Source organism: Scardinius erythrophthalmus, assembly GCF_964197995.2.
Source record: "Scardinius erythrophthalmus genome assembly, chromosome: 14".
Lineage (NCBI taxonomy): Eukaryota > Metazoa > Chordata > Actinopteri > Cypriniformes > Leuciscidae > Scardinius > Scardinius erythrophthalmus.
The window spans coordinates 15,862,762-15,934,850 of NC_138234.1; the positions used below are offsets into that span (position 1 = coordinate 15,862,762).

General features: G+C 37.2%; 3 protein-coding genes and 1 long non-coding RNA gene across 5 annotated transcripts in view; 2 read left to right on the forward strand and 2 right to left on the reverse strand.

Moving 5' to 3' along the window:
- Positions 1 to 6,862, forward strand: part of LOC308702572 (SLAM family member 5-like) — a 10,140-nt gene extending 3,278 nt beyond the window's left edge. Inside the window, exons 3-4 of the mRNA XM_081385531.1 lie at positions 4,592 to 4,891; positions 5,000 to 6,862. Coding sequence (XP_081241657.1) covers positions 4,592 to 4,891; positions 5,000 to 5,154 — 455 coding nt within the window. The 3' untranslated portion in view covers positions 5,155 to 6,862. The remainder of the gene's footprint in view (positions 1 to 4,591; positions 4,892 to 4,999) is intronic.
- Positions 6,863 to 21,582: 14,720 nt separating this feature from the next.
- On the reverse strand, positions 21,583 to 22,405 carry LOC308702579. Its single transcript, XR_014031624.1, has 3 exons — positions 22,360 to 22,405; positions 22,205 to 22,277; positions 21,583 to 21,673 (listed from the first exon to the last, which is right to left on the reverse strand). It is a non-coding gene; the product is annotated as an uncharacterized lncRNA (long non-coding RNA).
- Positions 22,406 to 27,776: 5,371 nt separating this feature from the next.
- Positions 27,777 to 31,780, reverse strand: LOC308702147 (natural killer cell receptor 2B4-like; the record flags this gene model as incomplete). The annotated part of the gene is made up of 4 exons (XM_081384814.1): positions 31,698 to 31,780; positions 29,313 to 29,636; positions 28,378 to 28,680; positions 27,777 to 27,901 (listed from the first exon to the last, which is right to left on the reverse strand). Exons 1-4 carry the CDS (start codon positions 31,744 to 31,746, stop codon positions 27,777 to 27,779), a joined length of 801 nt encoding a protein of 266 aa, XP_081240940.1. The 5' UTR covers positions 31,747 to 31,780.
- Positions 31,781 to 69,196: 37,416 nt separating this feature from the next.
- Positions 69,197 to 72,089, forward strand: part of LOC308702544 (uncharacterized protein) — a 6,114-nt gene continuing 3,221 nt past the window's right edge. Inside the window, exons 1-3 of one of the 2 annotated variants that reach the window (XM_081385475.1) lie at positions 69,197 to 69,335; positions 70,224 to 70,357; positions 71,952 to 72,089. The exon at positions 71,952 to 72,089 is cut by the window's right edge and continues 3,221 nt beyond it. In XM_081385475.1, coding sequence (XP_081241601.1) covers positions 70,303 to 70,357; positions 71,952 to 72,089 — 193 coding nt within the window. In that variant the 5' untranslated portion in view covers positions 69,197 to 69,335; positions 70,224 to 70,302. Of the gene's footprint in view, positions 69,503 to 70,223; positions 70,358 to 71,951 lie in introns of both variants that reach the window. The other variant, XM_081385476.1, reaches the window with a different exon arrangement.

A 72,089-nucleotide genomic window follows, 5' to 3' on the forward strand; every position in this document is an offset into this window, starting at 1 on the left:
GCGTCGGTTTCCATTTTTGAATGTCAAATATAGATGAATATATCTGCAGAAATAAACAGTTATCTCCTTAACACGCATGCACAGAACACACATGCTAGTTGACAGTTGGCTGTAGTTCTCTATGCGTGTTCAAGTGCAGCTTTTTCTTTCCTGACGCAGGCGACACGAGGCGACAACTCTTGGCTTTCATCAGCGCTAGTTCTTTGGCATCAGTTTGGTGTGTCTGTCTCCCACAGGGCTCAGTTCTTGGTCCTCTACTTTTCTCTCTATTTTCTCCCACTTGGTTCCATACTTAGGAAGCACGGCATTTCATTCCACTGTTATGCAGACGACAGTCAGATTTATGTGCTGGCTGGATTACTGTAATGCACTGTATGTGGGGGTTAGTGGGTCCTCCATCACCTGTCTCCAGATGGTACAGAATGCAGCAGCACGTCTTTTAAGTGGCACACATAAACATGAGCACATTTCCCCTATTTTAGCCTCACTCCACTGGCTGCCTATAGGATTCATTTTAAAATTCTGTTAATTGCTTTTAAATCCTTGAATGTTCTTACTCCTCCATACCTCTCTGAGCTTCTACATTCTTACACACCCGTCCGTTCTCTCAGGTCAGATGATCAGCTGTTCCTGAGTGTGCCTAAAACTAAGTGGAAGCTCAGAGGGGACCGTGCCTTTGCTGTGTCTGCTCCTAATCTATGGAATGATCTGCCTCTGAATGTTAGGCAAGCCTCTTCTTTGTCTGTTTTTAAAACCCGTCTTAAAACCCATTTTTTCTCTGTGGCCTTTGATACTTAGTGAGATCTTTATTTACCTCATTTAATTTCCTATTTTGATTGTTTTTATTGCATGGCTATTATTTGTACTCATGTTTATGTTGTTTAATTTTATTGTTATATTTTATATGTAATTTTGCGTCCTGTACAGCACTTTGGTCAACTTTGGTTGTTTTGAAGTGCTTAACAAATAAAGTTGGATTGGATTGGATATATTCATTGCCAAGAAACCCGGAAAAAATGTCTTAAGGCACGGATACACTTTTGCGACACGACTGAAGCGTGGTGTTGCGATGCCTCTCCTCATTTGTACGTTGATGGGCGTTCCTCAAGTTTACTAGCCTGACGTCGTCATACTCAGATTCTAGTCAGAATGTGAGTCTGATACTGCTCCATTGGGCTGTGATTATGGGGCGTGTTTCCACCGAATCAGGAAGGAAAATGCGTCTGCACTCAATTGGATAGACCTACAACCAATCAGAGCAACGGAGTAAGTTTTCATTCATGTTTCTGATCGACAAATGCCTTAATCGCGGTTCTCTGTTCCTCTCTCTTGTTGCATTTATTCTATCTGACTTATTTGTAAGTGTGAACTCGTGAAATCTCAATTCTCCAGCGGCAGTCATAACGAATTCAACCCAAGCGCTCATTGGTGACGTAGATGATTACGCTGCTCATCTGTCCATCATCGTATAAACCCCGCCCTGACAATTTGATTGGTCTGAACAATTTTTGTTCAGGCATAATAGCTCCTCAACCGATCAAGTCCAGACCGAACTTCCCGACCTAAAAAACTTATGGGCGGGACTAAGTTCGGCTGGCATCCAGGCTACAAGTTTACCGCTATGGGTGTGGTTTTGAGCCAGCGGGGAATGTTGTGTTTTTAAAACATTTGCTCGAAACCAACCTAACTCCCTCTCGAATTTTGAAATTTGGAGGGAGAAATGATGTGTATAAATATGGATTTGGAAATATGGGTCATAAATTGTTGACTACATTTTTGTAGTAGGACGTCTAGAACAAAGGAAACATGAGAGACTTCCCCAGTCTCCATGTGCTCTACTTCTATTGGATAGTCCCGTCACATTCAACGGATTAATTTGCATAAAGATTGGCCAGCTTTTTGCTGGGATGGTTTGCGGGCACTTTAAAGTCGCTTGATGTCACCCATAGGAATAAAGTGGAGCGCAGCATGACAGAAGTGTCATACGGACAAGTGGAATTTGTATCGTTAGTCTGGCGCCGAATGCACTGCAGACTGACTAGATAAAATGAGCATGTCTTGCATCGCTTAAATTAAAATACTCCCCAAAGAAGGTAGCCTATATTAGTACTCTTGTCATTTTGTGGACAAAAAGCCTTAGAACTTCTCCTTAATCTGGAGCTCTACATTGGAAATAACCAACCCAATCTCAAGGCAATTCTTACGCATTTTACTAGGTGGCTAATACGTACGAATGACCTACCCCTGACCCTGCCTCTAAACCTACCCATCACTGGGGTTTAGACAAATCGTACAAATTCCTACGAATTGGTCGTTGATAATGTGGGCAGGACACCCACCAAAATGATCATTGCAACACTGTGTTAGTGTAGCCCCTCCAGTTCACACCGCCCACTCTAAGTGGGACATGAACCCGGGCCTGTCCGCATGGGAGGCGGGCACTCTAACAAGGAAGCTAATGACTGAAGGTTTACACACAGCTATCACTCTCTTTTACATCAGCACTATGGAGCTGTATGCTTTTTTTTTGCCAATTTCATAGGTTTAACATTACATCATCAATCTTTAACAGAAATAATCGAATCTAATGGACCCTTTTCATATTTCACAAAAATAATATAATTTCTACGATTTTCCAAAAGAGGGAAGAAAATATAAAGAGATTGATTAAGGCCAGGGTCGTATTAATGTACAGGCTTCCATAGGCTAACAGTGTGGAGAAACCAACTGTCTGCACAAAAATAACTAATATATATATATATAGTAGTTTACAGCAGACCAAATTCATGCCTGTACATTTTCATGACTCACAGAGCGAAGCCCTGCTGGGTGAACAAACTGGACTAAACAAGTTTTCTGTGATGTCATACAGTCCAAGAGAGCCACCCTTTGGTGATTACGGTAACTTCATTAGACATATAATCTATGTGTCATCAGAGGGTTTTTTAATCCAGTCTTCCACCAGAGCTGTTTACAAGTTTTGTGGTCTGTGTGCGACTCAAATTCTCCAATTTTACTCGAGTATTGAAACTGTTATCAATTAATTTGTCAGATGCACCTGCACCTCAACTTTTGTGGTTTCAAAATGTGATACCACTTTTTAATATAAATGCCCTTGCAGCAATTTTTGTTTATTTTCTGCCATGGTAGAATATTAACTATTACGCTAGATCTATATTAAAATTAAAAAGAGAGAAATCAAAACAAACTTTGATAACTGTGGAAATGAGTCATCTCAATTTGTGACCCTGGACCACAAAACCAGTCTTATGTGTAATTTTTTTAAAATTGAGATTTATACATCATCTGAAAGCTGAATACATAATCTTTCCATTGATGTATGGTTTGTTAGGATAGGACAATATTTGGCCGAGATACAACTATTTGAAAATTTGGAATCTGAGGGTACAGAAAAATCGAAACATTGAGAAAATCGCCTTTAAAGTTGTCCATTTCTATTGGCGATAGTGCTGCATCCATTCACAAAAATAAATGTTTTATATATTTAAGGTGGAAAATTTACAAAATATCTTCAGGGAACATGATCTTTACTTAATATCCTAATGATTTTTGGCATAAAAGAAAAATCTATAATTTTGACCCATACAATGTTTTCTTGGCTATTGCCACAAATATACCCGTGCAACATAAGACTGGTTTTGTGATCCAGGGTCACATTTGTGAAGTGTCCATTTTACTAGATACACTGGGAATGGTATGAGTCAGGTGAGACTTCAGTATGAGAGGAAATTTTGGATATTTTTGAGTGAATGACTCATAAAGTTACTTAACACCCTATACTGTAGAACGTTGTTGCCTAGAGAACAAAACCTGACAGAAATTAACCACCAATAACTACAGTGCACTACTTATGACCTGGAACAAATAGATACAAAGTGAAAATAAATTCAAAAGTGAAAAGTCCCACTGCCAATCAAATATGAGTATTGGAACTAACTAACTGACTAAGTCTGAAATCAGGTAACACACCGAAAACACCTGTGCTGACCACAATTTGCACAGCTCAATAAAAGAATTACACCACGACAATTCAGACATCTAAATCTATTCCTTGAAATCCCAGTGTATTGGCCTACACTACCTGGTTAGTTATTAAACACTTTTATTTTATTTAATATACTACCTATGCTATGATCAAGAGAATAAACCCAAACATCTCTTTTCAATGAAATGTCATTAACTGAGAGCTTTCCACAGGTGTAATTACACAAATAGCGCGAACAGTGCGGACTTCTTCGAGAAAGCCATTTAATCTTCATCTAGGAAGCATTAATGGCTGAAGTGCTGGAGAGAGCGCTAAAAAGTAGTCTCTAATATTCTCCGTCGGTGCTTATTATCGCTTGCTAAATTGCCGTCCTTCAGCCCGTGACGCAGAAAAAGATGAGAGGGGGTCATGAAGAGGGTATCAATTCTCTAAACGCGCCGCAAAAAGCTGAGGACATGTAGGTTTGCCCTATAAATAAGTCTTATCTGAAGGACAGCAACTTTGAAAACACTGATTTAATCTCTATTTTTTGATAGCTACAAAACACATCTGTGAACTTTATGTTTCTTCTGTGTTGTTTTCCAGCTCATCTGCCTGTTCCCAACATCACCAGAGACTCTTCACAATATTCATCATCATCATCATCAGTGTCCAGATGTTCACTGGTGTGTTCAGTGTTGAATGTGAGTGATGTGACTCTCTCCTGGTACAAAGGAATCAGTGTATTGTCCAGCATCAGTGTGTCTGATCTCAGCATCAGTCTCTCTCTATCTCTGGAGGTGGAATATCAGGATAAAAACACTTACAGCTGTGTGATCTACAATCCCATCAGAAACCAGACCACACATCTGGACAACATCACTCAACTCTGCCAGCCATATGCAGGTATGACAGCAGTGATGCTAATTACTGAGCTAATCTGTGATTAAGAAAGCCAGAGAGAAAAAGCTTGTTGAAATGGAAAGTTCAGTCTCTGTTTTTTTCTTCCCTCAGACTCTGACCAGTGCTGTGGTTCAACTGAAGCTGTGATCCGATTGGTCATCTCTGCTGTGGTGGCCGTGGCTACTGTTGGTCTATTAGTTGATCACTTCAAATCCGATAGTGTTGGACATAAACTGAGAGCAGAAATGTCACCATCAGTCCCTTAATGACTGTTTACTGTATGAAGTTGTTTGAATGTGATGTAGCCTATGCATTTTGGCTGTTAATTACTTTGTGCTGCAGATTACACATACACATGACACATACACATATGATGGCCATTGCTTGACAAAAATGACAGGCACTGAATCATGAGTTCAGTTCAGATAGGAATTAAAGCCTTTTGTTTTTAAATTAGAAAAGAAAGTTGGTTACAGGGTACCATCAAATTAAGTCAACTAGTCAACCACAGGCAGAGCTTTATTTTATTTATTTATTGCTGGGTTTTCTGAGTTATTGCTTGTTTTAAAAAAGATATTTCAATTAATTATTAGTTTTGGAATGAACATAAACTATTCACAAAACTATTGACTTTTTACACTATGCTCCTGTAGCCTACCTTAACAAGTGGAGACTGCCTCGCTATTAACCTATTAACTGTGTCATGTTTGTACATTTATTGGCATGTTTTCTAATTTATAATTTAAGTAATCATCATAAACTAGGTACCATTTGAATTTTCCAACAAGACATTGTTATGACAACTGCACTTTAAATCCGTTCAGCTGTTGTAGTTTGCACCGAATCTTATTTTAATCTTGACAAAACATATAATTGGAAAATGGAAATATCTAACATTCCAGGTTCCATATTTGACCACTGATAGAGTGACTATATAAGTGTGTTTATTTGTGAGAAAATTAATAAATGATTGTGTCAAAGAAAATTAAAATGGATTATGGGCGTCACCTGGTGGCCTTTTGTGGTATATAACCATACCTGCTTTATCTGCTCTGTGTGTGTGTGTGTGTGTGTGTGTGTGTGTGGGTGTGGGTGGTCCAGGTAAACCATACCTTATAGGGACAAAATGTCCACACAATGATGGCAATATCTGAAAACCTTGCCCTTGTGGGGATATTTTTTGATCCCCATGAGGAAAACAGCTTAAAAAGTGATGTTTTTTTTTTGACGATGTAAAAATGCAGAAACTAAGTTTTCTGTGATTGGTAGTTCAGGTGTAAGTTTAATGAAGAGGGATAGAATAGGCTACAGTTTATACAGAATACAAATTATTATGCCTGTGGAAAACCTAAATGGAGGTCCCCATGAGGAAACGAGAATAGTAACATTGCAGGACTGTGAATCAAAACTTCTGACACTGCCAGAATTTAGTCGGAGGTCAAATTTGATATGTAGCATTTGATGCAAGAACCTAGCTGAAACCCCATGACCGTTACGGTGTTGTGACGTTGCAAACAACCACTAACATAATTTCAAAACAGACTGACAGCCAAAACTTCAGCAGATTCATCATTGACATATTTATAAAAACTTTACCTTATTGTGGATGAATGTTATATTTTGCTTTTATAGAAGTCAAAGTAAAGATGTAGCCTACTTCATTATAAATGTATTAATTCTTTTGGCAAAATTTCACATTAGTAAATTCAGAACTAAAAAAACTAATTTTGTATTTTTTCTCCATGAAGTTGCACATTATATTAATCTGATTTCTGGCTCCATCAACAAAAAAGCAGTTAAAACTGTCAACATATGGTCCTCTTTCTCTTTGTAATGGCACATAAGATTCCACTGGCAATATTGTATTGTATTCTGTTTACGTACTATAATCTTGTATGTTGTGAAGTATATTTTGGTTAGTCACCTGTGATTTGTAGGCTACCCTTTTTGCAATAAAGATGACTTAATTCTTTGAAGAAAAAAGAAAAAAAAAGTGAAAAACAACAACAACAGACTGACAGCCTCATTGATGCAAAACATTCCAACCATGTGTGGTGTCGAATTACTCCCTGCCAAATAACCCCGTCGTTGATGCCGCTAACGTTACCTGGTTGACATACCCCACACACCACCAAATCCTAAACCCACAGTGGGCTTGGCCGGGGGTTAAAATTTGGCGGGGTCAGTTTAGTTTGGCGCACTGGTTGATTTCAAGATATTAACCGCTGAAAGAATGCTCAAACAGTTACGCAGGCTACTCACTAAATGTGTTGCTAGTATAGTTTAATGAATGACAATAAAACAACCAACCAAACAAAATACCATCAAATTTATCTCTAATCCATCGAGCACTCAATCAGTGTAGCCTATGTTTAACAAAAACACTCACAAATGCGTAGCTACAGAGACCCAAACTATTCGTAAGAGTTATCGGTCACAATTATAAGAGTCAAACTGCACCATTAACCGTTCATAAGGAAAACAATATTCTTACCTTTTACAATCAAAAAGTATCGACACAAAACAAATATCCTGCCAAACATAGTGAAAGCGTGATATTTTCTCAGCCTGAACTTGGTTATTCCAGGAGTCCAGTGAAGCCCAAGAGGAATCTGTTATAAAGCCATGGGCTGTCCCAGCATTGAAGATTCCCCGAGTTAGGCTAATGAAGATACGCGTTGTACGCGAACGAGTCGGCTTAGCCGGCTCTTTTAAGTGAACGGTGAGAGTCGGTTCCCATCTGAGAGCCGTTTCTCTTTTTTGTACATTAATACAAGACATAATGATCTGATTACCCTTTCGCTACACTGCTACACAGTCACATGTCAAATAGTCACTAGCTGAATGTTATTTTGATGTGTAGGCTATGTGCGTGCGATCACGTCTGATTACATTACGCTACTTCGCTGCTCTCGATTCGTTCGAGCGACGAATCGAGAGCAGCGGAGTATGTCATCACTTGACACTGACTGTACTGTGGAGCTGGACTAGAGAATCTTAAAGGGGTAATCCACTTTAAAATTAAAATTCTGTCATCATATAGCCTACTCACCCTTATGTTGTTTCAAACCTGTATGAATTTCTTTCTTCTGCTGAACAGAAAGGAAGATATTTAGAAGAATGTCAGTAACCAGACAGTTATGGTCTCACTGACTTCCATAGTATATGTTTTTCCTATGGTATGGAAGTCAATGAGTCCAGAAACTGTCTGGTTACTGACATTCTTCTAAATATGTTCCTTTCGGCAGAAGAAAGAAATTCATACTTTTAACCTCATACTTTTTTCTTTTTACATACCATAATTTAACTTGTATAGGCTTAGGCTAGCCTATACACAACACATTAACATAACAGTTGAGTAGTTTGTGTTCGAGGAGTGTGGCGAAAAGATCATCCTTAACATGATCGAGCCAGAAAATAAGATGAGTAACAAACGCAAAAGAAGAAGCCTAGAATTTGGATGCATTTAAAATGGATATGCTAATACAGGCAGAACGTGGAATTTGTAGGTAAAATATAATATCGAGTAGGAACTAACCTTTATCAACCATATAAATGTGTTCTGTTTTAGAGTGATTTGCTTGGAATGGTTTTATTTTGGATAGTTCAATATAAATAAAATGTTCAATATGTTTGGTGGTTTTACATTATTCTATGTCTTTTTTATTTTACCAATAGTTTAATATAATTACGGTACATTGACTCACTTAAGTGAAATAACCTATGTGCAAGGCCAATATGTCACATGTTTATTGAGTAAAAAAAATGGCCAGATCTTGTATACATACTATTACTAATAATGGCACGGCACCAGTGCAACAAATTTTGGTCGCACAAGATAAAACAGGAAACATGCGACCAAGTCGCAGTCTGAAACCCATATGGCTCATATAGCCTAAGTAGTACATATTACATATTACTACATATCTGTCCTGTCCTGATTATCAGTAGCTTGTTACATACCTGGTTTGTTGAAGCATTGCTCTAGCACTGTTGCTCAGTATCCTCTCCCCAACTTTGAGTGTTGTGACTGTGAGTATTCCACTGTTTAAAAGTAGGGGAACCAGAACCTGTTTTGAATTTCAGTTAGAAGCCACACCGGTCTGTCTACAGGCATGTTTGCTCTAGCTTATGTTCACAAATTTGAACAAGTAGTTGTGCTTTTGAAATCATAGGCTAGTCTAACCTGGATAAATTCACTGCTGGACTATTGGTTCATTTTATCCCTGATGGCCCACACATATCATTTCGGGAAAAGGGAGAGATTGCTTTTGTTTAACTTATTATATTAATATGAGAGCACCAACTATAATGTCTCTGAAAATATTTATCTAGCCTACAGTACTTCCTAATTCATGATAACTCTTGAAGTCATTTGATTGAACTTTTTTTACATACTTATCATACTTATCACATTTACTATGTGGTCTCCTACACCATTATTATAATTAATTGATGTACTTTCTTAAAAATACTGTCACATAGCCTACTTTATTTAGTTTTTCGTTGAGCATAAGGGTTTATGTACCCTTTAACTCCCATAATATAGTATCAAAATCATTGTTGCCTTCAAAAGTTGCTCAAAGCAAGATGTGGTTATAGTTTCAGTTGCAGAGTGTGATTAAACCTTTATCCTGTTAATCTCTGTAAACAAGTCAGATTGTTGAAGCTTATCAGTGTTATCTGTTCTGTGCTCCGCTGAAGCCACTAAACTCTACAAAACTGTTCCTGTGTGGCTTGTTGTCCTGTTTTATACAATGTGGGAATTTATAGTTTGCCCCAACTCAGATTCCACTCCAAAGTATATTTTAGAATGAGCTCATCCCCAAAATGGCTTAATAGAGAAGGAAGTCAAGGTATTGTTTCTTCACCATTTGGTTGATCACATCCTGAACAAATGGGTTAGGGTTAGTGAGAATTGGAGTGAGACACACACATACAATCAGTCAGAAAACAAGTACAATCCACGGAGGCAGACGGGAACAAGAAATCCAAAACTCAGGAACAGATAAATAAATATAACGAAAACAGGAACTGCTCGAAATGCTGCAGAGCATTCAACCACATAAAACAAGACTTCATACTGAAAGAGTGCAAAATGCATTTAAATAGACTGGGTGATGATGATCAAATGAAACAAGACCCAGATAAAACAGATAAACTAATAATGAGCAGAGGGTTCTGGGAAATGAAGTCCAGGTATAACAGAGTCTATGGAAACAGTGAGGGACTAGGCTGGGAACTGTTGGTACATGATACCTGCAGCTGACTGACATGTAACACTATAGTAGACTATTCATGTTGCAGTTACACAAATCTAAGATTTGTGAATATGAAATGAAAAAAATATGCCTCGCTGACTTTGCAGGAAAAATTTGAGCAAGAAGGCACCTCACAAATAATTATTTAAGACTGACTTCTGAGGCAGCGTAATGATTTAATGATCTATTTTACAATAAAATAGAGTGAGCTTTGGTGAAAACTAAGCAAATACTTATTCATTTCTCCCTAAAAATGTAAAAAAAAAAAACGTACATTTACACACAAAATGACCACCAACCGCAACTTTCAGATGCCATCTTTATTTTTTAGCTTAACTGTCACAAAATGGAAAGCAGGATTGTGAGATATAAAATTCAGCAAAGGATTTTTGCTGTCTTCAAAAATCAATCAGATGAAGGTTTCTCAGGAGAAAAGAAGTGAATCTAACATTGGATTCGGAAAGGCACCGTTTTGAACTTGAACGTGCCCCAGTTCTCAGTTTTGCACTGCAGAATAAGAGTCCTCCGTCCGTTGTGTGGATTCTTAACGCGTTTATTGCAACTTATATGTTATATGTAACTTGCTATATGTTTTCCATCAACCACCAGACTAACGAATGGCTCGACACAACCCGTACTGGGGAATAGACTAGACAGGGCTTTCTTCTTTGTAGACCAGAGTTCTCAAGTGTCATGGGTTTGCTATTTTCCCATTTTTCGAACTGTAGCCTAAGACACGTTTTTAAAAAAAAAAAAATGTTTTATCATGAACCACGCTGTGTTTCATTCCTAAGTGACTATATAATGTATTTTACCTTCAAATAATCTAAATGTTGACTGAAAAGTAGGTGCGTCAGAAGTTCTATTCACTCTATTTTGGTTCGTTTTTGGTGTGCGCCTAAAAGATGTTCAAGGAGACTGAGATGCACTAAAGCAGCGCATCATGTTGTTTTCTTTATTTTTCAAAGGCATGACATTTTGTAGTCATTTTGAATGTACACAAATAAAAATATAAATTTGACTGTTCCGAATGACTGAGTATTAAACGACAGAATATTAAGTTATTTCCCCCTGCTGAGCAACAAGTGATGGCGTCGGTGCATTGCTCGCTCACACAACATCTAGGCTATTAGTTCACTTCTGGCATTGCTAACTTGACATCGCAGCCTGTTCATTATTAATAATAATAAAACACAGTCAACCAAATACAGTATATAAAAAGTTATTCTGCTTAATTGAATTGGTCTGTTGTAGCCTACAATATAAAGGCTGTGCTGCACAGTCCTACTTGCTGTTATTCCAAACTCATTTCTTTTGCAGTGAAGATGATGGTTTAGCCTATGCGTGTATATTGGGACTCGACTGAAGTTTAAACGGACACTATGGAATTTTTCGCAACTAGGGGTCGCTAACCTATTAACAATAACAAAGACGTAGTTTGATGACCGCAACATTTGCTAAGAATTATGGATCTTGTCGTCAACGTCAAGCCGACCGATCTAATAATGTTTTTGGATGACTGAAAGGGATAGTTCACTTTGAAATTAAATTTTGGTATGTTTTAGCTTACAAGGGCATCCAAGATGTGTCTTTTTTTTCCACAGTAGTTTCAATTTTTATATTTTTAGGTCAAACCGTTCTTGTCTGTCAGTCATATAATACAGGTCTATGGTCACTGTATCAAAGAGCATGCACAGAGTCCAAATTAAAACAATTCTCCATCGTCCAAATTAAACAATTCCCCATCATAAGTACAGTACATATTGATGGCCTAAGACATGAAACGAGCGGTTTGTGTGAAAAAACGAACAGTATTTATATAGTTTTTACCTTTTGTACACAGCCACGTCCAAGTGATCTGAGGGCGCTTGCGCTTCCTGGTGTGTGACATGTACGCAGACTGGTGTATAGATATATACACTATAGATGTCACATTGGCTAATAATCTATAGTGTATATATCTATGCACCAGTCTGGGTACACGTCACACACCAAGCGCCCGCGCCCTCAGATCACTTGGACGTGGCTGTGTACAGTCTAGTCTGTTCCCCAGTACGGGTTGTGTCGAACAATTCTTTAGTCTGGTTGTTTGATGAAAAAAGATGAAATGTAGTTGCAATAAACGCGTTAAGAATCTGCACAACGGAGGACTCTTATTCTGCAATGCAGAACTGAGGAAGATCTTCGGCTGACAAATCAGAGGAAAGGGGCGTTTTATTCCCGCCCACGTGTCGAAATCGAATATTCCAGCTGTTTATTAATTTTGCTACCTCAGAACAAAAAACGAAAAATCACTTTTAAAAAAAAAAAAAATGAAAAAACTAAATAGGAACTGTTTTTTTCATTTTTCTACTTTCAATATTAAATTAAAAATGACTGAACGAATGATACACAGATTCTCTAGACATCAGTAAATAATCAACTGAAAATAATGAATCAGTAATAAACAATCATCAATTAACACTCACACGTAAGTTTGAAATATAAATTAGAGTAAACTAAAATAATAACAGTGTTAAGTGGAACAAATAACTTAAAGTGCAAAGAATAGACAGAACAAGCAGTTTTTTTTACAAGTAAATTTTAATATAATGTTGGATAAATTGCAGGAACTCAGTAAAACAATAAATAAATAAAAAGTCATTTGGATCTCATGCCACAACAGTTGGGTACACTGTGTGATCTGCTGCAACGACGTCCTGCAAGAAAACAGAACCAGAATCAAAAATCAGATGAGGGGTTGATGGGTTCATACAGGCAGAAAAGTCTCAGACTCAGTTCTTACCATAGTCTGAAGCGGACGTCCACTGAATGTTGGACCAGCCTGCATCTCTTCAACATGAGTCTGAACAGTTTTAATAATAATCAGACACTGATTACAAATCTGTTTAAATCACCATTTAAAATCAATACGATATGTTTAAAGGTTGTCTAAGCGATCCCGGGAGACGTTTCTTCTTGTTGACATTCGAATTATTGTCAAACAAAACGGAGGCTGGCTAGACCCTCCCTCCTCCTCATCCCATCTCCTCCCTCCTCCCCTCCCTTCCGGCATAAAGGAAAGTCAAAATAGTCACTACAAAGTTAAGTTTTACTGATACTTCATTCAATGTGTAATGTCGCCAAGTTAGATAAATGCTTTTAAATATTGCAGAACAGAATGCAGAAAAAGAGAAACATTATAAAATCGTTTTGCCACCTGAGGTTATAAATAGCTCCCATACAAGGACGCAATGATAGCATAATAACGTTAGCTTCGCGTTTCCCAGTGAGCATAAACAACTGCGGCGTTGTAAACCAATTTAGTCAAAGTTGTCAATAGCCTATAAATGAACATTCAAATTCACACAAACCGTGGGTGAAAACAACCCTCAACTTACACAAATTGTCGCCCTACTGTGAATTTGCTTGATCATTTACAATAGAGATTGGTCGCTGCTAGAAACATACATGTTGTATTCACCAAAGTTAACGCTGACTGCATAAATCTTGCTAATTACATCCTTGTGTTGGTTTGGCGAACATGAACGTCAGTTTAGAAAGAAAAGTGGATTTAAGTTACCTGTTCTGCAAAAACAGAGCAACTGAATGTCGGATAGTAGCTAATCCCTTCTGCCGGCGGAGGTCTCGCCACATTTCAAAGGTTTTTCCGATGTAAATTCGGGACTTCGCGCGTTCCTTATCCTTGTCCCTCTTGCAAGTTGTTCTGTTCATCGGAACGTCGTCTCTTTGGTCGTGTGTCGGCCATAATTCAAACTTCCCTCTTCATCTCTCTCCTCCACACACCCACCTCATGTGCACGCGCACTAACCCCGCAAACGCGCAAACCCCACCCTCCAACACTCCTTGTCGGTGATTGGCTGGAGCTCTGTTTGTTATGTTTCGTGGTGCGGGTGAGCACAGTTTGTTTTTGTTGCCGTTTGTGGAGCCTGTGGTGTCTACAGAGACCGCGTTTTTTTACAGTGTGTTCAGGGGACAGGCAGCTAGCGGATAGTGAGGAGATGTTTGCTGTATGTGACAAAAAATGTTTTGGCCTGACATCGCTTAGACAACCTTTAAGAGAAAAATGTTTGTGGTCAAACAGAAGACCAATGAGAGTTCACTGTGATATGAAGCTGTTTCTGTTTCACAGTAACCATCATTTACAAGTGCCAAAAAACCTTTGAGACAGATTTACATATTTAAACAGTTGCTTATCTAACCTCTACCTTTGTGTCCATTTTATTACTTATTCATTTAATAAGTCCAGATGGGAAATTGAAGCTCAAGTCAAGTTAAAAAGATACAAATTCAAGTTAAATGTTTGTTTGTTTTTGTTCACTAAAGGATGAAAAAACAATTGAAAATTCTGCCCATTTGAATACAGTACCCATTAAGAAAGGAATGTGAAGATGTGAATAGATAAAATGTAGATAAAGCTGTTCTGCTCCCTTGTGGTCCAGAAGCAATGACATAAAGTTTCACAGACAGGGTTTAGATTAAGCCACGGTTAGGCCTTAGTTCATTTGGGGGATTTAAGTAGCTTTTTTAAAAGTGGATTTGTAACAGTAATAATGGACAGTAATTTGTAAATGTAAACTTAATGCTTATTTTTCTGAACATGCCATTTGAACCAATAAATAGGGGGAGATGGTTTAATGAGGATGGTTGTAACACTTTTTGATTCAGCATCTATAACTTGATGATTTTTTTAGCTTGAGTTCTCAAACTTTTATACAAAGTACTCCCAGTTGTTAACTAGAAATGGAACAAATTCAACCCTCTACAAGACTATCACAGACCTTGTGACCTGATGTCAAATACATGGTGTTCCTTTGTTACAACCTGCCCCACTACCAGGGTATTGTAACACATGCTGGGGTAAGTTGTAACAATTAGACAAAAGAAGTAATTATGGATGCCATGCCATATGATATTGTTCAAAAACAGATTTATTGGAATAAAAGAACAATCTTTCTCTCTCTCTCTCTCTCTCTCTCTCTCTCTCTCTCTCTCTCTCTCTCTCTCTCTCTCTCTCTCTCTCTCTCTCTCTCTATGACAGACTATGTGTGTGTGTGTGTGTGTGTGTGTGTGTGTGTGTGTGTGTGTGTGTGTGTGTGTGTGTGTGTGTGTGTGTGTGTGTGTGTGTGTGTGTGTGTGTGTGAAGTAGAACAAACTTACTTAAAGGAGAAGTTCACTTTTAAAATGAAAATTCTGTCATCATTTACTCACCCTCATGTTGTTTCAAACCTGTATGAATTTCTTTCTTCTGCTGAACAGAAAGGAAGATATTTAGAAGATTATCATTAACCAGACAGTTTTTGGGTCCCAATGACTTCCATAGTATATTTTTTCCTACTATGGAAGTCATTGGGACCCAAAAACTGTCTGGTTACTGATATTCTTCTAAATATCTTCCTTTCTGTTCAGCAGAAGAAAGAAATTCATACAGCTTTGAAACAACATGAGGGTGAGTATATGATGACAGAATTTTCATTTTAAAAGTGAACTTCTCCTTTAACAATCATCTTAATAATTACACTATAGGCTACTACAATGTACCTTATTAAACAGCATGTTTGTACATCTTTAGGTCTAACAAAAAAAACATGTCTTTGTTTGTAAATTAATCTAGACAAACTTACTGAACGGTATACTTAAACACAACTACAATGTATCTGATTAAAGAACATATTTGCACATCTTTGAGTGAAGTCTAACAAAAAAGACATATCAGTGTGTGTGTGACTGTGTGTCTATGTGTGTATTTCTTAATCAGTCACAGTTCTGACAGATGAATGATGCTGGTAGAATTGATAGGCCCAAAACCTTATTTGGTGTTGAGTTGTTACATGGTCATTATATGGTCAGATGCTTTATTTAAAACACTGGCAGAGACACCTCTGCTCTGTCAGTCTATCTCTTCCATGCCCTAGTCATTTTTAAAAACATTAAAATCATGAAAATGATTGGTTGTATGTAAGGGGATGTTTGTAACACTTTTTAAATAAGTGTCACAACCCTCCCCACCCCTGTCAGCCATTGTTTAGCTAGCTGTATTAGCATAGTGGAAATTAGCAGGTGGAAAATGCATCATATATTGCTTGAAAGTACTATTTAATCTAAAATAAGTCATACATTTGTAAATGTAATAGTACAGATACTAAACAAAAAATAGTCTTGGTCAAAATGTTTACTTTCCCACCTCAAAATCTTTTTTCTCTCTATATATTCTTTATGTGCCTTTTTCCAGCCTTGGTAATCACCATGTGACATCTGGAAGGAAGTAGGAAAATACTGAAGTGATCACATGACTCCTATCTTATCCCTAACTGGTGGAATAACAACTCTTCCCATGTTCCAACTATGTTTTGAACTATATGGTGGAGAACACATTCATACATAATTATATGAGGTCAACAGAACATTATTATAAGACCTTTTTGGCCTTTAACAACTGCGTTCAAGAAAATAAAACGTGGTTTTACTGCTACTCAATGGGCAATTTGAACAGACACTTTCATAGTTCCTCTACATCTGTTTTCTCCCCTGTGAACTTATATTTCCCTTATTTCAGATGTCCTCCAGCAGCACATGAACACGCATAAACCACCAAACATCTTCAGACTGCTTGAGAAGCTCTTCAGCATTATGGTCAATGATAAAGCTCGGGACACGGAGGGTGAAAATGAGAGAATCCAGAAGATTGGATGAGATAACAGAACAAAAACACTTTGAAAAAGCCTGATGTTGGTGCAGATGCTATTCAAAGGTTTACATTTGTCATTGTGTGTTTGGAAATGATCTGAAATCAGTGTTTATCTAATATAACATGATGTGTTTAAATCCATATGGTTACGAAATTGGCAGCAGCTGCAACACACTTCCATTCTTACACAACACATTTTATAGGTAACAACATGTGGACTACAGCGCCATCTCCTGACAGGACACAAAGACAACAGGACACACTGCTGTCCTCACTCTCTACACTGTAAAGAGGTTGCTGTAAATTTTACAGTAACTTACTGGCAGCTGGATGCCAGTAAGTTACTGTAAAATGTTTTACAGTATTATTACTGTATTTTCACTTACAGTATACTGTACCATTTACTGTAATTGCATTTACAGTATTATTACCGTATTTTAATTTACAGTATTAGTATTGATTTTTTTTTTTTTTTTTTTCATCATCTAAATTTTCTTTTTTTTTTATGATTACCCCACCCCCCAAAAAAATCACAATAACTCACAAACATTTGTCCTTATAATATTCTTTTTAATCGTTGAACATTTTGTTTTAGAAGTACAAATTACAAATCTTGACCTTTAGGAGCCACTAGCTGAAGAAAAAAAAAGGCAACATCTCCAAAGTCCATAGAATTAATCTCCTGGTGACCATTTATATCTGTAGCATGGCAAAAACGTACACACACTGAAAAGCAAAACAGGCCTTAAAACAATAAAATACAGTCAAAGTCAGTGTTGTGTTGTTACATTTCAGTAATTTTGCCAGTCAAAGTTGACAAGCTCTCTGATGAGAAACACTGAGGGTTTCAGGCTGATGCTTTTCTTTGGACCTTTCCAGATTTCCATCTGATCTGTGCCTTTGGTGTTTGGTGCCATCAGGGTTGACTCTCAGAATGAACCTGCAAACACAAGCAGGGAAAAATATATAATTTTTTCAGACCGGTGTTGGCAGAATTTCCCCTAACCCTCAAACTTGATGCTGCATGTACTTTGGCGTTAATAAAAGCACTACATCTGATTCTGAATCCACCTACAGTAGTGGTGGGGGAAAAATCGATTCTGTTCAGTGTCACGATATTTTGCGCACGCAATTATATTGATACAGTAGCGCAAAGTATTCCAATATAGGTTATAAGGCTGTGACGGTGGCAGTTTTTTTTACCACTGCGGTGGTAATGGACCAACTACCTGCAGTGGTTGGGGGGTTATTATGAAAATTGAAATAAAAAAATGTAGTTTATTCGAGCAAAAAAGTCTTTATTTGAGCAATTCCGTCAAAGAAGCAACACAAAGCCTGTAAAGCATTCAAATACATATCAGTAAATATTAGAAACTTACATAATAGAAAAGTTAAATCTATAAAAAAAAAACTTTCGTTTAATACTTCCACACAAAGACACGTGATTCCACATGAAGCCATACCGCTCTGTGCTTTGAGAGGGATGACACGAGGAGGAAAGAGACCATCGATCTATTTTCTGATATCTTCATGTTTTCTACTTGTTGTAAAAGGTATGAAAAGTGAATTTAATCTTCCACAAGGGCAAGACATTTAAGCTATGTTTGAAATTGCGCTGCCAAAGAGAGCGAAACTAAAAATCAAATAAACTTGACGCGCCGTACATTTCTAATAACAAGCAAAAACTGTGTTGAAATTAGGGGTGCACCGATCCGATATTAGGATCGGATATCGGCCGCGATACTGATAAAATAGCTGGATCGGGGATCGGAAAAAATAACAGATCCACGGGCCGATCCAGGTTTTTTTTTTTTTTTTTTCGTCGTCGCAGCAGAACCTACGTCATTCGTCAGCTTCACGCGTGTCGCATGCTAGAAGCAACATGGAGCGAGCCAGAGGCCGTTTCTCAATACCAAGTACGCAAACTTCGGACTTGCGTCCTCCTTGGTAGTTCGGACCAAGCGTGCCGCACAAGCCCTGAAAAGTGAAGCCAAAACGTCTCGATCGCCCCCCGGTGATTGGTCCTAGTATAGGTCATAAGCCCCACCTCCCTATGTTATTCAACGGGACGCGAGACCAACTAAAGAATTAAATTACACTTCCAATATCTTTTTCCAAAGGTGGTTTCTTTCAGTTGCTGTCGTTTTTATCACGCTGATGTAAGTTCAAGTGTTTGTTTCAAAAATAAGTTGGTTTTTAGTTAGTTACGTGATGCGGTGGTGTAACGTCATGATTGACAGCTGTGATTGACAGGTTCTCTGAGTGAAGTAGTCACTGAAGCACCAACGGACATTTTTTCGGGATCTTCGGAGGACTGAGGAGATTGTATTTACTTTATTTTAATAAGCCTCTTGTCGAACTGCAATCAATTTTTAAAAAAGTGTGCAGAATGCACTTTCCCTGCGAGAGTGAGGGCGGAGCGTTGATTTCGCGGCTTTACTTCCTGCTCAATACTGCGCAGGTCTGGTCCCGAAATCGCTACTGCGCAGACTCAAGTTCCAATATGTCAGCGCCATATCGGGACTCTGGCGGCTTCAGTTCTCATCAATGGAAGAGAGCGAAGGGGCGTCGTCCATCTTTTTTTACAGTCTATGGTTCGGACTTGCCAAGTTCGACTCAGGAGAACGAACTCCCGAGGACGAGAGGACGCGAGTCCGGTTATTCTGCAAATGGAACAGCAGCGTTCTTGATCGCGTCACTCAGCTCGCTCTGGCTACTCCGGTAATCTCTTTATGTATATTTTAGCCAACAATAAAACGAAGTATGTTATAAAACACCACTCTGCCTCTTTTCATTTAAAAAAAAAATCTTAAACATATTAATCGCCACATAAATGTGGTTCAGGCAAACGCGTACATTGATTATCTTCACTGCATATTTATAACAACACGAAATATAAAACACAACCCTGCTTCTTTTTGTTTTCATTTTTAAAAATAAGAAACATAATGATCATTAAAACTGACATTTAAATTTGCCATTGCTGATTAAGTGAGCATTCAGGTCATGTTTGTGATGGTGGTGTGACAAGTTTGACCAATACACAGTTTTTTTGTTTCCACCGCTACATTTTAATTTTATTTTTTTTACATTTATTTAAAGAAGTTTGATTATATTCTATTTTCGATTTGAATGCACAATTGTTTTTTAAATAAATAAGAATACAACACATTACATACATCTGTTATTTTGTCTTAGTTATGTTTAGTTAGTAAAGTCTGGTGCCTTTAGTCTCTTCAAGGAAGGTATAAGGTGGAAGGTATACAGTTTATTATTAATTCAACTATAGTATCGGATCGGTATCGGGTATCGACAGATACACAAAGCCCAGGCATCGGTATCGGTATCGGGACTGAAAAAGTCGGATCGGTGCACCCCTAGTTGAAATGAATCTGACGTGCAAGTAAAAATGTAGGCTATCTGTCCTACAACGTTTTTCTACTTTACCACAGTAAAGAATGTGAATGTAATAGGCCTAAATAAAAGCGAACCAAGGAAGAAACGTTTATAATCCCCTTCGAAAATCGAGACCTAAGTGAAGATTTTGGGAAAAAAACAAGGTATTACATGCAGGGATGAGTCACAATTTTTGGATATTCGATTAGTTTATTTAATTATAGAATTATAGTATATCGAATAGGTTGTGTAATTATTCTCTAAAATAAAATCTCCATGTTTTTGGTGCTAATGCGGTGGTGACGCGTTCATATAATTACGTTCTGTAATAAGGTCCTGTGTCCTGAATGTTCAAGGACAAAGTTTTTGCACTAGCCTCCAGTAAATGTGTAGAAGATGTTCACAGATTTAATGTGACATTTGAAGTGAGTTGAGCAGTCTTATTTTTTGTAATGTCTTTGAATAATATGGGGGACATGAATCGCAATATATCGCAGAATAGAAACACAATACTTGCTGTATCGCAATGTTAGGAAGCGCAATAATATTGAATTGTGGCCCAAATAATGCAATACTATCGAATCATCAAATTTTTGCCAATTTCCTAACCTACAGGGATGGTATTACCCCATAATACATTACATTCAAATCATTAAAGCATTTCAATATATTCCTGTAGCTTAGATTTCCAGGGAATGGATAATTTAATTTAAACTTAATACAATGTAAGTTGCTTTGGATAAAAGTGACTTCCAAATGCATGCATGTAAATGTAATGTAATGTAAAAAAAAAATATATATATATATTTTGGTTTACCTGATTCTGCATTCGACGAAATAGACAGCTAATGCTGAAGAGTCGTCTGTTAGCAGTTGTAACTGGATGATGATTCTGCCCTTCATTGTCAGCATCCATGTTTTTGCTTTGAGAACAGACTCTCCTGAAACAGACAAAGTCACAGCAGCCTTTTAGTGTTATAGTTTACAGAAAAAAACTAAAATACAATAACAGAACTTATTACTAACAACAATAACATGTGGGGTGAAGATGAGGTAAGATATAATGTTGTATTGTGTTTATAGTTTTTAATCAATTAAACAACATTAAAAATATTAGTTAGCAAAACTTTGCTATATTGATAATGGTATATTGCTAACCCTTTCCTCCTCCTTCTCCTCTTCCTCCTCCAACGTCAACCCGTTCTGTGTATTAGTGGAGAGCGTCAGCAGTGATGTACAGTCCAGAGGGAATGGCCGCTGCAAATTCAAAATAAAGAACAGAAAAGAACATGTTTGCCTGCTTAACTAATGCATACTTCAGCTAATTTAGTTGATGTCATCTTACTCACCTGTAGATGTTATCACCATTACGAAGGCAATCACAAAAAAGACTCCAAAATACACCTCCGACATTTCAGACGACATAATTCAGACCACAAACTTGAAAATAAAACAAAAGATGAAATTAAAAATGGTGTTGGATAAAGGGTTAGTTTACTCAAAATTGTAAATTCTGTCACCATTTACTCACCCTCAACTTGTTCATAACTTCCATTGAATTATTTAATGTGCTGTATACAAAAGAAGATATTTTAAAGAACATGAGCAACCAAACAGTTACTGGTCCCCATTGACATCCAAAGTATTTTTTCTATTATAGAAGTCCATGCGGACCAGCCACTATTTACTAACATTATTCAAAATATCTTATTTTATGTTCAGACGAAAGAACTTCATGCATGTTTAGAACACGTTGTGGGCGAGTAAATGATGACATACATAATTTTCTGTTTAAGGTAACTTTAGCTGCTACTACGTTATCCCTTTAACTTAGTTTTACTCAGTATTTACGTTGTACATCTGCCAAAAAGTTGTGAAAGAGGAGACAGAACATACCAAAGTTATTATGCTTCTCTGTTTAATAAGTTTACTTCGGCTAATTTAGGTGAAGTTGACCATAACGTTACATACCAGTTGATGTTATCACAATGAAAAGGCTCCAACACACTCCATCGTTGCAGATGGCATTATCCAGATCACAAACCTGAAAATAAATCATATAGGCCTACGTGAAAATATTGTTTAAAACCCGCACTTTAACAAGGGTTTCGTCTATCTCACTTTACCTCAGTATTTCACGTTGAGTTCGCTGTTAGCTCGGTTAACGTTACCGACGACTCCGCCCGCCTGATGAGCTAACTTCAGTTAAAGAGGCAGAGGAACACACAACCATTATTGTTTATAGTTTTAACTAAAGAATATTTCGGCTAATATAGGTGAACTTAACTTACTCACCAGTTAATATTATCACCGTGACAGCGACCCGGCCGACATTCAGGAAAAAAAGACAGTAATAAAGGCACCAAAAAAACATTCTGACGACAGTCAGGAAAAAAAGGCACTAAAACCATTCAGACGAAACCAAAATGATACATCATGTTAGTTTGCTGTTAACATAAGTAAAAACATTTGAAAATGTTTGTTTTACATAAAATAGAAATTATATACTAACCTTTTTGGTGAGTTACATGATCTTTTGTCCGTGCATTAACTGCCACTTCACCCCTCAAAAAAACACTTGAAAAGAAATCCCTCTTGCCATTGGTCAGTTTTTCGCGGGCAAGTTCACTACTGTAAATTGATTTACAGTAGTGAAGAATTACAGTAGTGACCCTATATTTTCCCATAATCCTTTGCTGTTTACAGTAACATACTGTATACATATTTTACAGTATCTTACTGTACATATTACAGTAAAATACTGTTCAAATTACAGAAATCCGTTACAGTGTATGTACTGTTGGAGGGCATTTAACATCATTTAGTTGACATCACTATCAACTGACTATAGAACAAGGACTTTATTCATATATACAGCACACATGCTGGACAAAAACAGTGAATGGTGGATTAAGTCTTACTGTGACAGTAATTGGTGTAGATCTTATGGACCACAAGTGAGGACACCTTTGATGGTCTTGTAGAAACTGCTTTCTTCCACCAACTCATGAACCATTTTATTAGGGCCCAAGCCCTGAAAGGGCGAAGGCCCTATTGTTTCCGTAAGGATTTTTTTTTTTTTTTCATTTTTTTTTTTTTTTGCCTTTTTGCCACTTTTGGGGCCCTTAACATGCTCAAAAACTCTTGAAATTTTGCACACACGTCAGAACCTGCGGCCATCAGGGCCGGGCTGAAGCTGGTACTGGGGCGTGGCAGGGGGGCTCGACAGCGCCCCCTGGAATGGGGTCCGAAAACTTGGTCCATAAATCAAACACGCTTGCATGTAATAATATGAAACTCAGTACACATATAGATCTCATCGGGCCGAACAACTTTCGTGCTCTAAGTTTTACAAAAGCCCAACAGGAAGTCGGTTATTATACGTTGTTTGGAAAACGCATACAATGGAATGTGAAATACTCCTCCTAGGGATTTCATCCGATCGCCACCAAACTCGGTGAGAATAAAGTCAAGACATTGAGGATGAATTCTTGCGAACGGATTTTTGATATCTCGAACGGTTTGGCCGTGGCGAGGAAACGAACTTATGGCGAATAATGGGACACAGGAAGTGTGTTATAACTTCTGCATACATTAACTGATCTTGATGAAACTTCAGCAGTGTGTTCGTTGTAAGAGGCCGATCACATGGATGTGACTATTGTGAGGCAAAGTTATAGCGCCACCAACTGGCAGCAGGAAGTGTGTCACTTTCAAAATGCTTTGAAGTCACCCTCTTAATTTTACCAGATTTGCTTCAAACTTTATGTGTATAATGTAAACACAGGGCAGATGTAGACCTGTGAAAGGATTATTGATATCTTAGATACTGTTGCCGTGGCAACGCATCAAGTTTTAATATTCTTTTCGGATGCGTTTGAGACTCTTAACATGCTTGAAATTGGATGAAACTCGACAGACACATAACACTTATTAGCCAGTAGACATGTGAAAAGTTTCAGAAACGGGCGTGGCAGGGGGGCTCAACAGCGCCCTCTTGAACAGGGTCTGAAAACTTGGTCCATATATCAAACACGCTTGCATGAAATAATATGAAACTCGGTACACATATAGATTTCGTCGGGCCGAACAACTTTCCCTCTGACAAGTTTCACGCCAGCCCAACAGGAAGTCAGCTATTATGGGTTGTTTGGAAAACGCTTGCTGTGGAATGTGATGTACTCCTCCTAGAGAATTCATTCAATCACCTCCAAACTCAGTCAGCATGAAGTAAAGACATTGAGGATGCTAAATTGCGGACGGATTTTTGATATCTTGAACGGTTTGGCCGTGGTGAGGAAACGAATTTATGGCGAGAAAAGAGAGACACAAAGTGTTATAACTTCTGCATACATCAACTGATCTTGATGAAACTTCAGCAGTGTGTTCGTGGTAAGAGGCCGATCAGATGGATGTGACTATTGTGAGTCAAAGTTATAGCGCCACCAACTGCCAGCAGGAAGTGTGTCACTTTCAACATGCTTTTGACAAAAGTGGGGGGGTTAGTTTTAAATACAGTAAAAAAAAAATGTTTTTATATTGTTCTCATCAAGCCGGACAACTTTATAATTTACATTCATTAGCTCAGAGCAAAAGGAAGTCAGATATTTTGGTCTGAATGTGGATTTTTTTGCAAAATCAGCCTATGAATTTTTAGCCACTCCTCTTAAACTATTTATTTTATTCCCACCAAACTTTTTCAACATGATGAAAATACATTAAATATGCTAAATTGTGAACGGATAATAAATATCTCTAACGGTTTTGCTATGGCGAGGGATTAAAGTAATGTCCAAAAAGGAAAAACTAAAAGCCTCAAATTTTCTAAAAATGTAATTATATACCATTTATTTCTATATAAAAGTATACAAACATCACAACTTAACATTTTCTTCTTTTTTTTCAATTTAAGAATGAATTTTAAGTTTAAAAACTGCCAGAATGGTTGTTTAGTCTAAACAATACATAAATAAAGTCAAACATAGTGCTATACTGCCCTCTTGTGTTCAAAATCAGGTAGGCCTATTATATCTATATATAAATATACTAGGTATGTGACGGTGAGAATATTTTACCACCGGTTAACTGACGTGTGACACCGCTGGGGGCTTTTTAATCGCTAACTTAAAAACTAAAGTAAAATATGTTCGTCCGCACTGACATTTATAGTGGTTGAGCGAGCGTTTCAAATGAATTCCTATGGAAGTAGGAATTAACTGAAAAACGTTCACTCTGTTCTGCTCGTTCCTCGCCGTGGACGTGCACCGTTATGAATGCCCGTGCAGCCATGAGCATTTTAGTTTCATTTTAAAATTAGCGCCTTTCGGGGGGTGGATTGCTTGAAATTATTTTACAAAAGCACAATTTTGTGTTTTATTGCAACTGTACACAAATATAAGTTAACACTTTGCAGTTTGAATGTCGTCCTGTATAATGATGGAGTATGTTTTTATGTGTCTACTGTTCAATCGCGCCCACGCCACACACACACACACACACACACACACACACACACACACACACACACACGGTTTACTATCTTTGTGGGTACTCTCCATGGACTTAATGGTTTTTATACTGTACAAACTGTATATTCTATCTCCTCACACTAACCCTACCCCTAAACCTACCTATCCCATAAAACTTTCTGCATTTTTACATTTCCAAAAAAACTCATTCTGTATGATTTATAATCTTGTTTACCCATGGGGACCTCTATTTAGGTCCCCACTGTGACACGAGTCCCCATGAGTCTGTGTGCATTCAGGTTAAAGTCCCCACCGGGATAGAAAAACATGAACACACACACACACACACACACACACACACACACACACACACACACACACACACTCCAGCATTACAATCTTGACATCGCAGCCTGTTCATTATAGCCTTAATAAAATATAATAATAAAATAGTCAACCTAACATATAAAAATTACACTGCTCTAAATAGTCAGTAGTACAATTCGTACATTCACAGTAAGCACCGCTCGCTCCACTGTGATGTTTCCAAGCAAATTTTTGCGCATGTGAAGAGGATGATTTTTTCCATCAATATTGGAACACGAGTGAAGAACAAAGCCTATAATAAAGAATAGTTTAGCATCCAAATACATCGCAAATGTTGAAACATTTTGATTCTGATGAGAGGGTTACGTGAGCCCAACACTGCTTACTTTCATTTTTACTTTTACATTAAATTTAAAGGATTTGTTGTGGAATATTTTGAGTGTATCATAAAATCTGAATAAAAAAATAATAATAATAATAAAAAAATAAAAAAATGAATGAATGGATAATATATATATATATATATATATATATATATATATATATATATATATATATATATATATATATATATGTATGTATGTATGTATGTATGTATGTATATATATATATATATATATATATATATATATATATATATATATATAGCTGCGAGCAGCGATAAAGGGCCAAAGCCGGCGGCACCGCCACCCTAAAGGCACCGGGGTTGCGGTGCCACCGGCTTGGGCCCATAATCGCTGCTCGCAGCTATATTTTTCATTACATCCACAATGAGTTATTTTATCTTCATGGCATTTAGGGTGAGATGGTTGTCATTAAACACTCAACTATTATAGATCTGAATTTGTTTTAATATACAAAAGATAAACAACAGGCAACAATGTATAAAAGTATAAAAGTCACAGAAATGTCAACAACAGTGGATGGCTTACAAAATGTAACACTTTTTAGTTAATGCTTAAAGTTATGACTGAAACAACCTCTGAGGATTTGATCTTGAGAGATAAAAAAGATTTATGATTGTGATGATGTGTGAATGGATGCTTCAAGTAAGCCTGTTTGGTGTTATTCAAATTTATCAGAGCAACGGATACAATGATCTCATCTTAAAAAAGAAAAAAGAAAAAGAAAAGAAAGCTTAGGGATCACTCTGCAAATTCCAGTTGTTTGTTCATGTCTCTATTTGGGAACTGAAAAACAGGGAGCTGCCTAAAACTGTGTGAGATCCACTAACACAAGACTCTAGACATCAGTAAATAATCAAATGAAAATAATGAATCAATAATACACAATCATCAATTAACACTCAAACCTAAGTTTGAAATATAAATTAGAGTAAACTAAAATAATAACGGTGTTAAGTGGAACTCAATACTTAGAGCCTGCCACGCCACTGAACACTGTTGTTGTGCCAATGGGGGTCATTATATGTGAAGGTCTTTTGGATCTTCAATTCATGCCACAACAGTTGGGTACACTGTGTGATCTGCTGCAACGGCATCCTGCAAGAAAACAGAACCAGAATCAAGAATCAGATGAGGGGTTGATGGGTTTATATACAGTATGCAGAAAGGTCTCAGTTCTTACCATAGTCTGAAGCAGACGTGCACAGAACGGTGGACCAGCGTCATGCATCTATATCAGTCTGAACTGTTTGAATAATAATCAGACAATGATTAAAAATTAGTTTTTAATCACCATTTAAAATCAATAAAATATGTTCAAGCTTGTTGTTTTTCTCTATGTAATTACTTGCCTTTTTCCCATGTTTTTTTACATCTGTGGTAAATCGCACCTCCGACCACAGCAACGACCACTAGCAGTGCTAGAGTAACAGCTATTAACATCATGAAATGTGAATGCTGGGTCAGTGCTGTAATGAACAGAGAAAACTTTCAAACTGTTATACAGTTTAAAGCTGTAAGTAAATCATGATGATGGAAGGGGACACCTAACATGTTGAGTTACACTTCTTCAGAGAGACTTGAGAAATTGTTTAAAGGAAGTTTGGGTGGGACAAATTGAAACACTTGTCCTTTTTAAAATACACTGTATCAGACCATGTTTTGCTACTTGCTAGTCTGAAATATTTATACTTGCTATTAATTTATAATTTAGGGGGACATTCTTTACACCATTTTATTCGACAAACATTTGTATATGATTACAAATATTTGAATTTTCTAGGATGGGCTGTGCATTTTAAATGTGTATCTGCTGAAGGAACATTTAGCAAAATTTTGGAATAAATTAGAATATATTGTAGATTATCATCAGAGTTAATAGGCCTGAACTAAAAGCAACAAAACACAAAAACTCTGATTTATTGGATAACAGACTAGTTAATACCTGCACATGGTTGACAGACTTGAAGGATGTTCAGATGTGTGGTCTGGTTTGTGATGGGATTGTAGATCACACAGCTGTAAGTGTTTTTATCCTGATATTCCACCTCCAGAGGTAGAGAGAGACTGATGCTGAGATCAGACACACTGATGCTGGACAATACACTGATTCCTTTGTACCAGGAGAGAGTCACATCACTCACATTCAACACTGAACACACCAGTGAACAATTCTGACTAGATGATGATGATGATGATGAAGAACATTGTGAAGAGTTTCTGGTGATGACAGGATCAGGCAGATGAGCTGGAAAGAAAAATGCAAACAATAAATGCTGCTGTTTTATATTTTATTTAAAAGCCATGTTGGCTATTGCAAACTCCACCCAGGTTATAGCTATAATATAATTAGCTCATTACTTTTATTTACATTTTGTGTAAGAAGGATCAACTGTATCACTATTTACACTAAATGTAATCAAGGTGCTTATTGTTTACATGTATACAAAAAGTTTCTACTACTTTTTAAATCATGTAAATAGCATCTAACTTCATTAGCACTTACTATAGCGACTCCCATTCATAAAGTTAACAGTAATAAAGACAGGCAGGTACATTTTGAAATGTACTTTTTCACTATAAACAGAAATTAAGCAGTCAATAATGTCATACAACACTGATCAACAAAAACTATAAGTCATTATGAATAATTAGGACAACGACAAGATGCCATGAATATGACGAGGGTGTGCATAATGTACACTGAAAACCAATCAGTAGTTGGTGTATCTAACACAGATTTAGATTTGAGAGAAATACGCCTTTTGTGTACATAGAAAAAGTCTTAGATCTTTGAATTCAGCTCATGAAAAATGGGGGCAAAAACAAAAGTGTTCCGTTTATAATTTTGTTCAGTGTATTATAATATCTTTAACTCACCATAAATGTAAATATTGAAATTGTTCATCTTTGACCCTGAGCTCCTGATGATATGTAGTTTATAAAGTCCAGTGTGTTCAGTTCTGATGTTTTTGATGGTCAGAGATCCAGTTCGACTGTCTACCTGGAGTCTGTCTCTGAACTTCTCATTACTATCATAAACATTAATCTTCTGTCTGTGGATTTCAGCAATACGAGTCTCTTGAGGTCCAAACGTCCACAGTATCTGATCATCTCTCTGTACTTGAACATCAGTGTTTAGAGTGACAGGATCTCCCTCAGTCACTGACACTGACTTCACTTCATCTGTATCAGCAAACACATCTGAAACACATTTAGAAAATATTTGTAGATCTTATATGATTGGAAAAAAAAAATATATATATTTTTTTTTACATTTACATTTATTCATTTAGCTGACGCTTTTATCCAAAGCGACTTACAATTGCTATATATGTCAAAGGTCGCACGCCTCTGGAGCAACTAGGGGTTAAGTGTCTTGCTCAGGGACACATTGGTGTCTCACAGTGGATTCGAACCCGGGTCTCTCACACCAAAGGCATGTGTCTTATCCATTGCGCCACACCACCACCCTATATATATTTGCTCATCAATTATTGGAGGCAGTTTATAATTTAACCAGATTTAAATTTATTTATGATGTATAAAGCTATCATAAATATCGATCAGGGCTTGTCAATATGAATAAAATTATGAATGAGAGAAAAATGACTAGATAGTAGGCTACAATCATTTCCTTATTAGGGATTAAGGATAGTTCACCCAAAAATTAAAATCCTTTCATTCTCTCATCCTCAAGTTGTTCCATAGTATTTTTGGAAGTCAATGGCTACCGTCAACTGTGTGGTCACCAACATTCTTCAAAAATCTTCTTTTATGTTCAACAAAAGAAAGAAACTCATACTCATACTTCGACTTGGCGGAGTAATATCTTCACTAGAGGGAGCGGGGGCCGGTGAGAGGATTTTTCACGAGTGAAGATATTACTCCGCCAAGTCGAAGTGCTCATAAGCACTTGCTATGGTATTCCGCCATACAATATAGTTATCCATTTTACACGCTTAGAAAAGCGCAACGTTTTGTTTTGTGTCACCGTCCTAGGTCGAGTTACACTACGCGAGTAACTGTATTTAAATAGGGAAAACGTGGAGGTGTTTGGTAGCTTCTCTGCTTGGCCCATATTGAATGAACTGAGTGAAAAAAGTTTCGCCGCGCGCCAGAGCGATTGAGTGCACGCACTGAGACGAGAGAGGTATCAACTCGTCTTAGTTAAGGGAATAACATAGTTTAATATGAAAAGACGGTGGAGTATCCCTTTAAGTAGTGCAATTATTTATTGATTATTAATTCACTAGATAGATTCAAACCTTCAGTTTTTTTTTTTTTTTTTGCAAACATACTTTGCAGACATTATTTACAACTTAAAGTACTTTGCTCAGTTATAGTAACTTAAAAAAGCATAAGTCAACCTGCAATACCAAACAAGACAGGGACAAGCCAAGAAATGTAGATACTGATTCTATTATGATAGTGAGGGAACTCAGCGAAAGAAGGGTTGATGATGTCATCAGTTAATTTCCTCAACAAGCGATCCTGTCTGTTTATACACTGATCCTCACAAACTTCTCTAAAACACGCTTCTTCGGTGAGCATTAGTTATAAAATACCCACAAAACATTAATTATGACAACTACGCGAAAGTATTGAACTGTGTTCATGTGATAACACACCGCATGTGAACAGAGAGCGTAGGCTACCATAGGCTGCACGGGTTGTTAGCAGCCCAGTAACGGACTCACGCGCATACGACTCCTGTATGTCACTGTAATCGTTTTACCTTCATTAATCGTCTTCCATCAAAGCTTTATTGACAATTGTTGTCTTTATCCAACTGAGAGATGAAGTTTCACTAAGCGGGGTGTTTCAGTCTGTAAGCTATTTCACACAGCGCGATGAGAAAAACGGCTGTTTGGAAATAGTCTACGAGTACGTTTTGTTTTAATTTATTTTTATGTTTCTTAAATTGATATTTTTTTTATTCGACGTATTAATAATAAAGAATTCCATTACAGCCTATTTAAATTGATTTTAAGTTATCGCGTTAGGCAAAACCACGCAGGTTGAAACCACTGAATTAGAATATCACTTAATTTCAACATATGCTCCCGATCCAGGTAGGCTACTTCAAGCAACTAGCCTATAAAGAGTTTCAACTTTGTCTAAATGCTTACGGCTACAAGTCAAACACTCCTTAGCCTACCCTATAGGCTTATTTATCCAACAAGAATAGCTGTTTAGTGTTACCAGCCCCAAAAAGTCGCATCTACTAAAACAACGAGAATTAAGAAGACGCTAAAAGTTTACCTTTTTTAAACGATAGACAAAGGCAGAAGAAGATAGCTCTGTACATCATCGCAGAAACTGCAGCTCACGAGCGGCTGCCGGACTACTGCTCAACTGTAATACGTAGCCCTGCGGAAAATACCTGCTACCGGTAGGGGCGCATACAAGACTCAGATTCAAGATTCCAATTCAAACAGGACAGGCGTGTCATGATTTATTAATTTGTCTATTAACATATATGACCTACTTTTGTTGCTTATTTCATGCATGGGTTTAAAATGTAGCCTGACTGATTTTTACTTAAAGTATAAAGTCAAAATTCTATTTACCCAAGTCAAAACACCTAGATTTTTTTTCCTGAAAGTATGCACATTTAAATGTTAAAAAGACAGACAGTAGAGATTTTTAAGTAACTATGATGAAAAAAAAGTCGAATCATGGTCAGACTACATAAAACAATATCCTGAAATCATGGCAGCAGCTGATTTTTAGAGAAGTTTGACATTTGAAATAGTTTTAGAGGCTTGGAAAAATGGCTTTCAAAAAAGGATTGGGATGTAGTGCATGATATGGGCTACCTTTATGATGCTATCAGCGTTTTTGTCATCTTTTTTAACTTGAAAGTTCATGATCCCTGTCTATTTTCACTGTATATGGACAGGAAACATTTTTTTTTTTCAGAACTCTGATTGTGTTTTCAGACATACACAAGCATCAAGTTGAACAAAACATCAGTTGTTGGTTGAAACAAAGAAGTTAATACTTTCCACATCTGATTTCATGATATGTTCATTTTGATCATTATTTATTTGTCTCATTACATGTTGTCACATCAAGTAGATATTATTGGTAAAACAAAAAAAAAAATCTGTGCATTCTTTTCTGTTGGGGTAACACATCTTAAAGTGAAATAAAAAATCTGCAAGTTTCATAAAATAAAGTTAAAGGAACTATATGTAAGAGTTTTGTATCAAAATAGCCTATCTAAAAAAACACTTGCACAGTGTTATATATTTATTTCAATTGTGTCAACCTGCAACCTAACATTATCCTAAATGTTTCCAAGAATTTGTAAATTCAGAGAAATTAACGATTTTAAATAGTGCCAGTCACTTGCACTTGTCGCCTGTCAATGACGTAATATCCGTGTTATCCCTGCTCCGCTTGTAGCATAGAGACTTTTATTTTGACACGGGATCGCGCTTACGGGCTATCTCTGCAGCCTCCGCTCATACGATAGAGCTGGTAAGTCCCGCCCCTTCCGCTAACCCCGCTGGACCTCAAAGTTGAAAAACCGTCAATGCAAGTGAATGGGAGAAAATAATTATTTTCTGATCCCGTTTGAATTGTGCCATGAATTGAACATATGTTGTCTGTGAATTTTTTATATAACTTTTCATGTTACGAGTTTGACAGTATATGGTATGATTCTACGGCTAGCAGTTGTGGAAAAGACATAACGAGAAAGACTACATGTCGCCTATGTGACGTCACCCCATAAAGTTGACTCACCCGTGGTTTTCACCAACCTCAACGATTTTGTTCTCTCCCTGAAAGAAGGCGATGAAGTGCATCAAAGACACAGCCATGTTTAGCGGGATCCGTGAGCTAGTGTCCGTGTGCTAGTGGTGTTGACGTTTCAAACGCGTCGAAAGCAGCGAGAGTTGTAGTCCACAAAGTGCTCTCACACAAAGTCTAACCGTATCAAACTTCTACCCGCTAAATTCTAGCATTCTTTACATGAAAAGTTATATAAAAAATTCACAGACTCTATAGAGCTGGTAAGTCCCGCCCCTTCCGCTAACCCCGTTGGACCTCTAGGTTGAAAAATCGTCAATGCAAGTGAATGGGAGAAAATTATTATTTTCTGGTCCCGTTTGAATTTCGCCATGAATGTGAACATATGTTGTCTGTGAATTTTTTATATAACTTTTCGTGTAAAGAATGCTAGAATTTAGCGGGTAGAAGTTTGATACGGTTAGACTTTGTGTGAGAGCACTTTGTGGACTACAACTCTTCGCTGCTTTCGGCGCGTTTGAAACGTCAACACCACTAGCACACGGACACTAGCTCACGGATCCCGCTAAACATGGCTGTGTCTTTGATGCACTTCATCGCCTTCTTTCAGGGAGAGAACAAAATCGTTGAGGTTGGTGAAAACCACGGGTAAGTCAACTTTATGGGGTGACGACACATAGGCGACATGTAGTCTTTCTCGTTATGTCTTTTCCACAACTGCTAGCTGAAGAATCATAGGCAAGGCAAGGCAAGGCAAGGCAAGTTTATTTATATAGCACATTTCATACACAATGGCAATTCAAAGTGCTTTACATAGAAGAAATTAAAATAATAAAAAGAAATAAGAATAATTAAAACAGTTTAGAGAAATAAAAAATAAAATACAGTACAGATAGTCGGACGAGCATTGGCACAGTGCTCATTCATTAAATGCATAGCTAAACAGATGTGTTTTGAGTCTGGATTTGAAAGTGACTACTGTAGGAGCACGTCTGATCTCCTCTGGAAGCTGGTTCCAGCTGCGGCTGGCATAATAGCTAAAAGCAGACTCGCCATGCTTAGAGTGAACCCTTGGTATTTCTAGCTGATGTGATCCTAGTGATCTGAGTGATCTGTTGGGTTTATATTCAGTGAGCATATCTGCAATGTATTGAGGTCCAAGGCCATTGAATGATTTATATACTAGTAATAATACTTTAAAATCAATCCTAAATTTAACTGGGAGCCAGTGTAAAGACCTGAGGACTGGTGTGATATGTTCATATTTTCTGGTTCTGCTCAGAATCCTGCCGGCAGCGTTCTGTATGAGCTGCAACTGTCTTATGGTCTTTTTGGGAAGGCCAGTGAGGAGTCCATTACAGTAATCCACCCTGCTGGTGATGAAAGCATGAACAAGTTTCTCTAAGTCTTGTCTGGAAACAAAGCATCTAATTCTTGCAATATTTTTCAGATGATAGTATGCTGATTTAGTTATTGCTTTGACATGACTACTGAAACTAAGGTCTGACTCTAGTGTCACACCAAGATTCCTGACTTGATGTTTAGTTGTTTGACCCCTAGAGTGAAGGTATGCGTTCACCTTGAGAACTTCATCTTTGTTTCCAAACGCAATGACTTCAGTTTTGTCTTTGTTTAACTGAAGAAAGTTTTGACACATCCAACTGTTGACTTCATCAATGCATTGGCACAGGGAGTCAATGGGGCTGTAATCGTTAGGTGATAGGGCTAAGTAGAGCTGTGTGTCGTCTGCATAGCTGTGGTAAGCAATTTGGTTCTTTCTCATTATTTGGCTCATTGGGAGCATATACAGGTTGAACAGGAGTGGCGCAAGAATTGAGCCTTGAGGGACTCCGCATGTCATGGATGTCCACTCAGACTTATGGTCTCCTATACTCACATAATAACCTCTCCCATCTAAGTATGACCTGAACCATTTTAGGACTATCCCAGAAAGCCCCACCCAGTTTTCCAGCCTGTCGAGAAGTATGTTATGATCGACAGTGTCAAATGCAGCACTGAGGTCGAGTAGTACCAGCACCGATAATTTGCCTGAATCAGTATTTAAGCGAATATCATTTATTATCTTTATGAGCGCTGTCTCTGTGCTGTGGTGTGGTCGGAAACCAGATTGAAAATTGTCAAAGTATCCATTCGAGCATAGGAATTTGTTCAGCTGATTGAAGACAACTTTTTCAATGATCTTGCCTATGAAAGGAAGATTTGAGATCGGTCTATAGTTGCTTAATATGGTCTTATCCAGATTGCTCTTTTTCAGGAGGGGCTTGACAACTGCAGTTTTCAGGGAGTTTGGAAAACTCCCAGAGAGAAGTGAGGCATTTACCACTTCTAGGAGATCCGCTTCTAAACTGTTTAACACACTTTTGAAAAATGATGTGGGAAGTGTGTCAAGAGCGCAGGTTGATGTTTTAAGGTGCTGTACAGTTTCTTCCAAAATTTTGCCATCAATTTCTTTGAAATCAGACATAGTAACTACTTTCTCAGGCGGTTTGATCTGTCTGACCCCAGGGCAACTCAAGGATGTGCTGATCACCTTTCTGATATTATTGATTTTCTCAGAGAAGAAAGAAGCAAACTCACTGCACTTGTTGTCTGAGAGCATTTCACTGGGAATCTGGCTTGGGGGGTTTGTCAGTCTCTCTACAGTAGCAAAAAGAGTGCGTGTGTTGTTTAAATTACTGTTTATAATATTTGAGAAGAAAGTCTGTCTAGCTTTGCCTAGTTCCCTATTAAAAGCATGAAGGCTGTCTTTGTAGATGTTATAATGGACTACAAGTTTTGTCTTCCGCCACATGCGCTCTGCTTTTCTGCATTGTCTTTTCATATTTTGCACTGCTGTTGAGTTTCTCCAAGGTGCTTTTTGTCTGCCATTCTTCTTCCTGACTTTAACAGGAGCAATATCATCAATTACACTTTTAACTTTTGAGTTAAAAGAATCAAGGAGAAAATCAACAGAGTCTGCACATATGCTTGGTGTTAAAGATATAGCCTTCATAAATAGTACACTAGTGTTCTCAGTTAAGCATCTCTTCTTGACAGACACAGATCTAGCTTCAGTGGCAGGAGAGATCAATATATCAAAGAAAATACAGAAATGATCAGACAGTGCTACATCCTTAATAACAATCGATGAAATGTTTAGACCCTTACTGATGAGTAAATCTAGAGTGTGTCCACGATTGTGTGTGGATCCATGTACATGCTGAGTCAGATCAAAAGTTTTTAAAACACTTTTGATTTCTTTAGCCATGTTGTTTTCTGCACTATCGATGTGGATGTTAAAATCTCCAGCAATGGCAAGACAGTCAAACTCTGATGTAATTGCTGATAACAGTTTTGTAAAATCCTCAGCAAAGGCTGGAGAGTATTTTGGAGGCCTGTAAATAATGATAAGTAAAATGCGTGGAGCACCTTTTAACACAATACCCAGATATTCGAAAGACAAGTAATTCCCAAGTGATATTTGCTTACATTGATAGATATCTTTAAAAAGAGCAGCTAGACCTCCACCTCTCTTAACAGCTCTGCAGACACTCATAAAAGTAAAGTTCGGAGGGGCTGTTTCATTGAGGACTGTTGCACTGCAGCTGTCTTCAAGCCAGGTTTCAGTTAGAAGCATAAAATCCAGGTTGTTTGTGGTTATTAAGTCGTTTACTAGAAGTGATTTATTTTTAAGTGAGCGAATGTTTAAAAGTGCTAACTTAACAGACTTACTTTTCCCCACAGCAATATTAGTTTGACGTGTAATAGGCATCAGATTAGTTAGGTTTGCTGTACGGCTATTGAAGGCCTTAGACTTTCTATCTTGTAATAAAACAGCAATAGAGAAAGATACAGGCACACTGGGTTCCCGTTTGTTTTGTAAACATTTGAGAAAGTTACTGTTATCAAAACGGGGACCCGACACACATCACTGAGAGCTGGTATCAGTTGTTTTTGGTTCACCTCGAGCAGATGGAGGAGGGTGTGGGCCCTGGCGTTGTGGCAGAGGCCGAAGAGCTCTCACAGGAGGGGGAGGGCGAGCTGGGCCCGCAGGCTTTGGTGCGGGTGGTTGCGGTGCCTGTCTTTTTTTGGTTGGTATCTGGGGGCTTGCAGCAAAAGAGTGGGATAGTCTGGTTCCAGCATACACCAGTTCTTCCATTTTCTGTGAGAAGCACAAACGTGGAGTTGCTGGGGAGAGGGAGAGTGTATCTGGTGAAAGGGGTTGTTGCTCTGGTGTTATCGGAGGCTGTGATATGCTGACCTGGCTTCCCTGGCTGTTTTCTAGGAAGTCGTCCTTGGGTGCTGAATCTTCAAGCAGTTCTGATATGTCTGTCTGTGGTGACCTCTGTGGGCAGGGCTCAGCTGAGATTGTGTCTGTGAGCAGAGGTTGTTGTGGCGGAGTGGTGTTATCATGTCCATTTTGCTGCTGAAGTGAAGTCCCGTGGTCATTCATACTGTGTCCAGGTGTGTGTGTGCTGTTCAGATTGAGTTGATTGGCACACACTGCAGAAGGATGATTGATGGAGAAGTAGATGTTGTCCTTTAACACTCTTGAACCAAGTTTGTTTGGGTGATGGCCATCCCGATGAAAAAGTTGTCTCTGACTCCAAAAAAGATTGAAATTGTCAATGAAGTTCACTCCTTTTATATTGCAGCTTTTTTGTAGCCACGTATTTAGCCCAAGTAACCGTGAAAACCTGTTTGTTCCTCTTGCTGGGAGTGGTCCACTGATGAATGTTTGAACTTTCAGTCTTTTAAGTGTTTCAAAAAGTTCATTGAAATCCTTCTTAAGGAGTTCTGACTGCTCTTTATGAATATCATTCTTCCCCACATGTATGATGAGTCGATTTGCAGTCTTATGTTTCATCAGAATGTTCTGAAGTTCCCTGTTTACATCAGAAGTTGTTGCTTGTGGAAGGCAGCACGTAGTTGTATCCCTGCCGCTAATGTTTCTGATTATCGAGTCCCCCACTATCAGAGTCCTGGGCTCGGCTGCGCTCTGAGCTGAGTGCCACTGTCTGCTCAACCTTGAGCGCCAGTTAGCATCAGTGTTAGCTACTGGCCCATTCAGTCTGTGTTCGATCACATTCATCACATTTGGGGATTCCTCATTTACATTCATTAGCACTTCAAATCTGTTCTCAAGATGTATAGGCGGTGGTAGGAGGCCAGTGTTTGCAATCCTTGTCAGAGCTGTATCTGGGGTAGAGGATGCTACTGCGGCAATATGTGTTGCTCGTGACAATCTGATGTCTCGAGTGCCTTTTGGTCTCGCTCCCTGTTTGTGCCATCGATTAGTAAGTCGATCGGCTTGTTTCTCTACCTGTCGAGGAGCACTAGATTCATGGGACTCACCGGTATGCTGAGGGTGTCCATGACGAAGCTCTGTTGTGTGCTCCGTCTGGTTTGGTGGTCCCGTTAGTAACTTTGTTTCAAGAACTGCAATCCTTTGTAAAAGTCTGTGGCAGTTAGTGCAGCAAGTAGATTCCAGAAGAGGCATTTTCTCTTATCCTTGTAGGCAGTTTTGTTTTCCTTTCCCGGAATGTAAGCTGGTCGGGTAAAAGAATTCTCAGTTTTTGTAGTAATCCAAACTTTGTCGTATGAGCACTGTGCTGATTTGCTGAAGTTAAAATTAGTTGATAAAAGGAAATAAAATAAAGGAAATAAAATATAAATAAAAAAATAGGAGATAAAATGTAAAAGCGATAGAGCAAAGCGCGGAGCAGTAGGCAAGAGCGTCCGAACAGTAGCTGAGCAGGAATCATACCATATACTGTCAAACTCGTAACATGAAAAGTTATATAAAAAATTCACAGACAACATATGTTCAATTCATGGCACAATTCAAACGGGATCAGAAAATAATTATTTTCTCCCATTCACTTGCATTGACGGTTTTTCAACTTTGAGGTCCAGCGGGGTTAGCGGAAGGGGCGGGACTTACCAGCTCTATACAGAGGAGCTGGCACTAACAGACGCGATTCCTGACTCTCTTCTTCCTTTCCTGTATTTTCCAGGGGGTCAGGGATTCATATTATTTTGAAGTTTCCCCGGGCGCTGCCATTGGCTAGCAGACCATCACCTGCTGTTAGCATCCCATTGACTCCCATTCATTTTGGCGTCACTTTGACAGCGAATAACTTTACATCTGAGGCGTTTAAAGACTCCATTTGTCCATTATTTATTTCTTAAGAAACACGAAAATGTATAAAAGGCTCCATTACCTTGTATCTTACCTTATACCCCCGTAGAAGCAGTTTTTGTAAAAATAGGCTAACGATTGCGTCATAACCACACGACTCTCTGTCGCACAGTAGAGTACGTAATTAATCAGAATACTTAACAAAAGTTACTCCTGCTCCTAGCTCATGGACACCTCCTACTCACACTCTCCGTCTCTGCAAGTTTCGGAAGGGAATGATTCAGATTTCGCTTGGCACAGCTGCTAGAAGACAGACGGGTTGCTCACGTCACATCTACGTCGTCAAGCTCAGTTTGAGTCTGCGCAGTACGCTCGACCATCAGGACGTTAGTGCCTCTAATTGACTTCACTTGTCTCCGTTGAATCCAATCGCTGTGTCCAGTTTATATACTGTCTATGGTATTTTCAGTAATTTGTCTGCGGGGTCTCCGGAGGCGGGGCCTGCAACATAACGATACGCGTATTCGTATCGAACCGTTTGGTACGAGGCTTTCGTTTCAGTTTTCGGTACGCATTACGTACCGAACGGTTCGTTGGACCATTTTTTCTGCCGACCAAAATTTCGTTATTTCAAATGAAGGCGCGTCGCGGGTGGCAAGCGCGCTCATAGAGGCTGGCGCGACCACAACATTAACTGGCAAACGCAATGTAAGGAACGAAACTGAGCTACTCTTATTGTGTTTCAGTGTTTGTGTGGACCGTTTATCAGTTTTGACCTGTGTGAAGCGGGACTCGCGAGCCCTATGCGCGAGCCTGATCAAGCAACACCACACAGCGATCCAGACCAGTAAAGAAAGCATTTGAATTTCAAATAGTTTCTTTTTAATTCGCCTCTTAAGTAATAACAGCGCTGCGAGATCTAGTGAGAAACATGCACATTTCTCTGTTATTAACGGATCAAACAGCGCTGACGTGGAAACCAGGAAGAAACATCGTGCCATGAATGAACTGGCCTGTGTCCACAGATCAGCAACATTCACCGTGGATTTACTGTAGTAACACTAACTGCAAGGTATGGAAGTTTGTCAGGAATAGTGGGCTATAATGCTTTCAAGTAACATTACGTCAGTTTTATTTTGACATTATGAATACAATTGCTGCTCTCAAATGTTATTCTGATCTAAAATAAACCTTTGTTTATAACTAGCCTACTAATACAATATTACATTTCATTTTGTCCAAGGAGCTGTTTTGTTTTATATGTTCATAAGAAGAGTCAAGTTTAGCTCCATTATTGCTCAGTAAAAAAAGCACAATTTTTTATTTTATTTTTAAATCATACTTTATGTTACTTTCATTAAATAAAATAATTAAAAAAAAATTAATTCAAGGAAATTTCTCTGGGAATTATTTATTTTTGCTGTATGGAAAACGTACCGAACCGAACCGTGACACAAGTGTATCGTATCGAACCGAACCGTGAATTTTGTGAACCGTTACACCCCTAATATATATATATATATATATATATATATATATATATATATATATATATATATATATATATATATATATATATATATACACACATACACACACACAGAGTAAGCTGCATACATTTTATATAGACATAGTTTGAGGTAAAGGGGACCTCTGAGAAACAACATTGCATTAGTTTATGCTGCATGCAGACATTTTTAGTCTGATTAGTCTTAGTACAAAAACTGAACATAGCCTACGCTTATTCATGTAGCTTCACACTAACATTTTCGCACATTAATATGAAGTTTTATTTCAGCATGACCATATATTGCAAATAAGTTGTCTGCATCCTTCAAGTTTGCACTTGTTACCTTACAGCAGGGGTCGGCAATAACTGTGGCCGCAGGCCAATATTTTTTTAGCCAGTAGATGGCGGGCCAGCTACACAGAGTAGGCCTATGGATACAAATTAATCAGGCTACTCTTATATAGGCCTATAATCGCGGAATATGATGGGTCCGTCACCGTCCGTGGATCATTCGTTCAATCGTTTTTTTTTTCAAATTAAAACCAAAAATAAAAAGATGAAAAACGACTTGTTTTTCCATTATTTATTTCCTGAACTAAAATGAAAAAAAAAAAAAAACGAATAACAATAGGTTTTCTGATTTTCTGATTGTGCTCAGATCAAAAATAGAAACAATTTATTACTGGATTAGACAAATTTTAATTTTGATTTTTAATTTTTGATTTAACACCTTAGGCATATCAAGGAAATCATTTTAAACAGATCAAGTAGCCTACTATTGTAGTAACAGATTACAGCCATTTTAATAAAGGTGTGAATAGCTATCATACCTCATTCGCTTACAGTCCGACTTTTGAACTTTATTATTCCTTTTTTTATTATTATTATTATTTATTCGGGACACACACATACACACCTAAGGTTAAAGGAGGTCTGCGCGGGACTGTTTTTTTCCGTCCCGCTCCCACAAGGTTCTATTCAGCAACTGCTTAAAATACACTCGGTGTTCACCCGCTTTATTTCCCGACCTGACGGGTCCGCAAAATTTAGATCTCGTTTCCATAATCTCACATTCAAATGTCTCTAACGGAAAGAATGAGATTAAATAGCCTATAATAAATGCTATACAAAAATTGTGTTCGTGTCAATATAAATATTAGGCTATTGTAACATTGTAATGTCAGCAGAGAAAGAAAATGCCACAGAAAAAAAATTATGAAATATAAATAACAAAAATTAAATAGGACAAAGCCTATCACTCAAAGTCCTGCAACATAAACGAAAATCATATTGCCCTACTGACAAATGAAGTAGGCCTAGGCTATTTTCTGCCGAACTATTTCAAACCTCCTTGCAAAAAAAGAATGTTGTTGACTGACAATGGTTTCAGTACCAAACAGCTCCTCAGAGCTACAGGTGGTGTACAGGTGGTCAGAATTGAGTGCGGATACGCTGTCAAAAGATGTCGGGAGTGGGCTATTGTCAGTCAGACCGCCCGCTCCGTCCAAAGTAGCCTACACCAGAGTTCTGACCGCTACCGTCTTTTGATGCGTGAATGGATACAAAGTGGTCAAGCGTATAACTAGACGCGGCAGGCGCGAATTTGACGCGCTATTCGCGTCCGGTGTGAATGCACAGTCTTTACTTTAAAATGTAATCCCGCGCCGCACGATTCCACCTATGGGTGTTTCACACAGTATGCGGCGTTGAAATCGCTGCGCGACTACGGCTTTTCTCAAGTAGTGGAAGAGTTTTGTGCAGCATTTAGAACTTCCAAAATAATCCGGCGGGCCAGAAAATATTGCTGGCGGGCCAGTTTTGGCCCGCGGGCCGCCAGTTGTCGTTCCCTGCCCTACAGGTTTTCAAGCCCAGACATGCTGCTGTACTTCATCCAACTTATGTTAACAAACAGGTCCTTTATAAAAGTACAAACATTACTGCTATTCAAGCTGCTTATTTCTTAGAAATGTATGAATTTTAATTGTAGTTTGCCCCAACTCAGATTCCACTATAAAGTATATTTTAGAATGAGCTCATCCCCAAAATGGCTTAATTATCATAGAGAAGGAAGTCAAGGTATATTGTTTCTTCACCATTTGGATGATCACATCCTGAGCAAATGGGTTAGGGTTAATGAGAATGGGTGTGGGACACAGAGAACCAACTTTTATAACTGTATGGAACTGTTTTATAACTGTTGCTGCTTGTACAACAGGAGCAACTTCATTTACATTACGAGTGATAAACTGTAACAGGATAAAAGGTTTAAGATTCTGATGGTTTGGGTTCATTCTGACGCCGGCGAACCCAAGGTGCTTTGTGTAATTTACCACTGCTTTTGCTGTAATAAACTTAATTTTTGAGATCTTCAACGATACACATAATTTTTTCTTACAATGTGAATAATTTACAACAAAACAAAACAAAACATTTTTTTTTTACTGCATTACGTATACGTATGAAATTGGACACGCTCAGTGCTGATTTATTTTTAGCTAATTCTTTTTTTAAGTGGAATGTTTGAAAATTATTGTGGTGAATGAAGGACATGAAGGACACACCTGGTGGATACTTCAAAACAGACAGAATGAAGGATGCACAATGAAGGTTGCCTTCCAAGGTTCCTTTAATTTGAGACGGCCTTTGACGAAGATTGATGATGTGGCAGCCGAGATATGTAGCCTTACTCTGGACCTGTCCAAATACCCCATCTTGGTCACTTGAGAGTGGGTGCATGCATGTGCAGTAAAGCGCAGTAAACTAAATCCACACTTCGCTTCAGAGCGTTCTTTGAGACCAAGCGCATCTCATTATTCATCATGCTCTGGAACTTGTGCCCTGATTTCAGCCCAGCGCTGCATCCTAAATTTAATACTTCTACGAAAAACGGTAAGCTAACAGAGTAGTATGTCTTAATTCATAGTATTTGAAAGACAGTCAGTGAAAAGTGACTGGGTGATCTTTCTACTTCCAGCGAGATTGTGGAGCGTGTATACGATGGAAACTTTACTGTCCCATGAGGCCACGAGAGATGATTTATGAATGGGTACCGAAACCCGGCATCGATACGGAACCGGTACCCAAGTAACAAGGTATGTAACCGGACTAGGGCTGGGTGATAAAACGATAACGATAATTATCGCGATATAATTTGTCTCGATAAAACGATATCAAGAGTTCAATAAATGCTCGATATAATGTTTACGCTCTATGCGTAATGCTGCGCATGCATTTTGCAGACCGGGCTTCCGGCTCCCGCACGCGTGCGGACGACTAGTGCCATCAAACACAGGCAATACCACAAACCTGTTTCATCATTTAAAACAATGTCACCCTTTAGAACACGAAGAAGCTAAGAAATTACAGTCCCAATCCCAAATAAGTGTTGGTGGCCGTCAACCACCTACAAGCACCAAAGCGACTCAGCAAAGTATAATATCATCATTTTCACACACCGTGCCTTACGACAAAAAAAAAAAAAAAAAAAAGACACGAAGACATCACAAAAGCAGTTGCTTATTTCATTGCAAAAGACATGCTTCCCATTAGTGTTGTCGAAAATGAGGGATTTAAGAAGCTTATCCACGAAATAGCCTACGTCTGAATTCATCTCAAAGTTTGTCTAAGTCCAAGTATAAGACGTTAATGACACATAAGCATAATCCTCTTAAGTTTGTGTTGTCACCTTTTGTTACTGCTTTAAAACAACAACCTTTAAAGGAGACTGAGTTTCCTCTGATTCGTGTGCCACAAATTCCAAACCACACCCTTGACTGATTATTTTAAGTTAAGCTTGATAATGCCGTCATTCATTATAGGCTACACATGCCAGTGTATGCAGATTTACATGGTGATGACATGGAGAAATGAATAATTTCTCCGTTCTTGTTGATAATAGTTGATCTATTATGCCCCCTTTTTAACGGTATAGATTACAAGTAAGGTCGTATTAATTGTCGTATTAATTAGGCTATTTCCTGTTAAGTGTAACAAAATAGGATCTGTCACAATGCCTTTAGAAAATTATATATATATATATATATGTATGTATATATATATATATATATATATATATATATATATATATATACATTGATGCAACTAGTTTAATACCCTTGACCAAATAGGAAAAAGATTTAGCTTTCTCCCTCAACACTGACCTCTAACAATAGGCTACACTGTAAAAAATGATATGGTCAATAATTTAAACTGGAAATCCCCAAAATATACACATATCAATCACTGGATCATAGGGATGGGGGAAAAAAAGCTTTGAAGCTTTTCTCTGATTGTTTCGGGAAAATATTTGATAACAGCGCCATCTTGTGGCAGGTTGAGTACAAATAATAGCCTGACGAAGCTAAATGTGTTCCGTTTAATTATAATTCACATATTATAGTGTGGCAATATATTCAATGTAACAGCAACAATAATAAAACCAAAAGAGTTTTTTCAGTCAAGTAGGCTATAGCCTATCTGGCTCATTTTGTGTGTGTGTTTTTTTAGCCTATACGTGTGTCCTTATCCAGTGGAACAATCTTCTTACAGAATAACTTTATTTCAAAATATAATCAAATATAAACAGGAGTATAATCATTGCCAAATACCTTTCCCAAAATTATGAACTATTGGAGAGTGATTTGCATCATGCATCAGATGGTTAAAATGAGTTATAATCTAAGGTCAATGTCTTCAATCAAAACAAACAAAAAACTTGTAGCATGTATAGTGTGGTCACATACTTGGAGCTGAGAGCTGTCAGGGCAGAACAAAGCTTAGCTTTGTTTATTTTTTAGTATGTACCGACTCCTAGCTGTGAAGATTAATAGTTTACCCACAACTTAACATTTATTATGCCTTTTCACAAATTAAAACACCCATTTACACAATATCACTGTGTAAAAAAAGAGAGAGAGAGAAAAAAAGCAATAACAAATAAATAAAACGTTCCTCTCTTCACCAAACATTACACAAGATACCAGCACTTGTTCCAAAAAAAAAAAAAAAAAATGTCGTCAAATTAATACAGTAGCACATTGTGTCCGGATTTTTGTAGAGTGTACCCTAGTACTTTATTGTATTTGAAATACATTCACCTTTTCAATATAGGCCTATATACTATATCTTTTAAATATATTAAAAGTAGGCTATATTAGCATCATGCTTTTACCCATTTATTTTTACATTACAACTTTTTACACACTTTTTTTTACACATAATTGTAGGCTACTTCAGTATATTTTCTAAAAAATATTTAAAATGAATTTTTTTTAAAATTGTATTTATTTGCACTGTATTACATATTTTAGGTATATTTTAACTGTGCGCTGGAAATGATCATTGTTACAATGCATTGAAAGTATACTTTCAAAATACATTATATCATACAATATAATTTTGTACAAAGTATAGCTAAGTATTATTTGTTTATTAATGTGTATTTGGAATAAGCCAAAGGTATTACTGAGCATATACTTTTTACAAAAATATATAATAAACCGGTGCTTTATACTGGTATGTTTGTAATGTACTTGTAACACAAATAAAGTACACTTTAATATCACTAATCAAGCATGTAATTAGTCCCTACACTTGAAGTTGTTCCAATTTAGCCCACAAAAGTACTCTAAATACACTTATAGTTGTGCTTTACTACAATTTATTTACAACTAAAATATACTTAATACAAAATTAGTTGTTTCAAAATAGCACACTTCAAGTTAACTAATCATTAACACACTAAAGTATACTAAATTAGTCTGTCTTTTTCCCCCAGTTTACCCCCTAAGAAAACAGTAGGCTATTACCTGGAATTACACCATAACTGATTTGTTGAATTATTGTTCTAGTTCTGCTCATGATAGATATGATATCTGATATGATCTATGGAGGAAGTTTGCAGGAAGCTTACATTCCTGTTTGCGTGTACTGCCATTTTAAACGCCAACCCCGTTTAGGCATTTACTTTCGGTTAATTTACTGGAATTTTTGTGACTGGCCAAACCTGTTTAAGTATTCAAACAGACATGTGAACAAAAAGTTGTTTGCTTTTTTTTTGTTGATGTCAGATGAGGTTTAGGCTATAACAGCACATACACACACAACCATAGTCAGATTCAAAATATTCAACAATATGATGCTAGTTCGCAACTATTTTATATTTTATTTAAACAATTGGTCCCTAAATGAATATGTAGGCCTACAATCTTATGACGCAGTGATATTTAGGGGTGGGGTTAGGTTTGAACAAGTACCTTCATGTATCCTTTTTTTCTAATACATCATACGAATTCATACAAAATCACCACCCTGTAAAAAAGTCCGAGCGCAAGACGGTGTTTTAAACGAGTTTCTTTCATGATTGGAACACAACAGAAGATTTTTTGAAGAATGTTGGTAACCAAACAGTTTTGGGTCCCCATTGACTTCCATATAATTCATACAATGATTATTGTTATCATTTATAGCGCGTGAATGTGTTTTTCTGAGCATGACGCTCAGTTCAGCTTCACTGACACACGATCGAAATTAAACCCTTAATTTCAAACAATGCTGCGCTATATTCAGTGTTGGGGAAAGTTACTAAGTTAAGTTAAGTTAAAAGTAATGCATTACAATATTGTGTTACTGTAAAAAGTGACTAATTGCGTTAATAGTTACTTTTCATGAAAGTAATGCGTTCCTTTTGCGTTACTTTTTACAAGGAAATGCAAGTCCACGCCTGTACAGTAAAGGCTACTGTTTAGCCTTTCTGGATTGAAGAAGAATAGGATGCAAGGGAAGAAAGTTCAACACTTTGCTTAAATGAACACTTACTGTTTAAAAATGAAACAGAAATGTGATGTTTATCCTAAGTCATTATTGTGAAGTGAATCATGAAGGTCAGCAGCAAAGGCATTGGAAAGTAATTTGAGTCAGTTTTGACCTTTACCTTTTTGAGCACACTCTCTGAACCAATTTTTTTTAACAAAGCTGTCACTGGGAATCCCCTTTCAAAGGGTACACCTTTGTACCTAAACAGTTAATATTAGTACAAGGCTATATATTGGTACAAAGGTGTACATATATTTTTTTTTAAATAACAGTGCATATTGAGCTACAACTTGGATCAAGACTCAGAGGCAAGCAGAAAACACAGCAACAAACTCATGACATATACTTTCCACACTAGTCTACTCTTAAAGAAATGTGTTACTTTTTTTGAAAAAGTGACTAACCTGATATCCAGAGCGCTGTTGCCGTTTACCTGATCCCATTCTCTCTAGTGTTGCTTGTGTACATTTACACTCACGGAACTGGTTCCCGCTTCACCTGCGTGACAAATGACAGTTAAACTGGGAGTGTGTGTTGAGAGGAATGTTGCCCATAGCTGCCGTAGTGAAAACAACGTTTCAGTTTCTATTATTTCCGTCTATAACGTCCTTAAATTATAGAATTGCTATGGGGATTTGGTCATTGCTGATTTACATAAGGAGGAGGACCATATTTGCATGCCTCTCGACGTCAAAGTGTAAAATAAAACACTTGAACAATCTCTCGTTGTGTTTTTCACAAAAACATGATGTGTGAGGTGTGCCATTTGGGACGGTTGTCTTAGCTGACACCAACTTTTTTGAGTTGTTTATGAGTGTGTTTGTTTGTTAGTTTTGGTTTTGTCTGTTGTGACCTGTTTGAGGGACAGTGTGTTTTTCTCTATTGTTAATATTTTACAGATACAGAATTCATATTAAGTGGAAAAATGTTTGTGGTCAGGCAGAAGACCAATGAGAGTTCACTGTGATATGAAGCTGTTTCTGTATGCTCCTCACAATAACCATAATTTACAAGTGCCAAAAACCCTTTGAGACAGATTTATTTAATCAGTTGCTTATCTAACCTCTACCTTTGTGTCCATTTTAATAATTAATTTAACAAGTCCTGGTGGGAATTGGAAGCATGAGTCAAGTTAAATATATATATTTTATATATTCTCACTATAGTTCTCACTAAAGGATGATATTAACTTCTGGGTTGTTATTAATTTCCATAATGAAGAAAAACAACTGAATATTTTAAATGTTAAAGTAAAATGTTGCCCATTTGAACACAGTACCCATTTAGAAAGGAAATGTGAAGATGTGAATTATGTAAATTAAGCTGTTCTATCCTCCTTGTGGTCCATATAGAAGTGATAACATAAGGTTTCACAGACAGACAGGGTTTAGATTAAGCCAGGGTTAGGCCTTAGCTTTTTTAAAAGTACATTTAAAAAAACATAACTGGTGTGCATTTTGAGACCAAACAATGACACTGACATATTTTAATATATATCAGTACAAACTGCTTTTAGTTAAAACATGTCAAACATATATTTTAGTCTGAGATAGACTTAAGCCTAGTCTGTGAAACCGGGGGCTAGTGTTTTCTTTATGACAATAGTTTTTTCTGTAACTGTCTATAGGTTATTTGACTACTGTGGAAACGCCTCAGCCCTAATAAGGAAACAGTTGTGCAAGTAGTCCATATGAGAAATAAATAATAATAAAAAACACACACATGTCGTGACAGATACACAGTGAGGGTTTCTGAAATATTAAGACGATGATGAAGAATATTGAACTTGGTCTGGAGAGCGAGACCAGTTGGCTTTTGATTTAGTAAACTAGAATTAGGAAATAACTGCACTCTTTAATCAGGAAGTTGCTCTTCTGTGTCTGAAGAGACTCTCGGCTGGACATTTGTTTCTGTCACGATGTCTTCTCATCTGTGTGTTCTGATCCTGTTTGTTCTGAGCGGTGAGAAACTCTTAACACTCTTAATCAGCAAATGTGGAGCATTTATTTAAACACAAATGCAATAAAATGCATCTTTTACCTTTTAGAAGTGCATGAACTCCAGGAAATGAGATTATTTTATGTCTCTGTCTTATTTGTATTTGTATGCGTTCTTCAGGTGTGTTTGGCACCGATACGGATGAAATGAAGTCAGTGACTGAGGGAGATTCTGTTACTCTACACACTGATTTAACTAAAGTATTGAAAATCCATCAGATACGGTGGATGTTTGGACCTCGTGAGACTTGCATTGCTGAAATATCAAATCAGAACATTAATATGTTTAAGAGTAATGAGATATTTGGAGACAGACTCCAGATAGACAATCAAACTGGATCTCTGACCATCAGAAACATCAGAACTGAACACACTGGACTTTATGAAGTACAGATTCACATATTCAGAGGGATCTTCCTCAAGAGATTCAATGTTACTCTCTATGGTAAGTAAATCACTAGTTAGAACCATTCATTTTGCAATTAACACACATTGTCTTAATATCTTGTAACATTTATTCTGGAAAATATTGATGTGTTTTATATATATATATATATATATATATATATATATATATTTATATATATATATATATATATATATATATATATATATATTTATTTTTTATTTTTTATTTTTTTCAGCTCCTCTTCCCATTCCCATCATCACCGGTAACTCTTCAAACTGTTCATCATCATCATCATCATCAGGATCATCAGAGTCCAGGTGTTCACTGGTGTGTTCAGTGTTGAATGTGAGTGATGTGACTCTCTCCTGGTACAAAGGAATCAGTGTATTGTCCAGCATCAGTGTGTCTGATCTCAGCATCAGTCTCTCTCTACCTCTGGAGGTGGAATATCAGGATAACAACACTTACAGCTGTGTGATCAACAATCCCATCAGAAACCAGACCACACATCTGAACATCGCTCACCTCTGTCACACATGTGCAGGTACTTTAATATATACCAGGGCAATTTATTAAAAGCACATAAATATTGCATAGCCTAATATATTTTACTTCCTTTTTGCCTTTGGTGAGATTATGACCTTTTGTGAGGTATTGAGTGCACTAATGGTTGAGTGTTTTTCTTTTTCTTCTCAGACTCTGTCCAGTGTTGCAGTTTTACTGAAGCTGTGATCCGATTGGTCCTCTCTGCTCTGGTGGGCGTGGCTACTGTTGTGGTATTGGTTGATCATTTCAGATCCATGAAAGTTGAACAGAAGATGAGTAAAAACAGTCTCAGAGAAGAAACAGTCAATCGTCATCAGTTCCTCAATGATTAATCCTAGATTCTCCCATGTGGTCACTAGATGGCGAAGTTAAGCAACCCTTACCAATGATACACTGTGAGTCCATGCTTTGCATATCAGTGTGAATTTGCATATCATATCAGTTCAATTTAAAATACTTCTATGTACATTAAAGCAATGGTTTGATTTTTTTGTGCTGTATTGAGAAATGCATATTGCTAAGCCTTGTGTTGCAAATTTCTAATTCTCTATTAAAGCATATTTTCCGCCTCATTGTGGTTTTCATGAAAATACAGAATGTTGTAATTCATTTCATATAATGTTTTTAACTTTCGGTATTTTAAAAAAGTCAGTTTACATTAGCCTACAAAACGTAACATAACAAGTAGAAACGTTTCACCTTGGTCCAGAATCACCCTGTTTCTGGGTCTATAGTCACAAACACAGATGGAATGTGAAGTACAACTATCACTGCAACTCGCCTTATAATTGAAGATACAGATTCAAATGCAGCTATAACCCAATCGAAACCTCCATACACAAAGTAAATCTCTTGCAGATATTAGACTGCCCATGTTTCAGTTCATGATCAATTCTGACTCATAACCAGAAATGAGGTCATAAGGCATCGTCTGAATCTTCCTGTGCTCAGCATTGAAGAGATCGAACAGTAACACTCGATATGCTGAGTGACGATCACATACTGTGGATGTTTGGACTACAAGGCTTTCTCATTGCTGAAATGGATAGAAAGACCAATGACATTGTATTACATGATGGTGCTGATGGGAAATTCAGAGACATTCTGGCATTCTCTGCCCAGACCTGTCATTTTAAGTGACAATCTTCAAATTGCATCTTTATCTTCATCAAGGCAGAATTGTTCACTAGTGTGTTCAGTGTTGAATGTGAGTGATGTGACTCTCTCCTGGTGCAAAGGAATCAGTGTATTGTCCAGCATCAGTGTGTCTGATCTCAGCATCAGTCTCTCTCTACCTCTGGAGGTGGAATATCAGGATAAAAACACTTACAGCTGTGTGATCTACAATCCCATCAGAAACCAGACCACACATCTGGATATCAGTGAACACTGTCAGATGTCTTCAGGTCAGTCAGTGTCTGAGAAAAGTACACAAATATCTCCTATTGTTCTGATTAATTGACATCTGACTGTCAGTGCTTGTGTTTATGCAAATTCCGCCAAGCTTGTGTTTTAGTCACTTTGTGAAGTTTTTTACGCTCATCTTCCCTTAGACCCTGAACACTGTTGTGGATTCACTGAAGCTGTGATCCGATTGGTTATCTCAGCGGTGGTGGGTGTGGCTACTATTGTTTTTCTGTTTTATGACATCAGGGGCCTGTACCATGAAGCCGGATTAGGTGGCTAGCCAGCTATGTTTCAGCTTAGTTTCCGCCAACCCTGGGTTTTAGGTATGAAAGTAGCTCGGCTTTAATCGGTGTCCGTTGCCATGGTATCTTACGCTGCACTGCTAACCTGCTCCGGGGCAGGTTATGTTCTGGATTCAAGATCTCAGACTGAAGTTTGACCAATCAGCTGAGAGCAAAGAAACATATAGGTTACGTAACTTATTCCCCGTGTCCGTTGCAATGACTTCACTTTTTCTTCCAAATCTGATGGACATCTCAGCGCAAATTGTTTGACGAGCACTTCGAGAAAGAGTTTTTAGCCAGACAAAATCCCCTTGCCTTTCTTGATAGTTACTTGTATGAAAGATACAGATTTTCCGCGGAAGGAATGTCTTATCTTTGCGAACTTCTTGAGCCGCACATAAAGAGTTTAACACGTCGAATTCATGCACTTACTGTCTGTACCGCAAATATTGCGTTGCGTTTTTTTGCAAGTGGTACATTCTTGCACGGTGGGTGACGCACAGAAGCTATAGGGGAAAACACGGTTAGTCGAACCATTCGCAAGGTGGTCCTCGCTCTGCAGGAGTAGGCTACATGAAAAGTTTCATTAATGTTTTCCCCGAACATTTATCGACCATGTCCATAAAAGAGGGCTTTTATAAAATTGCCAGTAAGATATATTGATAGGGTGACATCACATGAACACTTTTTTAAAGCAAATTTCACAAGTGTACTATACAATATAATACATGTTAAGAATTATTTTGAATCTTTTTTATTATTCTTCTGTTAATCTTATGATAGGATTCCCTAGAGTCATTGCAACATGTATGCATTCTATTGCTCCAATCTCCACTGCTCTAGGGGAACATGAGGCAGATTATGTTAATAGGAAGTCCTATCACAGCCATAATGTTCAGGTAGAGATGATGTGAATATGTGAGATGATTATTTTCTGTGAGATGAATCTTTAAATTAATAGTAACTTTAACAGATATAACAATGATTTACTAAACATTTCATACAGACGACTTGTGGTCATGAACATATATGATCAAGTTTGGATGCCAAATGGCCTGGCTCCAGTGCTTGTCTCACAAATTTTCCATGAGTCTGTGTTGTGTCAGCACTTTGAGGAAAGCAAGTTAAATTTGGTACAGTACAAAACAGTTAATTTGAAATGAGCTAGAAAAACCTACACAATAACCCCCTATCATGACCCTCAGACAGGGCCACAGCACCGCTTCAGTGTGGCCCTCAGTAAAACCAGAGTGAAGATAGAGATGACCTTTGGCATCCTAAAGGCACATTTCAACTGTGTTCGGCGCTTCAGAGTCACCAGAGCGGGCATCACAGATAGTGGCTGCATGTGCCATTCTGCACAATATAGCCACCAGTAGAAAGGAACGAGAAACACCATAAAACCAGCTTCTCCCCGATGAAACTGACCCGATCACACTTGACCACCCAGCTGGTGCAGATATATATTACATATATATATTACAATTACAATATTACACTTAATAAAAGCACATTGAAACTGCACATATGTCTCAAACTGTTTTATTGGTTTTGTGGGATGGGAGGGAGAAAGAGAGCAAGAGAAAGTTGCATTAATAAATATTCATACCAAAGTGTTACTTGGTTAAATTAGTTATACTATATATATATAAATATATAAATATATATATATATATATATATATATATATATATATATATATATATATATATATAACTATATACTATATATTATATATACATACTGAGATCAGTTTTATCCCATTGAGATACTTTAATAAGCACTGAAGCCCATTGAGGTAGATGCCTCAGTTTCTGAGGCAGGTTGTGAAAAATCCTACAATAAAAGAGATGTGTAAGGGCCAGTCCCTTTTTTATGCCACACATTCAAATGTTTGCCATAATAAAAAGCCCAGTGCATTCACATCAGCAACTGTTTGAGAACACACAGACAGAGTGTCTTCCTTTCCTCCACCCTAATAAATAAAAATATGCCAATGTAAAGCATAACTGTTGTAAAGCAGGTTATGTTTGGTGTTCTGTCTGCTGCATACTGACCTCTGTGTGGGAAACTGTGTGTGTGTGTGTGTGTGTGTGTGTGTGCTGGCTTCAACAGGGACACTGTATTTCCCTCTACTGCAGAACATAGAGTCAGCCATATTTAAAACTTAAAGTAGTAATGTATTGCACACATACCCAGTGTTACATGCTTAGAGGAGCCAACACCAGGGTCAGATTGTACAGCACCTGTAATTCATCCATAATCAGCCGTCCCTTATTGTTATTGCCTACTCAGAGCCAACTCCTCCACCAGTGTATTCTGGTTTTCTGAATTTAATTCTTTATTTCTGTTTTCTGCAAACAAGTGTTTGTGATAAAATGTTCACAAAAGTAATAAAAGATTGTGGTAAATACTCACCACTTTGAATTATATTTTTATATTTTGTCTTTATCTGCTGCCAAGAACATTTGGAGTTGGGGTTGCATCTAAAAATCAATGAATATTCATTTTTCTTAGTACCGGTACATGCACATTTTTATATATTATAAAAATAGACTATAGGCTAATAGGCTATATTACACGTATAGGCTACACATACATACATAATTTTACATAAATATAGAACGTATGGCTATTTGTTTAACTTAAACATTAACAATCAGCAATCTTTCTCCAACAGTCTTCTCTTGCTTTGGCCGCAGAGACCGTATTATTTCGAGCTTGAAATACATATTTAAATTCATCGTAATTATGAATGATTATCTCTTGCTCCTCCGCGGAAAAATCGCGACCCGCGATTGGTTGTTCAGTGTCGACGTCACTCTTTTATGTGCACGCGCGCGTGGAGTAATCATAGCTTGAGGATCAAAGCATGAGTTGACAGAGAAAGTCGATGAGCTGCATCATGGTACCCAGGGCCGGCTCTAGCCCTTTGGTTGCCCTAGGCAAGATTGAGTTTTTGCGCCCCCCCCCCATCCCCCCCGCTCTTTATAAGAAAATAAGAAATAAGAAAATTGATAAGTGTCAAGCCTTTATTTGTTATAATTTTGATGATTATGGCTTACAGCTTATGAAAACCCCAAATTCAAAATCACAGAAAATTAGAATTGATATGAATTTATATGTCATAAGCTGTAAGCCATAACAAAGTCTTGAAATATCTCACTTTGCATGTAATGAGTCTATATAATATATTAGTTTCACCTTATAAGTTGAATAATTGAAATAAATGAACTTTTGCAATATTCTAATTTTTCGAGTTTCACCTGTAGTCACTCCAACACTTCAACAAGCAAAATATTACTTAATGATACACTCTAATAAATTGCACATACAAAAATGCTACAAAGAATGTTCATTGATGAACAAACAAAAATGCTCTAATAGTCACTCCAACACTTCAACAAGCAAATTATGACTTGAAGAATCAACTGTAAATTGTTTATACACAAATTCTACAAAGAATGTTCAAGGATATTTACCAAATTGGATTAATTTAAGCAAATTATGACCATTAAACTGGTTTAACTATACCTTCTACAAACAAATGTGCTATTATGGATCATGTATGTACCACTACAAAATTAAAATATTTAAGTTCTTTTAGTTCTATCTCAAATAATAAAATATTAACAGTTGTTTCTGCCATTTCTATTCACCTTCAAAGTAACTATAGCTAGCAAACTATAGCTTAGTGACAGCAATGAAACGTCCAATATTAGGTGATGTAGGCTACAATACTAAGCAAATTTATTTCATTGGACACCTTAATAGCTAAGATGAGAAGACTTACTCTATACTGAGCTTTATTTTTTATATTCTTCCTTTCTCCGTTTTCGTCCCTGTGCACCAGAGGTTTAGACTGCTTCATTTTCGATTAACGCGCCAGCAGCTGAGCACTTCCCTAACGTAACGTAACGCAACCCTCCCGCCCCCCGCCAATCCAGAAATGGTCGACAAAAATCATAAATTCAATCTAATAATCAGGTTGACAAGTAATTAAACGTGTGGTTGAGGGGGCGCCCTTTGATCATGTTTAATAAAAATGTTTTATTTCGCGTTTCGTTCTAATTTTATGATTAATATGGGAAGTAGAAAGGGCGACACTAGAGTGCGTCCGCGCCCCCAACACATTTGTCGCCCTAGGCAACCGCCTAGTTCGCCTATAGCAATCGCCGGCCCTGATGGTACCAATAAAGCCTGATTGCATCGGTTTGGTTTTGTCAATTCAAAACTTATCCTGTAACCCCGAGTTTGTTCAGCTACCTTCATGGTACAGGCCACAGAGAAGAGGACTTTAATCACATGTACAGTGCAACAAAAGCGGTGAATGGTGTATTGAGTCTTACTGTGACAGTATTGATGTGAATATCATGGACTGATGGAGACTCATAATATATTCAATCTCTATCACAAGCGAGGACACTATTGATGGTCTTGTAGAAACTGTTTTCTTCCACCAACTCATGAACCATTTTATGTTCATTACATCCACAATGAGTTATTTTATCTTCAGGGTGAGATGGTTGTCATTGAGCACTCAACTATAATATATCTGTATTTTTGTAATATACAAAAGACAAACAACAAGCAGACAACAACATATACAAGTATAAAAGTTTGTCTATACAGAAATGTCAACAACAGTAAACGGCTTACAAAATTGAACACCTTTTTTTTACCTACTGAATTACTTCTCATAGAAAATATAGAGTTAAAAGACAGAGTTAATGCTTAAAGTTACATGACTGAAACAAACTCAGCAGCTTTGATCTTGAGAGACAAAAAATTAATTAACATACTGCCCTCTGTCTCCACATCCCAGTGAGTGAATGTATGCTTCAAGTAAGCTTAATGTTTGGTGTTATATTATATATAAATAATCTTATTTTTACAAAAACAAAAAAGGGGGATCACTCTGCAAATTCCAGTTGTTTGTTCATGTCTGTATTTGGGAACTGAAAAACAGGGAGCTGCCTAAAACTGTGTGAGATCCACTAACACAAGACTCTAGACATCAGTAAATAATCAACTGAAAATAATGAATCAATAATAAACAATCATCAATTAACACTTAAACCTAAGTTTGAAATATAAATTAGAGTAAGATAAAATTATAACAGTGTTTAGATGAAATAGATAACTTAAAGTGAAACTTAAAGTGAAAACAGAAATGTGCTGTATATTTACAGCTGTTCTGTAAAATATACAGCCTAATACTGTATTATGAAAATACAGTACAATTCTGTAAGAAATTTGCTGTAAATTTACAGTAAAGGGTTACAGTGGACCAAGCAGGTAGCAAAGAGAGAAGTACAGAATTTGACAAACCGCTATTATGCTAGAATCTGCACACACAAAGACTACATCTCCAAGATGTCTATTAAAGGGCACCTCATTCCAACTACTGCGTGCAAACATCTGATAAGTATCTTTCAAAAAGCAGAAGATCTAAATCTGCAACATGACTGCATACATTAATATCTAGCCTCTTTTCTGCATCTGGATACTTTACACATAACACAAACCAAATTGATAACAAAAACAAATCTGCTGTATAATCTTACAGATGGACCTACAAATCACCTTAGAAAAAATTATTTATCTAATAGTTATTTAGATTATTAATATTATCATGTATGTTTAATGCATAGAAGCTAAACTACTTTTTGTCATTTTGTAACCTACGTCTGTTCTCTGATAGCGGACTCTTTGCAAAGTTTGCATAACCATGATTGTTTCAAGTTGTTTAAACAGAGTCAACAGTGTAAACAGCGGGGGAGTGTTGACACAAGGGTATGTGCTACTACTTCGGCTGTCACACTTCCTTTCCAGTATGCCATTTTTTTCATCGCAATTCTAAGTCACGTGGGTGTTGTTTACTCTGCCCAACAGAATGAAAAAACAAGCTGCTGTGTTTTTTTTTTTCTTTATTGTTACATGTTCTTAGTAGTGCAATTTAAAAAAAAAAGTTTAATGTGTTTTGTCTCAGGTTGTCATGGGTACTTTGTTATATATGCATAGAGAGAAGATATATATATATCTTTATATATATATATATATATATATATATATATATATATATATATATATATATATATATATATATATATATATATAGTTTTTATTTGTTTGCCTAAATCTGTCTTTCTCTGTTTAAAATTCACTTTAGAAAGGAAATAAATCAAAACAAAGTTTTATTTAAAAGAGCAGTCAACATTCAACAAGGATTCTAAACCAAAAATAGATGACCCAGGTAAAAAAAAATATATATAATAATAATAATAATAATAATAATAATAAATATATATATATATATATATATATATATATATATATATATATATATATATATATATATATATATATATTTATCTGGGTCTTAAAGGAACATTCCCCCAGATCATTACAGATGCAGAGTTCACTGCTCATCTAAAATGGTGCCCCCGACTGTCCAAAATATGTGAAACTATGTGGATTTTTAACATTTTATTTAAATAATGTATAGTAAATCTTTCATGTGTTTTATAATGCATATTTCTGTAAGAGACATCACGTTAATTTAAGACATTCAACTCGGAGTTCCCTTTAAGTAAAGACCAAACGTTCACTACCGTCATGGTCATTTTGTGATCTTTATAGGAGCAGCTTAGATAGTATTTACCACAAAAAGCATCATGAACACCTGGCTCAGCCGGGGCTCGAACCGGGAAACTTCTTGCTGTGAGGTGACAGTGGTGCTACACTGTAAGAAAAGATACACCATATCTACTCAATAAAAATGAGGCAACAGATTACAAGCAATATTATTAATTAAATTTCACAAGGTTTGGAATTGAGTAAATATTAATTAAATGAGACCCTTAATAGTTATCCATTTAATATGAGTAGATTTGAATAGATTAATTATATAAATTAATTAAAACCTAAACAAAAATATTGAGTTGATTTGAAAAAGATAAACTCCCTAATGTGTAAATAGTACTAATAAAAATTAATTTAATTCTACATATCATAATTGAGTAATTATCATCTACATTAATCTGCACATTGATTTGAATTTAATCAATGCAATGAATTAAATCTAAATACTCATTTCTTATGAATAATATGGCCCAGAAAGTACAGAACTTAAATACTCAAATAAGAATTTTATTAACAATTAACTTGTGCTATCAACACACTGTAGCACATCATTGTACACTGCAACCAGTCTCATTTCAAGTCAGAAGTTGGATCTTGCATTTCAAACCAGACATTTGAAAAGGACAGAATGCTGACTTCAACTATTAAAAAAAAAAAAAAGAGAGCAATCAACATTTTTAAGAAAAATACTCCATAATGGCATGTGCCAAAACATAGATTATAAAAGTGCATAAAAGTTCATTTGTACTTTGTCAAATGTGCAATTCTCAAGCTCTGTAGAAGATGGACATTGTGTAGCACAAAAGTCTGCACTGCAATACAGTCTCATTTCAAGCCTGAAGTTTGCTCTTGAGGGACTGGACTTTGTTTGAAAGCTTTGAATCATCCAGTTTCAAGAAAAGTTTTTGGAACACCTAAAAGGTGTACTTCAGCTGTCTGGGATAATCGACATTCAGCGCGTAGGTCAAGCCACGGAGGACAGAGCAAGCCCTTGCAATATCTCCATGTCCTGTGATGACTTCTATGCCCTCTATGACGATCCTAATGTCCTTTGGGCTGTTGCTTGTAGAAGGTCCAGGCTTTGGGGTCACAGTAATGGCCATTATGACCTGTTCAAGCTCCTCCAAGTTCTCAGTGTCCTGCAACAAGACATTGTTATTGTATTAGTATAAAACTGTCAGAAATATATTGCAAGCATATCACATTACTAGAAAATTCATTATTGTTTTCATAGTTTATAAATCTATTTTATTAGATTTTATTTTCTCACAGGCCTTGGTATCAAATTATTCTTTGTTTTGTTTTCTTCTCTATTTTGATGTTCATGTACAGGGTTCATGTAGGTTACAATAAGTCAAATTTAAGACCTTTTTAAGACATTTTAAGACCATAAAGATGTAAATTTAAGACCTACACGATGCATTACCAAAAAATATTCAGATCAAAGAAATTCTGAAAAAATCATCATTAATTTAATTTACAGATAAAGCAATCACATTAGTAACCTTCCACATCCAACAACGTGCCAAATGGCCAAAACCTTAGGCCCAAAATGAAAATAGGCTTTAACAAAATTTCAAAACGTACTAATACTACATGTTTTCAGGGACTTTTAGTGTACGATTTAGCTGTAAAATGAGAGAGTTTGTGCCATGTTAAGCGTCCTCCCCTCCTGCTAAAGTTACGTTAGCTAACTAACTTAAGTGCTAGCCGCTATGGACGGATATAACCAAACTAAAATTAACAGATTTATGCATGAAAATAAATAAAATTGCGTCTCTAAAACGTAACACTGTTAATAGACTGACTTCACGTGGATTTAGCTAAGTTACCTTCACAGTTGCAAGTTGCAACAAAACAGTGAAACAACAGAGAGAAGTTACGTTACCTGCCTCGGGAAGACGAGCTCCACACACGGGAAGTAAAGCCAACGGAAGTGAGTCAAGTGCCGTCTGAAATATAAGATGCTCTTCCAGCGATAACCCCAAATATTTCTCTTTATGGAACCTTAAAATTAAACACAATGTACTTATTTACGCAATTTCATAAAAACATACTGAGGATATGATATTAACACGCAAAGGACCTAGGAATAGTGGAAATGCTAACCCACATCCTTCAAAATAAAAGTTTGACTTCGATACATAAGAATTCTTCCAAAATGTATAATGCTGTGTTCATATTATAGCGCAACAAAATCACACTGCTACATTAATATATAGCCTTCCAACAGAAGCCAACTTTGTGTTGCTGCTGAGTCTCTTTTTCTGTGATAACTAATTTTATATTGTAATATAGCACTAACATTACATGCATTCTTCTTACTAGCCCAGTGATAACAAAATAAGTTTTCTTACCTTAGTCAACCAGTTAAATTTAGCAAGATGAGCAATGTGGAAGACGACGAACATTCACTGTCTGTAGCTCTTCAAATGTCTTGTGGCTAGGTAGCCTGCTGCATTTTTTTAAAAAAAGGCGCACTTTGACAGGAAGTGCTTTTCAATTAAAATTTGCCTGATTGATTGCATTGATTTGAATTCACTCAATATTCTCTCAATTTGGGATTAGATAAATATAATGCTTAAGTTTTATTTAACTACAATGGGTAGATTTTATTCCAAACATTTGCATAAACAGACAAACATAAAATCAGTGCTATGTTTGTTCAGTAAATGCACAAGCCACATTTGCAGCAAACAATATCAAGTAAATAAAATGACAAATCTGCTAACTACACTCAAACAATCGGAATAAAGCTAAAACTCAAATCATCAGTCACATTAATTCACCTGAACTGGGTTTATTAGACTGGTTAGACTGACTCCACGTTCAGCAATAAATTATCACATTTTGGCTGTAGTACCCGATTGAAGAGTTCACTTACCGAACGCACGTAGTAGAAACTTCTCTATCTTGAACTGATATTTAACAATTACTGGTATGGCAGCAATAGCTAAATTAAAAACGTGTTGTTTTAATGATCTTGTCTTTAGTACAGAGCAGAAGATTTGAAATTATACAGTCAAAGGTTGTCTTGTAAAACTTTTGAAAGATGTCTTTTATCCCAATGACTGTCTACCAGCAGAGGCTAACTGAACAATGCTAACCAGCCAAACCCATAACAATATTGATTGCTGTAATTCCTGTAACAGTCGGCAGAGGGTGTCGGCCATTAACACACATTCACTCCCTACAGTACTTTTTCCCGTGACATGTGAAATAACCCACACTGGGTTAAATGCAGAGGACATTTTCTGAGAATTGGTTATGATTATGTCACTCAAAAAATGCTTTAGTAGGGGCCACAACTGCACCTACTGAACACATTGTATATGTGAGCACACTGCAAACAAATCCCTGATAAAATTGGCATTATTTCTATGATTAATAACTAAAAAATATTTTCTGTATTAAAAAAAAAAACATATTCCAAATCTTGCTCAATGTTGTCCTCCAAATTGAAGATATATCCCAGCTAATAAATGTATGTTTAAAAACATTGTGGAAACAGTGATTTATAATGTTTCTGAAACATTTTAAAAACGTGATTAGAATGTTATTTAAAAGGTTATGTAATGTTAGTACAACATTCTCCCACCTTATTTTTACACACAACATAACAAACTTTGAATGTTTATTTGTAATATTTCAAGAACATTAACATTTATCAAGTACAAAATGGGTGTTCCGAAAACATTGTTCACTCAACATCACGAGAACACATCAACAAACATTAATAATGTTATAAGAATTTTCTAAAAATGTTATTTAAAAAATGTTTTATCTTAACATTTGTAAAACATTAGGAATGATATGTGTTTAAGAAATGTTTAAAGTTACTTTATAAAACAAAAGAGCAGCTTTTCGTCTGTCTGATGCGCTTATATAGAGCTGATAAGTCCCGCCCCTTCCGCTAACCCCGCTGGACCTCTAGGTTGAAAAATCGTCAATGCAAGTGAATTGGAGAAAATAATTATTTTCTGATCCCGTTTGAATTGTGCCATGAATTGAACATATGTTGTCTGTGAATTTTTTGTATAACTTTTCGTGTAAAGAATGCTAGAATTTAGCGGGTAGAAGTTTGATACGGTTAGACTTTGTGTGAGAGCACTTTGTGGACTACAACTCTCGCTGCTTTCGACGCGTTTGAAACGTCAACACCACTAGCACACGGACACTAGCTCACGGATCCCGCTAAACATGGCTGTGTCTTTGATGCACTTAATCGCCTTCTTTCAGGGAGAGAACAAAATCGTTGAGGTTGGTGAAAACCACGGGTAAGTCAACTTTATGGAGTGACGTCACATAGGCGACATGTAGTCTTTCTCGTTATGTCTTTTCCACAACTGCTAGCCGAAGAATCATACCATATACTGTCAAACTCGTAACATGAAAAGTTATATAAAAAATTCACAGACAACATATGTTCAATTGACCCCTTCAATGTTTGTAAACATCGAACGACTAGGTTGGGTGCGCGCGCAGCATGGGGTCAGAAAAATGGTGCGGCTAATAGACCGGCATATATATGCACTGTCTTTGCCATCACAGGAACGGGAACAGAACCATAATAAACTTGTTTTAGCTAATGGCGATTGTCTGCCTGATTAGAGTCCTGCACGGGTTCGGACGGGTGACCCGCAAATTTTGCTCAAACGGGTGAAAAATATCCGATGTGTGTCGGGTCGGACACGGGGGAAACACGGGTCTAAACACGGGTTTAAAACAATCACATGCAAACGTAAAAATATATTCAGATTTTTAGGAACACGTCTACAAAAATATGCCTGATTGCCTGTATTTCAAGTTGATAAAATAATTTAAAATCCAGTTTATTTGTCCACGCGCCACGCCCTCCCAGGATCTTTCACTTTTAAAAATGCATCATAACCGCGCGCGCGCGCGACCTGCTTGCAGTCGTCGAGATGGATGCTGAGGAGTTGAAGAGAAGAATAGCTTGTGGAGATTGTAAAGTTGTCGACAGTCATCAAAAATCAAGTCCAGTGTGTGGGAGAAATTTGGAGTTATCTGAAGAAAATATTGTGAACGGCTTATTTGCTGCATGCATTTTCGTATTGGATAGCCGCAAATGTGGAACTTCATCGTCGAGGAACCACGCAGATAACTGTGGTAACAAAACCAAGCAGTTCTGTCGAACGGTGTTTTTACACTTTTTTAACACAATTTAACACTGTTAAGTATGTGTATTTTTTTATATAATAAACGGACAGACTGGGACAATGCTACGATCAAAGATGCTCGTGTTTGTTGTTATTGTGTTATTGACAGTTATTGTGACAACGGTATAGTTAAGCCCTGGTAAGTAAACAAATGTTTTCTGTAAACTGTAGACTGGTTTAATAGTTAGGTGAAGTTCGATATCTGGCATTAATTGTGACCTCATGCTACTTAGCAGATAGCAGCAGTATCTGAACCATAGACTGTAAAAACATAGATCTGAACAGATGTCGTCTTTAAAAAAAAAAAACAAAAAACGATGAGATCCTGCAGGAAACCTGAAAAACTTGACTCCACAACTGGTGTGATTTTCACAGTCCACGACGCAACAATAAGGCATTTTTCTTGACGAGAAATTCTCTGGTTAACCAACAATTCAATGGGATGGAATGAACTTTCTGACCCCGACATGCGCACTGCGAACTTAGAATTTTCCTGTGACGTCGACCGTGAAGGGGTCTATTCATGGCACAATTCAAACGGGATCAGAAAATAATTATTTTCTCCCATTCACTTGCATTGACGGTTTTTCAACTTTGAGGTCCAGCGGGGTTTTACGGAAGGGGCGGGACTTACCAGCTCTATACAAACATCTATGAAGTTTAATAAAGACTCTCTTGCTGTCAGTATGAGCCTTTGTACAAAATGAAAATGGTACTCAAATTAATTTCTAGGTAAGAATAAAGCCTTAAAATATTATGTGTTGGGAAACCCTCTCAAATGTGTGAGGGACAATGCGAGTTCAATTACTTCTATAAAACATTTGAGGGATAAGCCAGCAGGACATTATTATAAGGATTAATTATGGACTCTTAAGGGAACTTTCACACTGGCAGTTTAGTTCAAATCAGCATGGAAAAAGTGCACTGCGATACCAAGCCTGTGTGAAACCTCCTAATACTGACGTACTTTCACATGTGTGACAGAGTTGACTGATGTTGTCCAGATGTGTGGTCTGGTTTCTGATGGGATTGTTGATCACACAGCTGTAAGTGTTGTTATCCTGATATTCTGATTCCTTTGTACCAGGAGAGAGTCACATCACTCACATTCAACACTGAACACACCAACATACATTTTGAATCGGTTGATCTCTCGGATGAAGGACACTGCGACTCTCTGTTGATGACAGGAATGGGCAGACAAGCTGGAAACATGAGAGAGAATTAATAAACACAAGACAGAACTTCTGTGGATCCTTATTCCAGCCCCTTAGGCTTGTCACATTTATACATTTGCCAAAGGCTTTTTTATCCTTTTATCTGTACTGAGATTGTATGAGTGTGTTTAACGCCCTACAAAAATATTAAGCTGTATTTCAAAATAATAAAATGCTGTTTTATTTGTAAAACAAGTTTAAATTTGTCAGCTTGAAACTACAGTATTAAAAGCACTCACACAGTGACCTTGATAGTAATTTGAGAGCACTCACCATATATAATAACTCTGTATTTTATCTCTATTGCCTCTCTGTTACTGGTGCTGATCTGTAGTGTGTACAATTCAGAGTCTGTGATTCTTGTGTTTGTAAATGTGAGCGATCCAGTCTTATTGTCCATCTGCAGTCTGCCTCTGAATCTCTCATATTCTGTATATTACCTTTTTATGACCATTGTAACAACAGGAGTGGCAGAACGTTCAGGTCCACATGTCCATAGAATCACACCATGTTCTGGTATTTCACTTTGTGATGAGAGAGTGACAGAATCTCCCTCTATCACTTCCAATGTTTTCATTGCATCTGTCCCAAACACACCTGAAACACACAGAGAAAGAAGGGGAAGAAGCCATGTTATGAACACTGTGCATTTACTGTAAAAGTGCAACATATTTAGAGATGACTCTTGCATGTTAATAATGCATCACAAAGGTAGATAGAGGGCCGACAGTATGGCGTTCTAAAGCACTGGGTAACCTGGTGATTTATTCTAAAACACTATTCTGATTTGTGAAAGGTTTCACAGTGCAGTTTTGGGTAAGTTAATCCTTCCCTCGGTGTTTAACTTTTCTGATTTGTGAAAACTTGCACGGGGCAGTTTAGAATTAGTTTAGTCTAGACTTGATGGCTGCTCTGTCAAGTCATCGGTTAGGATCCTGGGTGAGCTCTTTGATACCAATCTTTCATTTGAAAGTCACTTTTCTAGCATCTGTTAATTAAACGGCATTTTTCCATCTTAAAAATATATCTAATGCTCTCAGTGACAAATGCGGATCAATTAGTTAATGCGTTCATGACATCGAGGCTAGATTATTGTTATGCTCTTATGGGTGGTTGCCCTGCACGCTTAATAAACAAACTACAGCTGGTCCAAAATGCAGCAAGTATAGGTCTTACCAGAACCAGGAAGAATGACCACATTAGCCCGGTTCTGTCAACACTGCATTGCCTCCCTACTAAACATCGTATAAATTTTAAAATATTGCTGATTACTTACAAAGCACTAAATGGTTTAGCTCCGCAGTACATGAGTGAGCTCTTAACTCAATATTATTCTTTATGTCCATTGTGATCTCAAAATTCGGGCCAGTTACTAATACCTAGAATATCAAAATCGACTGCTGGCGGTAGATCCTTTTCCTGTTTAGCACCAAAACTTTGGAACAGTCTTCCTAACATTTTCCAGGAAGCAGACACTCTCTTTGACCTGGCATACACATAACACATTATAAACTTACATAATTTAATGTCAGGCTGCATAGATAGGTCAGTCGGAACCGGGAACTCTTCCCATAAATCCTGATGTATTCATTACATCATAAAAATAATGCCGTCTACGCTAATATTAGTTTCTCTGTATAACCACTGTCCACTTTAGTGGCATGCAGCTATATATATCTGAATAATAGGAGGGGCCCACCAACTAAGAACGTATTGCTGCAAAATCTTAATATGTTCCCCAGTGTGTGGCCACAACAATAAAGACAAGAATTCACTTTTTATACCTTTATATCAATTTAGAAAACAGAAGAAACAAAACAGAAAAATGAAAATGAATTGAAATGAAACCAGTTCACTACACAGATGGTCTGTAAAGAAAGACTCAATCAATAGAAAAAGAATGACAAATGAAAATAAATAAAACTATCTAATCAGTTCAATCTTGTAGTTGAGTGATTCCGACGGACACACTCTGTCACTTGTGGTGTCCCTCAAGGATCAGTCCTTGGCCCCACCCTCTTCACACTGTACATGCTCCCCCTTGGTCATGTCATCAGCCGGCATGGAATATCTTTCCATTGCTACGCTGATGACACTCAACTCTACATTAAAACAAACCCAAACCCCTCTGCAGCCCTTTCCACAGCCCTTCCCTTTCTACCTGCCTGGAGGAGATAAAGGCGTGGATGACGGCTAACTTTCTGCAACTCAACAGCTCAAAAAACGGAAGCCATTCTTGTTGGCACTCCACACCAGACCCGGTCATCCACCATCACCAGCATCACCTTCTCTGGCCACAACATCCATCTTTCATCCTCAGTCACAAACCTTGGTGTTAGAATGGATCCTCACTTGACCTATGAGGCCTACATTAAACAGCTTTGCAAAACCTCCTTCTTTCACCTCAGGAATATTGCAAAAAACTTTTCCACGCCTTTGTATCCTCCAGGCTGGACTACTGCAACGCACTCCTCATCGGGATCCCAAGTAAGAACATCCAGCAGTTGCAATACATTCAGAAATGTGCTGCCAGGATCCTGATGGGGGTGCGGAAGTACCACCACATCACACCCATCCTAAAATCCCTCCACTGGCTTCCTGTCCAGTACAGGATTGAATTCAAAGTTTCCCTTCTGACCCACCAGTGCCTCCATGGCACTGCCCCTTTATATCTCAAACAACTCATCACCCCCCTTTCCTCCTCACGCCATCTCCGCTCTGGACAGGCCTACCTCCTCCAGCCTCCGAGGACAAGGCTTCGAACTATGGGCGATCGCGCCTTCTGTTCAGCTTCACCCAGTCTGTGGAATGCTCTCCCTGTCCATCTAAGGGCTGTTGACTCTTTTAAAAAAGGACTTAAAACCCATCTTTTTAGAAAAGCCTATGGCTAAAAATGCTATTTTTATGTCTCTGTTTTCCTTTTATGCTAGTTTTAAAGTTTAAAGTATATAGTTTGTTGTTTTATGTGCATTGTAGCACTTTGAGGTCATTGAATTGATGTAAAGTGCATTACAAATAAAATGTATTATTATTATTATTATTATTATTATTATTATCAACTGCAAGATGCTATCCTATCAATATGGGCCAACATTTCTAAAGAATGCTTTCAGCACCTTGTTGAATCAATGCCACGTAGAATTAAGGCAGTTCTGAAGGCAAAAGGGGGGTCAAACACAGTATTAGTATGGTGTTCCTAATAATCCTTTAGGTGAGTGTATATATTTTAAGGAACCAGACTACAGGCGTGTTAATTTAATATAATAGCATATCATACAGACCGATAGGGCAAAATAGTCAAATTCCTACACACCAAACGGAGAAAAAGGACAACATCACACTTAGACATTCTTTTTATAAAGCCACTAGAACCTAACGCACCTCCGTGATTAGGCCGAACAGGTGTGCTCAATGTCAAGACGCGGCTCAACGAAAGTGGGCGTGTCTTCCCATTTGAGGTATGCAACCATTAAAAATGAAAAACTTCTAATGAGCCAAAACAAATATTAGAGACTCTCAACCTGTGTCCCTTTTCACATTTTTCCAGGTTTCTCAGAAGCGGAAGTCGTCATTGGGTAGGCTAAACGTATATAGCTCATAGTGGTGAATGAGAGACTACATTGTTTGTATGCTCCCATTTGCTTAAATAGCAAAAGAAAACTCCACAATAGTGTTTTCACAACTTAAAAAAAAAATTGTGAAAGATTGATAAACCCTGTCTCTCCCACAGCTGCTGTATTAGAAACACCCTCACAGCAGCGCTAACTATTGTTTTTTTTTATTTAATTGATGCAAAGGTAATATAATACAAAGTATACTGTTAGAAATGTAGGCCTATACCTTTTTTTGTAGAACAAAAATAAAATACTGGGTCCATGGTCCACCCGGGCGATAGGTGGCGGTAATGCACATGGTGTGTCTGTGATCAGCCATAAAACAAGAAGAAGACGTCATCACTATTGCAATCACTGAGTTAGCCTTTTGAGATAAGGTAAGCAGTTCACGGTGCTTCGTGTGTTTATACAACACATAATAAACGCGCAGCTTATTATAGTAAGATTTTACAGTGTCTTTTCTGGAAGTTTTTCATCTGCTACAGAGCTATTTGTGCGTCTTTTCTGGCGTCTGCTGACTGACATAAACATAGCAGGCAACGATGTGAGGATCCAGTGTTAAATTAATTATGACCTGAGAGATTATTGTGTGTTTTTGTATGTTCGTCTGTATGATTGTTTCTATGTGTGGAGCAATAATGGTATTTACTGATATGACACTTCATCAAAAGTTAAAGTATGATCTTGTGAGGGTAAGAATAGATATTTTCTTTTGTTTGTTATTTTTAACATTAATATCTATTTCTGACACGAAGAGGCTTTTCAGCTGCTGTTACTTTAAATCCATTGCAAGAGGGAAGTCTGAATATGGAGAAAGTTTTACATTGTAAATATAAAAATGTTGCTTTGTCATGCTCTTTCATTGTATTTAAAGAGCTGTTTCTGTCCTTAGAAAAAAACATCAGCAAGTTGATTGTATGGTTTTTGTTATGACTCTGCAATGACTAGTTGAAGTCCTAAACTATATTTAGGTTCATTGGACATATACGGCTCTATAGAAGTTATTATAACTGTGGCTAATAATCTCACTGATAAGACTTAATAAGAAGGAGTGTTACAATTAACAGCTGCTCAAAAGCCTCCTCAATATAATAATATTTACTCACAGACAAAACCTAGATATGTAGAATATGTGAACTTGTTTTAAAACTAATTAAATAACTTTTATATTTCGATTAGTTCGGTAGATAAACACAAACACTGTGCTTTAAGTGTGTGAATTAATAAAAGCATCATTGATTTTAGCTGTTCTGCTCCTCCCACAGTGATTCACCAGTAAATGCTGGAATATTCCCACCAGCCTACCAGTGAAGACGGTAGAGTTTGTGAAAGAAAATTGAAAACATGAATGATCCAGAGTTCTGCAGAATAAAGGAGGAAGATACTGAAGAACAAATAGGTTGGTGTTTATTTTTGATTCTTCAGTAATGTTATGATACTTAAAGTAGTTCATCAGATTCAGTGATTTGCAGTCAGAAAATCATAAGAGCTGCGAAATAACTTAATTAACCCTTTCATTCATAATTCTAAAATATTTTATCTGAGTATCTTATTATTTCCATGCCGACGCATCATGCTTGTCACGTGACACACCGCAGACACAATAGAACTGTATGTCTGATGTATCTCTTTTAATTTTTCCTTTTTGTTCAAAATATTCACATTCTTGTAAACTAGATTTTGAAACATCTGATATTCCAATTTCAGAATACCTGTAAGTGAATGTGTTTTGTCGATTTTATAAAATCTTCTATTGCAATTTCCCTGTATTGAGTAACGGACAAAATACCAGAAGTGATGTATTCCACAGACGAGAATCCATGTCATGAACCGCATTATTAGACCTTTTCTAAGGCTGCACAATGTACTAAAACCGTTTAAAAACCATACTATAGCATAGTGCTATTGTGAGATCACAAAGGCTGTGATTCAATTAAATAAATATATTCTCCTGTGTGTTCAATATACATGTGCGCTTTAATTATTTACATGTGTGTAGGTTACGTGCGTCTCAGACTCTTACTGTAAAACACTGTGATGACGAACCTGGATAATGAACGTCAGCCTATTCAGTATTTACTTGGTGATTGTGATGATCTCGTGATAAGTTTATTATTTGTTGCATGTTTACGATGTATATGTGTTTATGGACAACGTCAACTTGTTAATGTTCTGGAAGTTTTTTGGCTGTTTATTGTTAAATAGAAGTTATGTAAGGTTAATAGAGAGCTATTTTCTGTTTTTATTTATTTCTTTATTGGGTCATTTTGCATACTATAGCACATGTTAGATCTTACTTGTCTGATCCAGTGTTTTGGGGGTGGGCTTTTGTAATGTGTGTTAGTGTGTTTACACAGACACGGAAGCGTTCGAAAGCAGGCGTCTGTCAGTGGATCCCTAATATATTCACTGAAAGACAGATCCGCTGATAGACTCCTGCTTTCAAACGCTCCCATGTGTATCCGTGTAAGCGCTCCCTGAAGACATGTTTTTGAAGCGTTGATCATTGTTGCCAATCACAGACATATGTTTAGCGTGTGAACACAATGGCCAATCAGAGACATAAATGTTGAGCGTGTGAATCCAATGGCCAATCAGAGTTGTTAAGAACCTGTTAAAAAGCGCTCAAAATACTAGAGGGAAATTCTGGTATCGTCACAGTTTTCAAATTTTGGTACCAAAGTCTAACACTAGTGCGTAGTGTAGCCAGAACTTGCCTTATGAACAGTTGTACAATGTTCCAAATTAGAGAGAGACCTGAGTGCTATGATGTGTCAAATGTTTTATTTTGTGTTTGTATGTTGTGCTTGTTTTTATTATAATGATATTGCAAAATTATTGCAAAAAACTCATAAAACATAAATAAATACATTAAGAGAGCAAACATTTTGGGGAGATAATTGTACTAAAAAAAAAAATGATGTCCTTTTCCTTTCACTTTTTTTTTTTTTTTTAATGATTTGCTGAATTTTTTTTTTTTACTTTCATTTTAGACCTGATAGAAGAGAACAAGGAGGTTGAAGAACTGATTGAAGGGGGGGATAAACATCATATCAAAACTGAAGAAGCGTCCATGAGTCCCTCATTGAACAGAGAAGACGAAACAAGTTTCACTTGCCCACAGTGTGGAA